The sequence below is a fragment of the Gymnoscopelus braueri genome (genome assembly GCF_963280865.1).
Source record: "Gymnoscopelus braueri genome assembly, chromosome: 10".
Taxonomy (NCBI): Eukaryota; Metazoa; Chordata; class Actinopteri; order Myctophiformes; family Myctophidae; genus Gymnoscopelus; species Gymnoscopelus braueri.
Window position 1 is genome coordinate 15,118,654 of NC_137611.1, and position 57,297 is coordinate 15,175,950.

Genomic DNA, 57,297 nt, shown 5'->3' on the forward strand with positions numbered 1-57,297 from the left:
ATGACCAAAAAACTAACCCCAAAAAAGGGGATCACTGAATCTTGTAACCGATACTTCCAATTGGTGACATGCAATGTTGATAATCAAAAGAACTGAAGCATTATTCTCCAGTCCAGATGTACTTAATTTAAGTGACTCTGAATATTTGTGTGTCAGCCTAAATGTAAACTGTTAAGGATGTATTTGGAAACCAGGCAGTCTACAATATTTATGTTAACTGGGGCTATTCTACACAGTCAAACCCAAAGTGTTAATTTACCCTTACAGGTCCGTCTTTCCACTTTTAGAGTTAAATGAACACTCCAGATTTTACTTCGTGAGGAGACTCTTGTTTACACCATCACTAGGTTCCTGCCTGGTGCATCAGTGTCACACAGGCTGCAGACCTCGCCTCGTACTGTTCTCCATTTATTCCTCTATAGTGTGCCTTTATTAGGAGACTGGAAGCCACACACAGTTCAGCTCCACTTTCCTGTGTTTAGTTTAGACTGCACAAACACGCTAATGTGTGTACATGTGCGCACACATAGACACACACACTTGCAAAAATACAAATACATACAAGCACACGCACCCACCAACACACACAAACACACACACGCACGCACGCACGCACACGACAAACAGTCGGGGAGAAACAAACTAATATAAATCCATTGAAAACACCCAAACACACAGATGGACGCACTGACAGCTGAAAGCCCCATGTGAGCCTCCTTCCCTAAACGTTTACTCTGGCATCTCCCTCCTCCTCCTCCTGGGTTCCAGGTCTGCGTTCCTTCTCCTCTGCCTTGCATCAACTCTCTCCCTGCCTGACGTCCATAAGCACACAGAAAACACACACCGCTCTGCTCTTATATGGGTATCGATGAGCACAGAATCGCATAGAGGCACTTAGTTAGGAAGCTCTGCAAATCATCAGCCGAGAGAGAGGGAGGGAGGGGGAGAGAGAGAGAGAGAGAGAGAGAGAGAGAGAGAGAGAGAGAGAGAGAGAGAGAGAGAGAGAGAGAGAGAGAGAGAGAGAGAGAGAGAGAGAGAGAGAGAGAGAGAGAGAACTGTGGGAGGGGGGAGGAGGGCAGAGGTTCATACCAGAGGCGGTGTGCTGAAGAGCTACTGTCATGTCCTGCCCCAAATCCTCTACATAATCCTGGAACATGTCGTGTTTGGGTGTGATGCGTTCCAGTGTGAAGGCAGCGGAAGTGTTGTACTTGTATATAGGCCAGTGGTTCTCAAATTTGGGGGGGGGGGTCCAGGGACCCTTAGGGTTCCTTGAGGGGGTTCCAAATGGACCCTTACTGATCTGTTATTTTGAGAGTGTACAAATGGAACCAAATGGACATGCAAAGGTCCATTTGGTTCCATTTGTACAATCTCAGAGTTATTGGGGTCCTAGAAATTCCATTTGTATACACTCTCAGAGTTATTGGGGTCTCTCAGAGTTATAAAAAGCTCTGAGAGTGTACAAATGCAACCAAATGGCCCTGAGTTATTGGGGGTCCTTGAAATTTAAGTTTGAGAACCACAGAAAAAAACGTCTGATGGGTGGCGGGTGCAGAGTCAGTGGCCAGTAGAAGAACTTCATGATGCATGCGGTGTGAAACGTGAAACTCAGTTCTTCCTTGGCCCTGCAGGATGAACCATTGCATCAGGTTTTGTGAAAACCTGTTCATACTGTAACTCCTCAAATTATATCCTTCTAACAGACAGACAGACAGACAGACAGACAGACAGACAGACAGACAGACAGACAGACAGACAGACAGACAGACAGACAGACAGACAGACAGACAGACAGACAGACAGACAGGGATACAGCTGAGGGGTTTCAATGTAATATGGAGTTCATCCTGTGTTGTTGTCTCTTGCCAATGACAAACTGTATTTACTCTCATGAACACGCATTATACGGACAGAAAACCGACCTAAAACAAGAACTCAATTGCAATGACCGCATAATCCATCCATTTATCCTGAGGGGAGGTTGGCTTCCATATCCAGTCCAGTAGCAGCACTCTGTGCAGAAGCCCGCTGAGAGCCATGTCTGTCCCGACAAGCCGCCCGCTGACTGGAACAGTGGGCAGCGGAGGACAATCAGAGATGTGCCGAGTGCAGAGCACAAAGCTCCGGGGTTAATTGGCGGGATGAGATCATACTCAACAGCTGTTTGCGTGTGGCGAGAAAGTCAGTGCAGAGGCAGAAGGGGTCAGGGAGGGAACAGAATGGCGTGTCGCTTGTAGACCAGTGGTTCTCAAACTTTTTCATGTCAAGGACCCCCAAAATTATATGTATTTGGCTGCAGACCCCCCCATCTAAAAAATATTTTGTGCCAGGGATTTTTCAAAAATAGCAGATCTACAAGCTCATAGCGCGCGCGGCATGCCGCGCTATGAGCTTGTAGATCTGCTATTTTTGAATAGCCAACGTATAAAATAATAGCTAAAGTGGTTAAAATGATTGTGACGCTATATTAACTAATTTAGCTGGGGACCCCCTGGTACCCCGCCAAGGACCCCTGGGGGTCCCCGGACCCCACTTTGAGAACCAATGTCGTAGACAGCGATGATGCAACGCATCGCATTCGAAAGGCTCGCTGGATGAGGGTTCATTCGGGCGTCTGGAGCGGTGGACTGGGCAAAAGGTGAAAAGGTTGGCATGTGCTCAAGCGCCCATCCACCCACCCTGGCTGGAAGGAGCTGCTTTAAATGGAACGAGTAAAATGAGAGGATAACTGAAGACGAGTCTAATTAACAAGCCTACACACCCGACTGTTAATTTAGCTCTGGGAATGTAGAAATATAAGTAGGGATGCACCGATGTGTCATTTCTGGCCAATTCCGATAACCGACGTCAACATTGCTGTTATGGTCGGTAACCGATATTTACCGATGTTGATTATCTGTCTAAAAACAAAATGTTGTCCTTTCTGAAAAAGGCATATAAATGCTGAATTTGACATTTTAAAGCAATACCTCCTTATTCGAAAACTAGTGATGCACCATATAGAACTTTTAGTCCATATCCCAATATAAACAACTTGAATGTAGTATTTTTATTAAAAAATGCTCCTACTTGGGGTGCTGATGACATAGTGGTTAAGGCACACTCTATGCAGCCTGACAGCGAGTCGCGGGTTTGATTCCCAAACCCGACAGCCTTTGCTGCGTGTCACTCCCTGTCTCGCTCTTCTCTCTCCCTGTTTCCTGTAACTCTTCACTGTACTATAAAAGGCAACAAAAACGTTTTCAGCTTCACATCCAAACATAAATATTAATATAAAATAAAATATTGTCTATAACCGATTATTATTATTTTGGTCGGTTCGATACCGATATTGGATTTTAAGGCCTGGGATGATTTGATTGACAAGCTACACAACCAATAGCATTCATTCCCCGCCCCCGCTCTTGATTGACAAGCTATACCCAACCAATATTGGTCTGGTTGCATTGAGCAGGATATGGCGCGATATGACCGACGCAATATAGAAAGATGGCGGATTTGAAATTCCTGAACAATCGTTTTCATTTACGGTCTGTAGAAACCAATGGTGTGGCTTTGTCCATTCTTTTTTACAGTCTATGGGTGCATCCCTAAATATAAGGGTTAATTTGCATCTTGGGCCATTAGTGGATGGTCTACTCCGGCGTGCCTCAAACATGACTGAGAGGGCACTTTGAAAGGTTTAAACACTTTCAACCTGGAGTCCCTATTTTGGGCACAAGGCTTCTAAAATTGCACAAAAAATAATCACTCTACAAGCTCACAACGCATCACACAGCGACATCATGCAGCCTAGGGCTGAACGATTTTGGGAAAAAATCTAATTGCGATTTTTCTGACTGATATTGCGATTGCGATTTGATTGCGATTTTTAAAAAAAAGAAAAAAAATCTTTAACATTTTTTTATGTCAAGCTTCAGTTTAGTATTCACTGTGTACGTTTAAAAAGTAATTGGAAGTAATGGAACATTACCAAATGGCATACCATTTATTTACTGATTCTAATAAATAAGGATGAGAACTAAAAGATATGAATTGCTTCATTGCTTCCAACATGTATCTTCCAAGTACTTTTTTTCCCATGTATATATTTAAACATTTAGCTGGAATAGAAATAGCTTATTTTTGTAAACAACCCAACATTGAACTTGTTAAGTCATTAACTTATGGCTCAAGAAGAGAAGCTTTTTCTGAAATGAAGTTCAATAAATAAAAATAAAATTAAACAAATAATTACCTTTTTGTGTAAACAATTCACAGCAGTGAAATAAGTAGGTATTTCACTTATGGCTAAAGAAGCATATTTACTGATATCCAGTATTTAGCTTATGTAGATTAACATTCAACTAAAATGTAACACTTTTTTGTCTCACAAGGCAAAGTCCTCTCCTACTGTACATTGTATTACTACTACTCCTTGGAAGTGAAAAACTCAGAATACATAACGCAGTGGTGGAAAGTAACGAAGTACATTTACTTAAGTACTGTATTTGTACTTTACTTGAGTATTTCTAATTTCCAATACTTTAACTTCTACTCCACTACATCTCAGAGGCAAATATTGTACTTTTACTCCACTACAATTATTTGAAAACTTTAGTGACTAGTTACTTTTCAGATATAAATTATAATATTGTAAAACCTACATTAACCACTTTGGCCCTATTTTATACCTAGGTTATTTGAAAATAGCAGATCTACAAGCTCACAACGCGCCGTGATGCGACGCGTTGTGAGCTTTTAGATCTGCTATTTTCAAACATTAGTACTTTTACTTTTGGTACTTTAAGTACATTTTGATACCAATACTTTTGTACTTTTCTTCAAGTACATTTAGAATTTTTACTTGTAACAGAGTACTTCTACATTGCAGTATTGATACTTTTACTTAAGTACAACATTTGAGTACTTTTTCCACCAGTACATAACATAAGTGACAAAGATACAGTTCATAGTCGCTTCTTTTGGGCTTGTTTTCATAGACAGGGTTGCTTATTTCTCTCACAAAACCTGGCAACACTGACCAGGAAGTGCTTTCCATCGTATTGTTTACATTGATCACAGCATCCAACAGTAATAGTTTAATAATGATGGGAAAAATATAAGTTACACTTACAGAAACAAACATAGATGGGAGCAACACTACTACTACACTACTTGAGTCGCACCGAAAATAATGTTTTACCGCTACGCGCGGCATCAGGGATTTGCGCAACACGGCCGTTCGACAAACTTTAAATACTCGTAGCCGACGGAGACCTAACTCTATGAGAGGGACAGAGCGAGAGAGAGAGAGAGAGAGGGGAGGGGGGGCTCGCTGCCCTCTCGCTCCCTCTCGCTCCCTGTAGAGAGAGGCAGGCAGCCACTCTGGAGAGAAGGAGACAAGTCCCGCGGGTGCTCTGGGATTAATATGAATATTAAAATGATTTATTATGATAAGATAAAAAATCACGGCCTTTGCGATTAGCTAATCGCGTGGTTTCAAATCGCGATTTCGGTTTGAAAACGATTAATCGTTCAGCCTTAATGCAGCCATACTCTTTAATGGGCTGTTCAAATGCACATAACTACAGCATACCCTACAACACAATGTTGAATGAAAGCAAAGTGAAACTCTATGTACATGTGCAGTATTGTGCATTAGCGTGCCAGTTATCCATGCGTTTGCACAGATTCCATACAATAAAATGTTATATTTACTGTGTTGTACTTGGCAAATTCAACGTTTGCGCTTGTGATGGCGTGTCTGGTTATATTTTAGACGGGGGAGAGTCCCGTAGCACAGGGTCAAGCGTAGGGCCAGTAAACTTGTCTGTTTATGTTGACGGAGATAACAGGTGCAGGGCACTAAACAGCCGCAGCAAGAGGCCACCCCCCACTCCCCCCCCCCCACACACACACACACACACACACACACGTCCGTCCACACACACACACACACACACACACACACACACACACACACACACACACACACACACACACACACACACACACACACACACACACACACACACACACACACACACGCGCGCGCGCGCGCACACACACACACACACACACACACACACACACACACACACACACACACACGCACACACATGTCACGTACACAACGCTATAAAAACAAAACTTCTGAGAAATAACACCTGGCTGCTGACAGAACCAGCCCCCTTGGCCAAAAACATACCAGATATCTCTCATGCGGACATACCATGCCCACAGCCCATATAATTCCGGCAATGAGGAAAACCAATCCCCATGTTGTCACATGAGACAGACCAGCATGTCAAACGGAGGGAGGGAGGTGTGACTAGTTTGGCTCACCAGTCTCGCCGCCTGGCCAGACAGCCACTTCCATCATGTTGCAAAAGCAACATCGGACGAAAGACCAGCAAAGGATTAGCGAGTTTACCCTATTCCACCAGGCTAAGAGGTTTTGTCTTGTGTTCGGCTGGTATAATCAGTATGTAACATTTGTAGCACTGAGATCAAGTCAAATTCTTGTACATTTCTTGCACTTGCGTCATTAAAAAATGTTTTGGGCTATGATTACCACCATCTAAATACATAGACTGCATGAGCGTACTAGCCTTTCAGGCTGTCACCAGTAAAACTAATCCAGAAGGGACCCACTAAACGATGATTTGTTACCTGCCAAGCAGACAGCTACCAAAATAATACTATCCTTAATGACATGTGGAGTTCCATCCAGGCGATGCAGAGATATTTAAATCAGCCTTCAGTAAAGGATGCACAAATCTTTCACCTTTCCATAAATGACACGGGAAAAGTGCCTCATTTATACACTACAAAATGTTTTTCCTATAGAAAACAAAGTATAAATCAGTCCTAAGAGCATATAACTGACTATACACATATATGAGGAATAAATAAAATTGTCTCACACATTATCAGCACTGTGACAGTTATTCTTAGGTTCTTATGAAGGACTTGGCAATATCATGCACCCTGTTGCTCATGACAAAACATCTCCAGATTACAAAGAAAGATCTACTATGTTCAGAGAAACTAATCATGACAACAGAAGGAAAAACAAGATCGACACTTACTTTGTCTAATTCCAATTCAAGCACGGGTCGGGTCGGACACTCAACAGGTGAGGCAGCAACGGGATTCATAAGTGAAGTCCATTTATCCAGACAGCAAGGAATAGTTCCCGTTTTTTTGTTTAGTTTAGTTTAGTTTTTTCTTTAGCTGTGTCTGTGTGTTTTTTTTCTCTCCAGGAAGACAGCCTGGGCTGAGGAGGCTGGAGATGCAGGTGTGAGAAGGTCAACCTAGTAACCACGGCTTCCAGAACCATCCGCTGACCGCTGCCACCACAACCTGATCCAACTTCAGCCGCTGATGAATATAGCCTGCCTGTGGTGCTTTCCCACCAAAGGTCTGCTGTCTGTGTGCAGCACCGGGGGCCAAATAAATCAGTCCAGACACACAGGAACGCACAGGAAAGAAAGGAGGGGAGAGAAAGAATGGCAAGGAGTGAAGGGAGAGAGACCAGGAATGGGTGAGGAAAGGGAGGAAGGCACTGGGGAGGGGGAGAGAGAGAGAGAGAGGAGGAGGGGGAGGGCAGAGTGAGGTGGAGAACAAAACACCCCAACAGGAGGAGGAGGAGGAGGAGTGGTATAACACTTCAGGTGTTTCTTGGAAACTATTTGTGGGATCGGGTCTAAAGGAGTCCTCTCTCCTCTGTGTGGCTCTGCCCCCGCAGGAGGACATTCCAAAATGTCCATCCTATAGCCAACAACGCTGGGGGGGGGGGGGCTGGCATGACAGCACAGTCTGACAGCAGAGAGAGAGAGAGAAGAGAGAGAGAGAGAGAGAGAGAGAGAGAGAGAGAGAGAGAGAGAGAGACTCCATGGGGTTGAGGTGGGAGCACAGGCCAAAACCGGCGTGGTAACCTCATCCAGTAGCAACCATGTATGGGCTGAAGCGAGGAGCCTTGATACTAGAGAGGGGGCATCTGCCATAAATAGCCAGGAGGGGGAGAGAGAGAGACGGCCCAGGCCTGGGCCGGGCTCCCAGCTGCAGTGAAGGAAGGGTGGATCCATCCAATCAGCTGTTTAAAACAACAATCATCCTCCACCAGCACCACCACCACCGGGAGCAGCGTGCTGCCACTGTCTGTCCTGCAGAATCAAAGAACTGTGTGAGACAGACGTGCTTCCCAAACAGTGGGTCGAGACCCATTTTTGGGTCGCAAAGACATTGTTATTACATTTTCAAGAATCCCCCCCTCCCATTTTTTTTTTTACATTTTCATGAATTAAAAACTAATTCAAACATTTTTCAAAAATAATTTCATAAAAATCTAAGAAATTACATAAATTAGAAGAAATAACTTTTAAGAAGTAGTGAAAATAACCGGTCTACGAGCTCATAACGTGTCGCATTGTGAGATTGTAGAGCTGCTATTTTCACTAGTTTGGGTGACCGGGCAGAAAAAAAAAATCTCTTTTGGGTCTCGAGCTAAAAGGTTTGGGAGCCACTGTGCTAGCTAATGCTTCATTCCAAACACATTCACATGTGAGTGTTACTGTGGTGTGGGTGGGTGGGGCTCCAAGGTGGGGTGGTGTGGGTACTGTAGTGTACTGCATGCATGGGAATACATAACATTTTACATTTGAAATATCTTAAACCCTATGGGCATGTCATTAATATAGGCCAAAATAATTATAAAATAATAATATTAAAAATAATAATATTATTATTATTATTAATAATATTACTAATACGATTATTTAATTTTACACATGCACGCGCACGCACGCACACACGCGCACACGCGCACACACACACACACACACACACACACACACACACACACACACACACACACACACACACACACAGCCTTGTAGTTACAGGAGATGTAGCAGTTATTTTACGTTGATTTTCCACACTCTTTATGCATAAAGGAAACCTTAGGAAAGAAAAGGAAACATTATTGATATTGATAAACTCAATAACTTCCATGACTGACTAAATTACCCCAAGCTATAACATCAGTAGGCTATCTGCCATTGGGCTGGATGGATCTCTTGCAATTATATTTGAAATTGTGCTACATATCCAATGCTTTTTTTTAAAAAGAGGCCTAATCTGGTGAAAGGCTTAAAGTTTCTGAAATATTTCACTATTTGGCTATAGGCCTTCTGTAGCCTACCCAAAAGAAGAGAGTGAGGCATTAGGTGACAGAGCGATGGGAGACTGAAGCCTACTGTGTTTGTAAAAGTCATCAAGACAGAGGACATGATGATCTATTTGGAATAGCCTTCCCTGTGAGATTAAAGGTAGGGTAAATATTAGCCCTAGAATGTCTGTGATCTTACATACATTTCATGTATTCCAAATACACAGTCATAGATCACCCTGGACGACGCGCTGTGTAGTGACGATCTGCGCGGCCGTAAAAGTGCTCTAAACTCCATCTGTAGTACTGTACTCACCCAATAATTAATTCCTAAAACTTGGAGTCAGATATTGTCCTCTAGTTTCATATCCATTTAAAAGTTCTGCCAGAAAACGTGTGTTTAGTCAAATATCTCCACTTTTCCACGAGCTGCACACGGACGACTTTCTGTACGGGCGAGGGGCACGACTTGAGTGAAGGACCGAATTTAGCCAAACATCCTCTTGTCATCACAAACGTCATAACAAATTGACACAGGGAAGCACAAACGAATGGGGCACACAATTGACAGGTGCTTGTGATTGGTGCGGGGTAATGAATCACTCCATCTGCCAATTGTGTGTCCCAAACATTTGTGCGTCCTAAAGGAAGTTTACATATATTCAGTCCTGCACTCATTCCAGGCCCCTCCCCGGGCCGTACAGAAAGTCGTCCGTGTGCAGCTCGTGGAAAAGTGGAGATATTTGACTAAACACACGTTTTCTGGCAGAACTTTCAAATGGATATGAAACTAGAGGACAATATCTGACTCCAAGTCTTAGGAATTAATTATTGGGTGAGTACAGAAAGAGTTTAGAGCACTTTTACGGCCGCGCAGATCGTGACTACACAGCGCGTCGTCCAGGGTGATCTATGACACAGACATTCTAGGGCTAGGTTAAGATATGTTTTGGTCAAAACAAAACGTTTTTTGTTAAAAGGTATAGGCTATATTCTGTATCCTGTAGGAGTTCTCTCTCCTGATTGGATAGAATTGGTATCCGGACCTGAAAATGCATTTTCTCTTAATTAAAGAGCTGGAGAGACATGGAGACCAGCTGTTACCTAACTATAGTTATTTTACATTTATTTTAACATGGGAATATCACTCACCCTACAGGATAGGAGCACTGACTTTTGCCTGTGAGCAGTGTATTACAGTTTGTCGTCATCTAGTGGCTTTATTCTGCTATTGCAGGTAATGCAGTCAGCCAAATCCTAAATCAAAATAATAGCTCATTTACACTTTTTTCAAAACACTTTTTAACTATAACCTACGTAGTTCACACAGTGAGAAAATACCCTCACACATTTTAAAACAGAACATTCCCAATCGTTTAGTTACCTACCCGTTTGAGTGAGGTACTAATACATGAATCTTTCTTGTTGTGTGTTGAACTTGTGTCGTCGTTTGTTCTCCTCTGCCACCTTATGTGTCACACATGTCACTATGCGTGATGTGTGGCACATTCCACGATATATACTGTACATACAAGTTATGAATGAGAATGAAGTATGGGTGCATTTGGATAGCCTACAACTGTCACTGAGCCTCATTATTCCCCATATTGACAGGTGTGGAGCACATGGTTATAATGTATCGGTGTGGAGCGACAACAGTTCACTTACCGACTGTAGAGCAGCTGTGGTGACAACCGACTGTCTGACATGACAGCACAGACAGTGATGAACTGACTGTACAGTATAGCATACTACAGTACACCAGGCTATGTTGTAAATGTCCTTGACTCAGAGGAAAGTTCTTGAGGTCCCCAACTATGCTATTTCTCGACCTAATTATGTTTAAGTTATACCACACCAGGGTGTTTTGGCAAATGTGTCTTTACGGAGTAGGCGGGGCTATAGACCCCTTACACTCACCGCCAAAGGGGAGAATTCTCCCCTTTGCAGTCAATGGTGTTTATCGCCAAAGGGGAGAATTCTCCCCTTTTTGTCTTTTTAATTTATTTTGTTTTTAAATTTCTAAAATGTTTCTCTAATTTTTTAGGAGATAACGCGATCCGAAAAAAAAAATCCATTCACTTCAATGTTAAAAAACAAACACAAATAATTCACATTTTTTCTATAAAAAAAACATAAAAAACGCTGGCAGTGGGTGAGTACATTATGAATAAATTCTGGCACTTGTGCAGACGACGTCATACTGGCTCCAAATGAAACCCATTCTGTCAGGTCTCGCTAGGACGCGCCTCACTAGCCAACAAGGCCAGGGGGCGTTGGGGCGCACCGAAACAACAGGTTGAGAATTGATTGCATGAAACAATCACCTGTGCATTCAGTCTCGATGTTGTTAAACAAATAATTGGTCTATATAGCCTAAATTGCTAACTAACATTCATTATACCGCCATGATTGAATACTTTATTTAGATGTTTGCAGAAAAAAGCACATGAAAGTACAGTTCAAATACATGGTCAACTAAATAGGATTTTTTTTTTTAAACAACTCAGCCAATTGGCAAAAGTTTGTAAAGACTGTGGCTGTCAAAAGTTATATAGCATTAAATCCTCTTAACATTAAGGTTATTAAATTGGTGTGCCACAAGTTGCCCACAACACATGTCTTCAGAAACAATGTCTATTATTATTGGCTTATTTTTCTGGACTTTAAACTTTTCCTGAAAGCCACTTGTGTTGTCTTGAATCTTGATTATAACACCCAATGCTAGAAAGTACCCTGTATTATAAACATTTCACTCACCTAGCATCAATCTGCAATTTCTATAACTGGTTGGCTGTATGGCTAACATAACATCATAATTCTACATATTGTGCTAATATTAGGACTTGGCCTAACAACATTTCTCACGTCGTGTGATTTTATTTTGCCTTAATCCATGAATATCTGTTTAGTATAGGCTACTAGGCTATTACTACTTTCAACCAACCACACAACTAATGAGATGAGACATCAGTAGAATTTATTTTGGGACACCCTGAGACAAAACAAATACAATGAATCATTTTTTTTTACTTAAAGTACCAAAAGTAAAAGTACTAAAATATTTGAAAATAGCAGATCTACAAGCTCACAACGGGTCGCGAGCTTGTAGATCGGCTATTTTCAAATAGCCTAGGTATAAAACAGGGCTAAAGTGGTTAATGTATGTTTTGTAATATCATAATTTATATCTGAAAAGTAATAGTAACTAAAGTTTTCAAATAATTGTAGTGGAGTAAAAGTACAATATTTGCCTCTGAGATGTAGTGGAGTAGAAGTAAAAGTATTGGAAATTGGAAATACTCAAGTAAAGACAAAGGTACAAATACCTCAAAATTGTACTTAAGTACAGTACTTAAGTAAATGTACTTAGTTACTTTACACCACTGGAAATGGGAAATGTATTGTCTCATCAGCAACAATGATATAGTGGTGGTGCATGCTGAATAAAGAGAACTTGGAAAAACCCTTCATGACAAACCACAAATCATTTGACAAGACTTCTCCAGCCAAGAAAAATAGGGAAGTAACTGAAATCTCAGCCATATTATGTGTATACCGTACATGAAACTGGATAAAGTGCTGTCATCAGTAAGTATGCATTTGTCTCATCAGGAACAACAGCACATTGATGGTGAAGAAACGGAACATGGAAAGACACTTTCGGACAAACCTCAAATAATTTGACTAGAAACTGAAACTTCAACCATGTATATGAAGCTGGATCAATTGTGCTGTCATAAGCATTTTAAAAGTCCACATTTTTTGCATTATTGTTTGATGTGCATAGCACTTTTTCATAATTTATCCTGCCTTTATTATTCATATTAAACTATTGACTAATTCTGTTTCCATAATTTTAATAAAAATGTCTAGGGGCCGCCCTGACCTTTGGGCCTCCGGGCCTGGGCCTGGTAATGTCAGCTCTGGCCCCTGGCTGTAGAACTTCTACTGTTTAGCTAAATATCAAAAACATATATAAAATATACATCAAATCTATATATGAGGGTGTATACAGTCAGATATACATAAAGTGTCTGACAGTGTCCCGCGCGTCTGTCAAAATGTAAGGAGGTGCCTGGTATAGTGCCACCATGAGGCTGATTAAAAACATTTGTGGTGGGAGCGTCTTCCTCGGTCTACTGGTAGTGTGCACGAAAAGTTTGATGATGAACGACCAGCGGATTAGATGCACAGATTGCACACACGCAGACACACACACACACACACACACACACACACACACACACACACACACACACACACACACACACACACACACACACACACACACACACACACACACACACACACACACACACACACACACACACACACACACACACAAACAGGGGTGAAAACATAATCTCTCCTGGCCGTCCGCCCTGGTGGAAATGATAATAGCATAGCATCACTGATAGGAGAAAAACAGTGTGTTAAATGTAGAAGGGGAAAAGTCAAGCAGATTTAACTAAGGAATTTGGGCTACGATCTCCTGCTGAGTGATTGACTAATGTTATCTGCTCCTTAAAAAAAAGCAAAAACGAATTGAGGTGCCATTGTACAAGAAGACACTTATCCCATATTTCCCTCAGTCAAGATGCTGGATGGCCCACGGTGGAAAACTGTGGTTGTTGTACTGGACAACTCCCTGGTGTGAATGTGTGTAACTGTATGTGTCACATGGGACTGTGTGTGTGTACACTCAGCAAACGTTCTGTGGAATAATTTAAAAATGAGGCCACTGGGTATTGTCAAGGCATAAAGGATGACTAAACTGCTGATCATTTAACTTTTTTTCTCAGTCGGGTATTTGTTACTGCACACGTGTATGCACGTCCATGTACAGTAACAAATACCCAACTGTAAGAAAAAAAGTTCAAGGCTATTTTGACAGTGAAAATAACATGCTAAAATCTTTGCTTCTGGGGGTCCCTGGTCAAAATATTTTTGAGATGGGGGTCGGCGGGCAAATACATATGATTTTGGGGGGTCTTAGGCCTTTGAAAAGGTTTGAGAACCACTGATATAGCAACATAGGTTTTTCAGAAAACTGTTAGGATTTAGAAGTCATTTGTAGAATCGGCCTCAGGTCTTAATGGGTTATAGGAACAGAGGGTGGATGTCCTCCAGGACTCGAGGAGCGGCCTGAGAGATTCTTTTTACTGGGTTCCGCTTGCGTTGCCGTCGTGCCAAAGCTTTGATCCAACAAGCGGAGCTCAGTGTGACGGCCTGGCAGGGTGATTGTGTTGTAATTGCCTGTACACAAGCATGGATTTGTACAACATTGACACCATGAGCACACACACACACACACACACACACACACACACACACACACACACACACACACACACACACACACACACACACACACACACACACACACACACACACACACACACTCCTTATCAATCTCCACAATGGTTGTAGATTTAGGTCATATAAAATAGCTATGAATTCCAAAATCATAATACAGAACATTAATGCATTTTGGAAATAAAGGATTCTTTGTTTATCGTGCAATATCTAAACAAAATGTAATGGATTCATATTGTCCACGTTTTCAATTTGACAACCATGGAGCACATGGCTTCCTCAGAAATATTTGATTTTTGTAAGCTTATATGTTGTCAAATATTTCAGTTTGGAATAAAGATTGATGAAATAGCCCCAGTGGCCAGATTGATCACAAACACAACCTTCATGCAAAGAGTTTATTTATGAATCAGACTGCAGTATCATACAACAGTAGCACAATCATATGACTATGGATTATGCTCAGATTTATAGATACAAAGATAAAGGTATGCCCTAAAAGGAAACAATGGATGAGAGTTCTTTTAATTTACTCTAAAAATAGCTTGTAAATACTTGGCATAGTTTGAAAAAAATCAAATTATGAAACAATAATGTTTTGCCCACTGGTTTTTACTACCGGAGTACCAAATGCAAATATATTTTATGAAAAGAACATTTTCCCCTACTCTCACTCTTGCATTTCATGCAAGGAAGAAAACAAAATGGCAGCGAGTACAAAACGTACTTAAATCTCATATGAAAATAGAAAATATTACAAGTGTGCATAATCGCTTCATGTTGCACATCACCTGCAGTATAAAAAGTCAAATAACACCATGTTCTAGTGTACCTGACATGCCAATTAGTGTTGGTGGGGGCGGGCAGGGGGGGGCGTAGGTACCGAAATAGCCATTTTGCTGTAGTCAGGGGCAGTTTACATACAAGACCGCGAGGCAAGGCCTATATGGGTCTTGGAAATGAATTGATAATGAAATGGTTCAGTAGTTATATATGGGCATGTCAGCTCGTCCTCCCTGTATAATGCCAGCTATATGGGCTTCATGTGAAAGGCTAAATGTTACTCCTGTATCCAGTAAATTAACCACTTGGGTCATAATAAACAATAAATAATTAACAAAAATATACGTTTTCTTTTTCCTCAAGCAGCCGATCTATACTGAATAAGCTCGTAACTGTGCGCCTCGTGTCGCGACACGCCGTGAGCTTGTGAATCGGCTATTTTCAGTTATCAAAGATTTTTAGCTTATAATGACATGCCCAAAAATAGGGACTCCAGTGTTGTAGAGTGGTTAAGTTTGTTGGTTTGTTGTTTGTTGGTGTGTTTGAAGTTCACAGTTTGAAATTCATATTTCTACAGAATAAAAAGAGCATGGACGGTGGACTCAACATACGGACATTGCTACTGTACCTCTCCGGCTGGAGGAAAATGGCAGAACAGTAAAGTTGCTTGTAAAAAACCTAATGTATGAAACAGTGCTTAGTATGTTTGTTATTTGGCATTGCCTTAAGTACAACGTAATGCACACAAAAATAAGGCGACATGATCACTCCAGATTTACAGTAAATAAGTCACAAATACTAAGACAAAGTTCCAAGTCAATAAAATGCTACAACTGCAGAATGCTACATGACAGTTAAGTGAAACGTGGTTGATGATTGAACAACAAGGGATTCCTACAGATTCACTGTCGTTGCAATATACTAATGCACTGCTGCTGCTGCAGAAAAACCACACAACCTTTTTTTTTAATGAATTTAGATTTTCAATTTCCTTCGGTTTCAGTTTTCTTGAACTTGAAACCTGTCAAAATCCACACGCATACACACACACAATTAGACTTCATTAGAAAATATACATTCACTTCCTGACAAACATCTTCTGAAGAGGTGTTTTTTTGTTTGACAACAGTAATGCATTGTATACCTCAAGTCAGTGTCCGACAGCAGAAAAGAAAAACAGAAGAGAAAGAAAGAAAGAAAGAAAGAAAGAAAGAACGAAAGAAAGAAAGACAGACAGATATACAGACAGACAGACAGACAGACAGACTGTCAGAAAATTGTGGCTGCGTGGATAAAACAAACATATTTTCCCACTTTTATCTCTAAACATGTTATTATGAAACAGCGACAAAACAACAGATCATGATTTGGCCTGGAAGACATACAAAGACAAACAAGAAATACAGCTGGGATGAATTTGACGTATGAGATATCACAAAGGTGCGTCCAACAACAACTCTCGTTGTTTAGCATATGAAAAAAAGCACTACCGTATCAAATAGGAAATCATGGCACATACGAATTTTCCCATCCTGTCGACAGACTCACGCAACGATGTGCCCTAGCGTTTCGCTAAAACCAAATTGTGTGTTCAAGGCACACCACAGGGCCATCCCTTACCTCACTGTCACTCAGTTTTAGTTTTAAAGCACTAGAAAAAGTATGCAATACTCTCAATATGATACTATACAGACATGATACTTTCAGCTTGATAGAAGTGTGGAGAAATAAAATTCCATGGTTTAAATACAAAATATCTCTTAAAATATTTAAAATATATTTTATTTTGTACATTATGCAAACTGATTAACAATTCAATGATAACAAAAATAAATACTCCTTGAAATGTTCTCCCTTTTTTTTTTGATACAGATGTATGAACATAGATCATCTATATAATGAAAGTAATAAGCACCCACCCCGCACCCATTATACCCTGACACGATTCCATATCCCTGTAATATGATTTGAAAGACAGGCTCACATTAAAGGATGCTGGCAGTTTTTGTTGGTTCCACCGACGTAATCCGCCATCCTCAAAAATGTGGTTGCATAAAAACATATATATTTTGCCATTATTAAGTATTATTGTTTAGTTATCTGTTTTATTTTATTAAAGAACTTAAGCCATCATTTTCATCGTATGATGAATAGCCATCATACGAGCTTGTCGATTTACAATGTTTTCTTTTTTGATATATTTTTTTTAATCTGTGAAGATTGGCCTGTTTTTTTTACTTAACCACAATTTCATGATGGTGGAAGAAATCAATGGAACCAAATGTGATACAACACCGGCTTTATCCTTTTAAGACTCCTGACAATGCTTCCTTACAACTAGCTCAACTAGACCACTGCTGTTTGTACAACAATATTGCTCCATCTTTTTTTGTTGTTCTATGTCTGTGTAACCATTTATTTTTTATTTTTTATTCTTTTTTTTAATCTTTTAAATATTTTTTTTGTCTCCAACCTCTGCTTAACCTGTGACGTTATTGCTTCCTGAAATTACCTGGAGATTGGAGCTATAATACACCGGGTTGATTGGTGAACTTTACCAGGAACTCGACCTGATCTTGCAGAGACACGCACACGTCTGAATGCAGAAGGCAACTCTCCCCTCTCCACGTATAGAGCCAATGTGTCATACAGAGTATGCCATTGATCTATCATGTCATACGGTATAGAGCCACTCTTCACTGAAGAGCTCCATGGGTTTATGGTTTTACAGTGTGTTGGAGAAAGCGATGAGACAGGGCACGATGCGTTAAAATAACCATAAACAAAAATAAAAGACTCATTGGATCTGGTCTGGAAATGAAAACAGTTCTTGAGCCAAAGACAGTGATGTCCAGTTCAAAACGGCTGTTACCTCGCCCATGACAATCAAAAACTCAGCAAAATTTTGGTGTAATCGGACTCTGAATGCCACAAAACAGCTTTATGACAAAAAATAATACTCCCCTATGTCTACGTAGTGTAAAACATAAGCACTTACATTCATATCCTTTAACAGCTTGCCCGTAAACAAACAGGATCGCTCGGCGATGTGGTTCAAATGACTCGACCGTCACTACGGGGACATTTCTTTTTTTAAGTTCTAGTATGCAGGACAGATTTGCATAATGTCTGCCAATGAGGAAAGCATATAGGGGACAGGGGGTAGACAAGAGAGGACAAGCCGCTACAAGAAGACTAGCTAGTAGAAACCCTATAAGAGAATGGGATACAGGGGCGGATGGGGGGTACAAATGGGGTCTCGGAAAAGTCTGCCGTGGGTGGGGTGGGGTGAGGGGATGGGGGGGGCTGGGTAGGGGAAGGACAGTGGGTAGTGGAAGTTGCCCCTTGGTTGAGGGGACACCTCCCTTTGGCAGTGGAACAGCACTCTTAGTAATCAACGCAGCGCCGAGGGTGTGGGGTGTGTGTACACAATGCTCTTGTCGGACAAGAAGGCCATTTCAGTGTTGGGATGAGATGAAGGCATTCTAGTAGGCAGCCAGGTCACAGTGTTGGAGCTATAAAAAAAAAACTCCGATGGAGATGATGGGACGCAGTTTTTCTACACTGTCTCCCCCCGGCTTGGGTCACTTGGTTCTGGGGGACACAAAAAGAGGAGAAGACATTTTTGTTCTGAGAGAATGAACTTTGAAGAGTTTTGCATCACCATCACGTTTTTTTGCATTGAAATATCAATGAGGTGCAATAGGCTAAACATTATGAAGATTAGACAACATAGAATCGAATCGAATAGACAGTAATGTCTTTATGAAGCATATTCACTGCTGAAGAGCTACAGATCGGCTCTTAATTGAAACTATAACATTTTAAATTTGTATTCTTAAGCAAATATTTTCCAATTCTATTGTATTCCATATTATTGTAACCGAAAGAGTAGTTCTTGTTGATATCGTCATGGTCGGGCTTAAACCTGTATGTCCATATATATATATATATATATATATATATATATATATATATATATATATATATATATATATATATATATATATATATATATATATATATATATATAATTATATAATTGTCTCCGCCAGAGGTGGAGAGTATGTTTTCGTTCTTGTCCTTCCGTGTGTCCCCCCGTCTCAGCCAAGCTAACATTGGTCAAGCTTCGCGTGACACGGGACAATATTGTTGTCACCAATGCTCTGATTGGCTAGCGAGACGCATGATGACATAGAAACCTATAAATAGGTGTGTCACTTCAAAAAATCATTTATATTTTTTGAAGTGAGCTTTGAAGTGAGCTTCCATCAGCCAAGCTAACAATAGGTGTGTCACTTCAAAAAAACTTTTATATTTTTTGAAGTGAGCTTCCATCAGCCAAACTAACATTGGTCAAGTGACACGTGACAATATGTAATATAACTAGAAGGTACTGTTCCTGAAGAAACAGTGTGGGATCGCTAAGAATGTTGCTGGTATTGAGTATTGATAGTGTTAGTAGTGTTGAAGGTTTGAAAGGTTCTAAAGGTTTGAAAGGTTCTAAAGGTTTGAAAGGTTCTAAAGGGTTGAAAGGTTCTAAAGGTTTGAAAAGTTTGAAAGGTTTTAAAGGTTTTAAAGGTTCTAAAGGTTCTAAAGGTTCTAAAGGTTTGAAAGGTTTTAAAGGTTCTAAAGGTTTGAAAGGTTTGAAAGGTTTAAGAGGTTCTAAAGGTTTGAAAGGTTCTAAAGGTTTGAAAGGTTTAAGAGGTTCTAAAGGTTTAAGAGGTTCTAAAGGTTCGAACGGTTCTAAAGGGTATTTACTTTAAATTATTTTTAGTCACTTTATTTACTTAAAAGTATTTTTTTCTAATTTTTACAACTTTTAAGTATTTTCACAATTTTTTTCAACTTTTAAGTATTTTTACTCATTTTGAGTACTTTTAAGTATTTTTACTCAATATAAGTACTCTTAAGTATTTTTACTCAAGGTATTTACTTTAAAGTATTTTTAGTCACTTTATTTACTTTAAAGTAGCTTTTACTAATTTTTACAACTTTTAAGTATTTGTACTTTTTTTTATCAACTTTTAAGTATTTTTACTATTTAAAAAGTGAAATATCTCTAAAAGTACAAATTATTTCAAAAATTCAAATGGTAGCCAATATGTCCTAAGTAGGCTGAACGTTATAGAGTTGGAACGGAGTTTCTATCTAAAAGTATGAATTTCTCCATTGAAATGAATGGGAGTTTTTTAGAAGTAAAAAGTGAAATATCTCTAAAAGTACAAATGATTTCAAAAATTCAAATGGTAGCCGATATGTCCTAAGTAGGCCGAACGTTGTAGAGTTGGAATGGAGTTTGTAGCTAAAAGTATGAAGGACTAGTTAGCCATCAAAAAACGGTGGGAATATAGTATATAATAACTAGAAGGTACTGTTCCTGAAGAAACAGTGTGGGATCGCTAAGAATGTTGATGGTATTGAGTATTGATAGTGTTAGTAGAGTTAAAGGTTTGAAAGGTTTAAAGGTTTTAAAGGTTTTAAAGGTTTTAAAGGTTCTAAAGTTTTGAAAGGTTCTAAAGGTTTGAAAGGTTTAAGAGGTTTGAAAGGTTTGAAAGGTTTAAGAGGTTCTAAAGGTTTGAAAGGTTCTAAAGCTTTGAATGGTTCTAAAGGTTTGAAAGGTTTGAAAGGTTTGAAAGGTTTGAAAGGTTTAAGAGGTTCTAAAGGTTTGAAAGGTTTAAGAGGTTCTAAAGGTTTGAAAGGTTCTAAAGGTTTGAAAGGTTTGAAAGGTTTGAAAGGTTTGAAAGGTTTGAAAGGTTTAAGAGGTTCTAAAGGTTTAAGAGGTTCTAAAGGTTTGAAAGGTTCTAAAGGGTATTTACTTTAAATTATTTTTAGTCACTTTATTTACTTTAAAGTATTTTTTACTAATTTTTACAACTTTTAAGTATTTTTACTATTTTTTTCAACTTTTAAGTATTTTTACTCATGTTGAGTACTTTTAAGTATTTTTACTCAGTATAAGTACTCTTAAGTATTTTTAATCAAGGTACTTACTTTAAAGTATTTTTTGTCACTTTATTTACTTTAAAGTAGCTTTTACTAATTTTTACAACTTTTAAGTATTTTTACTCTTTTTATCAACTTTTAAGTATTTTTACTATTTTTTTCAACTTGTAAGTATTTTTACTCATTTTGAGTACTTTTAAGTATTTTTACTCAATATAAGTACTCTTAAGTATTTTTACTCAAGGTATTTACTTTAAAGTATTTTTAGTCACTTTATTTACTTTAAAGTAGCTTTTACTAATTTTTACAACTTTTAAGTATTTTTACTCTTTTTATCAACTTTTAAGTATTTTTACTATTTAAAAAGTGAAATATCTCTAAAAGTACAAATTATTTCAAAAAAATCTAATGGTAGCCAATATGTCCTAAGTAGGCTGAACGTTATAGAGTTGGAACGGAGTTTCTATCTAAAAGTATGAATTTCTCCATTGAAATGAATGGGAGTTTTTTAGAAGTAAAAAGTGAAATATCTCTAAAAGTACAAATTATTTCAAAAATTCAAATGGTAGCCGACATGTCCTGAGTAGGCCGAACGTTGAAGAGTTGGAACGGAGTTTGTAGCTAAAAGTATGAAGGACTAGTTAGGGGTCAAAAAACGGTGTTGACAATAACAGTAGTGTGATCGCTTTAGCGATCCCACAACTAGAAGGTACTGTTCCTGAAGAAACAGTGTGGGATCGCTAAGAATGTTGATGGTATTGAGTATTGATAGTGTTAGTAGAGTTAAAGGTTTTAAAGGTTTTAAAGGTTTTAAAGGTTTTAAAGGTTTTAAAGGTTCTAAAGTTTTGAAAGGTTCTAAAGGTTTGAAAGGTTTAAGAGGTTTGAAAGGTTTGAAAGGTTTAAGAGGTTCTAAAGGTTTGAAAGGTTCTAAAGGTTCTAAAGCTTTGAATGGTTCTAAAGGTTTGAAAGGTTTGAAAGGTTTAAGAGGTTCTAAAGGTTTGAAAGGTTTAAGAGGTTCTAAAGGTTTGAAAGGTTTGAAAGGTTCTAAAGGTTTGAAAGGTTTGAAAGGTTTGAAAGGTTTGAAAGGTTTGAAAGGTTTAAGAGGTTCTAAAGGTTTAAGAGGTTCTAAAGGTTTGAAAGGTTCTAAAGGGTATTTACTTTAAATTATTTTTAGTCACTTTATTTACTTTAAAGTATTTTTTACTAATTTTTACAACTTTTAAGTATTTTTACTATTTTTTTCAACTTTTAAGTATTTTTACTCATGTTGAGTACTTTTAAGTATTTTTACTCAGTATAAGTACTCTTAAGTATTTTTAATCAAGGTACTTACTTTAAAGTATTTTTAGTCACTTTATTTACTTTAAAGTAGCTTTTACTAATTTTTACAACTTTTAAGTATTTTTACTCTTTTTATCAACTTTTAAGTATTTTTACTATTTTTTTCAACTTTTAAGTATTTTTACTCATTTTGAGTACTTTTAAGTATTTTTACTCAATATAAGTACTCTTAAGTATTTTTACTCAAGGTATTTACTTTAAAGTATTTTTAGTCACTTTATTTACTTTAAAGTAGCTTTTACTAATTTTTACAACTTTTAAGTATTTTTACTCTTTTTATCAACTTTTAAGTATTTTTACCATTTAAAAAGTGAAATATCTCTAAAAGTACAAATGATTTCAAAAATTCTAATGGTAGCCAATATGTCCTAAGTAGGCTGAACGTTATAGAGTTGGAACGGAGTTTCTAGCTAAAAGTATGAATTTCTCCATTGAAATGAATGGGAGTTTTTTAGAAGTAAAAAGTGAAATATCTCTAAAAGTACAAATGATTTCAAAAATTCAAATGGTAGCCGATATGTCCTGAGTAGGCCGAACGTTGAAGAGTTGGAAATGAGTTTGTAGCTAAAAGTATGAAGGACTAGTTAGCCATCAAAAAACGGGCGGAATATAGTATATAAATAGTGGCAATAACATTAGTGTGATCGCTTTAGCGATCCCACAATAATAAATAGTGGCAATAACATTAGTGTGATCGCTTTAGCGATCCCACAAATAGGTAAGACAGGATTAATCAGGAGACCTGTGCTCCGAGGAGCACATTTTCTAGTTATATATATATATATATAATATGGAGATACAAGTTTTCTGCCCGACAACAAGGATATGCTCCATGAGGTTTCATGTAGCTGGTTGGAGGAGGAGGTCTTGTAGCCTGTAGTACAACAGCACCATCTTGTAGCAATATCTTTAAACAGCAGCACCAGGCTCACTACATTCAATTTATTTTTTATGACAGGATCTCAAGATAAAGCAAACATTTCTGACACCGTTGGAAGTGCCTTTACCCAATATTCACCCGGTATTGTTGGCAGAATTAGGTTAAACGTCTGTGTTATCCCTGAGTTATAGATCTTTAATACAGGAGTAAAAAATCTTATTCCATTTGAAATAATTCAAGAGCAATACTTTGGAAATCAACCCAGAGTAGTAATTGTCATACTGTATGAAATCACATATTCTAGATTTCAACAAGGTCATTTGATTATATTTGAATTATTTGTCAGTTTTAATTATTTGTCAGTTTTAATGTTACACATTACACATTAACCCATTAAAACCGGGAAACTGTGCCACGCTGCGAGCTTGTACATCTGCTATTTTTAAAAAAATTTGAAAAATCTTGAAAGTGTTTGACAAATGTTGACTCATTTTTAACTACGAAATTGTTTGAGAGCTACTGTTTTAGAAGGCATTTGTAGAATCGGAGGTCTTTAATGGGTTAAAACTGACAAACTGACACATTTTCCTACCACCGAATCCTTTGACAAAATGAGCAGAGGAAGAGTTCAATTCTAACGATAAGGAAACTTTTTCAGTAATTTTTCATATAATCTTTCACTGGTATATTTTTCACAATAACTATTCTACATAAACGTGTTAATTATATTGACAACTTCTCTAAACACTATTAAATTAAAAAAATGTATTCGTGAATACCAAAATGTTTATTCATATACCAAAATTTACCGAAAATTGTATTATTTATGTATTTTAACGTTAATATATACTGTTTCTGACAATGTGTTGTTAAATTCCAAAGAATTATATCTTGAATATCATAATTTGATTGTTTTGTGGAGAGAGCACCGTCACCTTCTCACATTCTAGAATTTCATTTTGAAATGAAGTCATTTTCATACTGCAACTACATTTACCAGCATTTATTCTAAATCGTGTGTCTTACCTGAGAAAGTTGACGCCTCCTCATTCTGCAACACCGTCCCTTCAGAGCCCTGCCGAGAAGGAGTGACCTCTTGATCTTGATCATCCTCCTTCTGGGGAGAAGGGAGGAGCTTCTCTGTCTGTCCACCTTTGGCCTCCCCGTCCTCCTCCTCCCCTTCCCCCTGCGGCTCCTCCTCCCCCTGCGGCTCCTCCTCCCCCTGTGCCTCCTCCTCCCCCTGTGCCTCCGCCCCCCCCTGTGCCTCCTCCTCCACCTGTGCCTCAACCTCCCCCTGTGCCTCAACCTCCCCCTGTGCCTCCGCCTCCCCCTGTGCCTCCGCCTGCGCCTCCCCCTCCACAGAGTCCATGCTCCTGAGGCCGATACTCCTCATGCGAGACACAGCGTCCACCTCTTTCATACGGGCCAGGCGTTCCATTGGCACCCGACTTGGCGAGGCAGCCAGTTTGTCCTGCAGGGCCTCTATGCGTTGGGAAGGACCCCTCATCCTCCTCTCACCCTCCAGGCTGCGGCTGAGGCTGCGGTCAGGGATCGGGGGGACAGAAAGAGGCAGTCTGTCTGGTGGGAACTCCGGTAACCCTGGGTGTTCTCGGCCCAGATGAGTCCGTAGAACATGCCTATGCTCTGGGACAGCAAATGGCTTCTTCTCTGGCTCCTGCCTGTTATCGGCCATTGCGGACTGCGAGCTCTGTTCCTTGCATTCGTCGTTCACTTCAGCTGTCCCCTTTTCAGGTCTATCACCTGTAATGGTTTCCCTTTCTGCTATTTCCCTGTCTTCTATTTCAGTTATAAAGACTTTAGTTTCTGGCTCACTAACACTCTGCTCCTCCGTGACTTGGGAATCTGCATCCTTCACTAATATCCTGGCTACCGTCATGTCTGTAGATGCATTATCTGGCGTACCCTCGGCAGACTTGATCTCAGATGCATTGCTTAGGTCTCCTGCCTGAGCAACATCTGTTTTCTCAGCGCCACCAGAGTTCTCGTCTGTTAGCGAATGCTGCTCCCTCGTTCTGGGACACAGTTCAGCTGGGCTTTCCAGTGCAGCGTGTTGTGGCGGACTGCCATTTTGATTGGCTGAGCTGTCCGAGCTGTTCTCCTCGTCGAGAGGAGGCAAAGGGGCCTGTCTCATCTGATTCTCCATCTCTCTCTTGCAAATGGGACACTCCTCAGATTCCGCATTGTTGTCTAGAGGAATCTCTCCAGGTTTGGAACCATCTGTGGATATTTTGTGGAGTGAGTCTCTGGACCGACGCAAAGTCTGGCATATGTCCTCATAATCCGGAGGACTGGTAAGCGTTGAGGCATCCTGCATGGGTTGCCTATCTGCCCAAGGGAGCTCAGCTGCTGCAGTGTTCGTTGCTGGGATGAAGTCACAAATTGGCATCTCAATAGGCTCATCGGGCAGGTCCAGTTTCACTGTCCTGCCGTCCATGCTGCTCTGTGTGCGCGAAAGTTGCGCAATGACCCTGTATTCTCTGAAGCCTGTCTCCCGAGGTGGGACAGGAAGCTCCTCCCGAAGCTGCTTGCTGAAAGTGACTGATTTTGTTGCGGGTCTCGAGAAGGCGCTCTTGACCTCTCTGTACTCTGGGTCAACTGACCAGCTCACCGCGCTACGCCTAAGGCTGCTGGGCCTTTTTATGGGCTCTGATGTCAGCCGGATCTTGATGCGCTCGGGGATTTGGACCGAGCCGTCGGGGACCTTATTGCTAGGAGTGCCTAGCTCCAAGATGTCTTTGTAGGCCTCGTTGAGGTCCTCAATGCACTTGTCAACGCTGGGTTGCTTGCTGCTCTGCTGCTGCTGCTGCTGCTGCTGCTGCATTTGTTGCTGCTGCATTTGTTGCTCCTGGAGCTCCTTGTTGATGATCTCCAACTCTTTGACAGCGTCCCACGGTCGCTGGCTCGCCGGCCTCAGCAGGAATTCCCCGAACTCCTCTTCTTCATCACTTGGTGCTGGTTGGTCCTCCTCCGTGGTTCCTGAGGGTGGTGCTGCTTCTGCTGCTGCTGTTTCTGCTGGCATCGAGGCTGTGCTCTTAATCAGCTGGCTGGAAAAAGTGGCGGTCAGGGAGAAGGCGCTGTTGCTGGATAGTTTCAGGCTCTTCACCCCTTTTATAGGGAAAGTGAAGACCGTGCTTACCACACTGCCGGTACCACTGTCGGTGGGCACGTCAGTGCCTTGGGGGACAGTTTCTTCTTTTTGTTGTTGTTGTTGTTGTTGTTGTTGTGCTTCCTTGTTTTCAGGCCCCGTTGGGGCTGGTTTTCGGGCCTCTGGGCTAGTTTGAGTCTCCTGGTCTCGATACTGGTTTGCAGGCCAGGAATCTCCCGACAATTTCATCTCCTTGTAATGATTTATCTTAGGGGGTCTGGGTAATCTTTTCACCAGTTTACTGCTCGCCCTGCTGCTCGTTTTGCTGCTTGCGAAGCTACCAGTGAGGGCTTGCAGCTCGGCCTCGGCTGAAGATGTGCTTTGGAGACTTTGGTTTGTTAAGTGGCCAGTTTTGTTCTCACTCGGACTGTCCACCGGATCTGGAGGCTTTTCATTGTTGTTATTCTGGTCACGCAATATCCCACTGAACTGTGGGGTAACAGGGACGGAAACCAGACAGAATATTGTCTCACTGAGTTTCTTTTTTAGATTCTTAGTTTTGTCCGATTTCTCTGGTGGTTCCGGTGGCGGTTCCGGCTTCTTTCCTTCTGTCACAGTTTCAGAACCCTGGTCGGCAGGCTTGCATGGGGGAGGTGGTGGTTTACCTAGAATACTTGAAGGAAAAAAATTAGCTCGGCTTGACATTGATGACATTGAGTATTGACTTAAGACTGCTTCAGGACCTCGGCTTGACATTGATGACATTGAGGGTTGACTCATGACTGCTTCAGAAGCTCGGCTTGACATGGAGCACATTGAGTATTGACTTGTGTAGGCGTCAGTAGCTCGGCTTGACATTGATGACATTGAGAATTGACCTGCGACTGATTCGCAAGCTCGGCTTGACATTGATGACATTGAGAATTGACTCGCAAGAGCCTCAGGAACTCGGCTTGACATTGATGACATTGAGAATTGACCTGCAACTGATTCGCAAGCTCGGCTTGGCATTGATGACATTGAGATTTGACTCGCGAGGGGGTCAGGAATTCGGCTTGACATTGATGACATTGAGATTTGACTCGCGAGGGGATCAGGAGCTCGGCTTGGCATTGATGACATTGAGATTTGACTCGCGAGGGGGTCAGGAATTCGGCTTGGCATTGATGACATTGAGATTTGACTCGCGAGGGGGTCAGGAGCTCGGCTTGGCATTGATGACATTGAGATTTGACTCGCGAGGGGGTCAGGAGCTCGGCATGGCATTGATGACATAGAGATTTGACTCGCGAGGGGGTCAGGAGCTCGGCATGGCATTGATGACATTGAGATTTGACTCGCGAGGGGGTCAGGAGCTCGGCATGGCATTGATGACATTGAGATTTGACTCGCGAGGGGGTCAGGAGCTCGGCATGGCATTGATGACATTGAGATTTGACTCGCGAGGGGGTCAGGAGCTCGGCATGGCATTGATGACATTGAGATTTGACTCGCGAGGGGGTCAGGAGCTCGGCATGGCATTGATGACATTGACATTTGACTCGCGAGGGGTTCAGGAGCTCGGCATGACATTGATGACATTGACATTTGACTCGCGAGGGGTTCAGGAGCTCGGCTTGACATTGATGACATTGACATTTGACTCGCGAGGGGTTCAGGAGCTCGGCTTGACATTGATGACATTGAGATTTGACTCGCGAGGGGTTCAGGAGCTCGGCTTGACATAGATGACATTGAGATTTGACTCGCGAGGGGTTCAGGAGCTCGGCTTGACATAGATGACATTGAGATTTGACTCGCGAGGGGTTCAGGAGCTCGGCTTGACATAGATGACATTGAGATTTGACTCGCGAAGGGTTCAGGAGCTCGGCTTGACATAGATGACATTGAGATTTGACTCGCGAAGGGTTCAGGAGCTCGGCATGGCATTGATGACATTGAGATTTGACTCGCGAGGGGTTCAGGAGCTCGGCTTGACATCGATGACATTGAGATTTGACTCGCGAGGGGTTCAGGAGCTCGGCTTGACATCGATGACATTGAGATTTGACTCGCGAGGGGTTCAGGAGCTCGGCTTGACATCGATGACATTGAGATTTGACTCGCGAGGGGTTCAGGAGCTCGGCTTGACATCGATGACATTGACATTTGACTCGCGAGGGGTTCAGGAGCTCGGCTTGGGATTGATGACATTGAGGTTTGACTTAAGACTGCTTCAGCTACACTGTCAGTTCCTTTATGTATTCCCCTGTTGCACCATCTACTATTACTGCTGTCATTGTCATTGAAAAATCTGCGGCTATTGGTATTGAGAGCTAGCCCCTGTGGGGTGGGAAAGGCACTATCATGTGTAGATTGTCCTAAAACCTTAGCGCAGGGAATCTCTTGGTTGATGTTCCGGATCTTGTCCGAGTCAGTGAGAGAATTTCCGCCAGGCCCTCCTGAGATATGTCTCACTCTTGGGTCTTCGATGGGTAAGTAACGGGAATGACCTGGATGTTCTTCGTATCCAGAATGAACCTGTCTCCGATAGGGCATACCTCGATCCCCATAGTGTTCCAACCACGAACCCCCTGCCTGCCTAGAAAACCACCTCCCGTGGTCTGAGCTGGTCAGGTGCAGAGTGTCGCCCCTCCACCTCAAGTTTGCCATCTCATTGCGGTTGATTGGGATTGGTCTCGGGGGCAGGGCTCTTCTGTAAGATGGGGGCGGAATGTAGCCAGGCGGCTCCATACCAAAGATGGCAGAGTGTTGTGCAAAATAGTCTTGTCTCTGCTGCAGCTCGCCACCCCTTGGGTAATAGATAGGCCTGTCTTTTTGTTTGGCACCCTGGTCTATAGCAAGCATTTCTGCGCTACCCCTAGTCTGCTGGTGAATCTCGTATGATGGAGGCTTCAAAGGCCTGCTGAACCTGGGCTTTGGTAAAAGTGCAACATGGCTGCTTGGCCAGGCGTTCCTGCCCCACCTGTCTCTGCCAACAGCACCGCTGTAGATATACCTACTATAAGGCCCAGAGAAAACAGTGCTGCTAACCCTCTGTCTGTCCGGTAAGCTTGGTAAGCTTGGCCTGGACAGCACTAGATCTCTGATTTCAGTTCCATCAGGCGACAGCACCCTGGGGAGAGACTGGGACTTGGCTTTAGTTCTGGGGTGAAACGTGCCGTCTGTAATCCTCAGGCGGTGGTGGTGATCCTGAGTCCACCTGTCACCTTCCCCATCAGAAAGATGCCTCCCCAACCCTACGGCGGGCCTCCATTCCTCTGTGCCCAAGCTCTGGCACTTCCTCTCTCCAGTCACCCTCAAGTGACCGGGGGCCGCGTCTGGGTCCCTCAGCCAGGAGATCTCCTCCCATAGCTGAAGCGCTTGCCTCTCTTCGGCCGCTATCAGAGCCTGCGGCCTCCACGCGCCAGCAGAGGCCCGCAGCTCCCTGCCATCGGCGTAGTCCAGCAGGACACTGAAGTCCTGCCCCCGTCTCCTCCAGTACGACACATCCCTCTCGTCGTGACTCAGTGGCTCAGAATAAGTCAAACTGGGAACGTCGTAGAACCTAAAACGAAAAAAGTCCAATATTAGCATGAGGGACGTACACAAGCAACCCGTTCTCACTACCAAGGCGTCACATTTTGCCGCTCTGTCAGTAGCCCTGAAACATCAAGTTTTGAATGACGGGACGCCCTGAAAGTCAAGTTCTGACATGACGGGACGCCCTGAAAGTCAAGTTTTGACATGACGGGATGCCATGGCGACGTCACGTGTTGACAAAACTATGCCTAAACCTAACCCTAATCCTAACCCTAACCTCACAAAAAATATGCGGAGAGAGAGAAAAGAATAGTCAAATAGTTCAACTATCTACATAGTTGAGAGCTTGTAGATTGGCTATTTGAACTATTTGAAAATGTTTTTAAAAATAGTAAAAAATGGCAAAGAAGTTTAGGGATAATGGGTAAGGCACTGGCGAAAATAGGGCCCTTAACCCATAACTGCTCCCGAAGAGCAGGTTGGTACCTAGCATAGTTGCCTTTGCAGTTGGTGTGTGAATGTGTGTGAATTGGATCACAATGGAAGCAAGCCTTTGTCTTTTTTTTTATTAATAATCCATTTGGCTTTTACTGCTGATGTACGTGTCAGATTTTTCAGATTCGTTTCAGATTGGATTGGCTTTCAAAGTTCTCAAAGTCATATTCCATTCCAGTTATACACGTTCTGAGTAGTCAATCTGCACACCTTTCTAGTTATATATGCAGCAGATTCCTCACAAACTTTTTGATATATGGTGCATTTATTTATTAGAGCTTATGAAATGTGACTGAAAACTTAAATGTATTCTTTTTGAAGACTGCAGAAGATATCAATATATATATATCAATTGCCTTGGCAAATACTTGGTATGATTTGTTCTAAATCAGTGGTTCTCAACCTTTTCTGGATCAGGGCCCACTTGAAAATCTCCAAAGCGTTTGCGGCCCACCCATCTGACCACTTAACACGCCAATCCCAAAGGCCGCGTGCATTTTCAGAGCAGCGTTTATTTTAATGATCAATCAATCGATTGTGTCACGGCTTGGATAAACGGAACTAACGTACTATACTTTAAGTTACTATTCATTGGTATCACAAAGAAAACTAATTTGTTTGCTATAATTTTTTATACTCATGTTATATTATCATTAAAATATTCTATTATCATTAAAATGTCACTATCATTAAAATGTTCTAAGTCACCCAGCCGCCAGAACAGAAGATTGTGTTTTTTTTGACACATGCACAGTGGAACGGGCTGCAGAACATTTCAACCACCACACAAAGGTCTTTCAAAGACAATTGAATACTGTTTTTCTGATATACAATTCCCCATTCAATACTGCATTGATCATGCATGACAATTATCAATATCCTAGATTTAATCTGATCTCTCAGCACATTTTTTCATGAATAATGTTTTCCGGTGCAAAGCATTATTCACAAATGTTTGTTTGTCCAGGCTCTGTTTTGCTGGGAATGCTATATCACATGTATTCTCAGCAGAAAAACAAACAAACAGAGGAGGAAATCCATCATTCTTTTACAAGATCTAAAAGGCTTGATGGTTTTAATCCATTAAGACCGGGAACGCATCTGTGTCATTTTGAGATTTATTTGGCTATTCAACAAAAGCAGATATACAAGCACGGCACGGAGCTTGTAGATCTGCTATTTTTTGAAAAATCGTGGAAAATTTGTGCAGATCTTTGAATATGTATTTTTTAAAGCCAAAATGTTTAACTCCGATCTGTGCTTCTGGGGGGGGGTCCCTGGAACAACATATTTTGAGATGGGGGTCTGTGGCCAAATACATATAATTTTGGGGGTCCTTGACATGGAAAAGTTGGAGCACCACTGATTTAGCAACATACAGTACTGCTAAGATTTAGAAAACATTTTTAGATTATATATTTGGCCGGGGACCCCATCTCAAAATGTTTTGTTCCAGGGACCCCCCAGAAGCAAAGATTTGAGTTACAAATGTTCGCTTTGAAAAATATATATTCAAAGTAAGTATATATTCAAAATAGCAGATCTACAAGCTCATAGCGCGGCACTCGGTGCCGCACTATGAGCTTGTATATCTGCTATTTCTGAATAGCCAAAGAAATCTAAAATGACACAGATGCGTTCCCGGAATGAATTGATTAATATGAGAGGAAGGACACACAGTGTCATTGATGCAAAGCACCACCTGCTGTTATATACAGTAGCACCCCCTGTGTTTATGTCCGCAATGTATAGTAGCTCAATGGTAACACTGAAAAGCTGCAAGCCATAAGTTTTGTTTCCTCACCAGGGTTCAAACTCAGGTATTTTTCACCTGAGCTTCAGGCAGTACTACCAATTAACCAGTAGGCGTCCTACCCGACACCATGGTGTACGTTTGTCAATGGAAGAGCAAGGAGAGTAGACCACCTTCAACCACTGCAGATGTGCTAGTTGTATTGTATTCATATGCTCTAATCATTCAGACTGGTTAAAATACATGTTATTCATTACAATAAGTTCTCAATTTGATAGAATTCAAAAGGCTAAATTTAGTGTTAGTGTTTCTTTTTTTTAAATCTCAGAATTATTGTTATTTTTCTTCTTCACATTTATGAGAAAGATAAGCTGAATTCTGAGATTAGTTTGACGCCAGGTTCATAAGGCTTCATAATGCTTCATAATGATATTTAAAATGCTTGTGGGCATTCAATAGAGAACCTCACATTCTAGTGAATGAACAGTCACTAGATGCAGACATGAGATATTTAGGACATTTAAAATCAGTATACGTGTTAAACGGTTTCAATTAACCTTTTTATTATCAAAGCAAAATGTCTGCTGAACTTTCTATGACCTCTCAGATCAAAGACTAATCTAAAAAAAAGACTGAAAAAGCGACAACATTTGTATTCCTTAAGAAAGTATTTTTTTCTTCGAGGCAAATAAAAGCATCAACCTGTATGAATGAGGAATCAATTATTATAGAAAACTGTAGCAGCTTGATGCGAAATATTCACAGATGCATTTCGGATGCAAAACATTTCCCAATTTTTTCCGAAATGTTTTTTCTTCTAATAAGGGTTAAAGCTGCACTATGTTCTTCTAACCCAGATTTGAACCAGGTTTCCTTTGATTTTTTTTTACCATTGAACTAATAGAGCCTGCCTGCTTGCTCAGGGGATAAATTGAATCTTGACCATCAGGTCAAACTTTGTGTCAGATCCTGTGTATATTTGAGACATGACTTTTGACACGATCTAAATGTCTCAATAGAAGAGCAGGGACACAAAACACAACCACACCAATTGTATAAGTTATATTGTATTAACATATTCTACCATACATATTGGTAAAACATGACATTTTATTCATTCAAATAAAAAGTTACAAAGTGCCGTTTTAACCCATTAAGACCGGGAACGCATCTGTGTCATTTTTTGATTTGAGCTAAAAAGCATTATTTCACACATTGGCTATTAAAAAATAGCAGATATACAAGCTCATAGCACGGCGGGTCCGCGGCCAAATACATATCATGTTGGGGGTCCTTGACAATTATGAAAAAGTTTGAGAACCACTGATATAGCAAATATTTAGAAAACTGTTGGGATTTGGAAGACATTTGTAGAATCGGCTTCAGGTCTTAATGAGTCAAGTAGTTAAATGTGAGATATTGATAATTGTCAAATAGAAAACGCTGCGTGTTGGCCCACAACATGCAAGGCAGTGTTTCATCTTCTGGAGTCTTTCCTCCACGATCCGACGGAGGAAGGAAGGAGCCTCACACATCAGGGACGGAAGTGCTTAAGTCAGCGGCTCCCGGCTCCCTTGAAGACACGCGGAAAATGTGCCGTTTCTGCAATATGATCTGCATATTAAATTGTGCTGACCTTATTATGAAAGTTGGTCATGTGGACACTCAGCCACTGTTGCTTCTTAACCACTTAAGCCTGATTTATATGTCGTTGTCGTCTTCATACGGCGGTGGGCACGTGGCCAAAATAGCTGATCTAACAGGCTTTGTCTACAAGGTGTGGTTGGTTGTAGATCTGCTATTTTCAAAGGGGAAAAAAACATTTAATGTCTGAAAACGTCTGTCGGCCGTTTGGTCGATCGGTCGTTTGCATGTGACTATACTTGTTTAATCTTAATTGTTGTATTCTGGATCTTGGTTGTATCTATCTCTATCTCTATAGTAACTCTTACCTGAATATGTCCTTTGTTTTATGAATTTATGCCTACTGCAGTGCTGCTATGACACCTGAACGGTATCAATAAAGCAGTGGTTCTCAAATTGGGGTAATTTTTTTGGGGGGGTCAATCATTTTAACCCCTTTATCTATATTTTATACTTTGGCTATTCAAAAATAGCAGATATACAAGCTCATAGCGCGGCACAGAGTGCGCTATGAGCTTGTAGCTGTATCTGCTATTTTTGCTGCTATATCTGCTATTTTAGAAAAATCGTGAAAATGTGTGCAAATCTTTGAATATATATTAAGCCAACATTTGTAACTCAAATCTTTGCTTCTGGGGGGTCCCTGGAACAAAATATTTTGAGATGGGGGTCCGCGGCCAAATACATATAATTTTGGGGGTCCTTGACATGAAAAAGTTTGAGAACCACTGCAATAAAGATATATCTGTCTGTCTGTCTGTCTGTCTGTCTGTCTGTCTGTCTGTCTGTCTGTCTGTCTGTAAACAGTGACAATATTAATGAATACATGTCTATTATCAATGTAGTCTATCAGTCTACCAACAATATCCTTATCTTCAGTCCCACGCCTGTCCCTAGTTAGCTACATGTGATTAAGTGGATGTCGCAGTGCTGAAACTATTTTCCCTGATGGCCATCCGCACATTCTCCGAAAACATCTTCAACCCTTTTAAGACAGGGGAGGATCTGGCTAAGTCCCTAATGCTATTTTAAATTCACATTTTGTCCATCGTTGTTCGTAGTGTTGTTGTTTTAACAGAGCACTCCAGCAGAACGAGCACACAGACGAAACGCTTCCATGAACCTGATTATTCGCAGGTCATCAGTCACATCCAGGCATGTCTCCTTAAGCCACCGTGACAACGCTCTGTGATGGACATCGTTACAATGGAGCCAGGCACTATAGTTTTCCTTTACATTTGACACGTTAGACATTTAGAGCCGTCGCTCCCATCCAGGGGGAATTGCAAACAAGGGCAAACTGCAGAAGCAAACAATAGCAAAAGCAATAGTGCAAGGTTTAGAGCCATATAGTGTTTGAAGAACGCTATAATGTGTTCCTACAATCTGATCGTATAAGAGAGAAAGTGCCAGGACAAGAAATGGATGACAAGAACAAAAGAATAAGGGCAAAAAAAATACATTTTGAGACAAAAGCCATGTGAGAGCGAGTGGAGGAGACAGATGTGGGAGAGGGAATCTATTTCACCGAGCTGAGGGAGATGGAAGATGCAGTGGTTTTTCAAACTGTGGTTGGACTTTTGAAATAAAAACACTTTAGATCTTAAAAAAGAGCCATGATCATTTATTCCTATACACATCTGAGGGAGGAAAAGCTGTCTCCCTGGCCCAAAAAAACCCCAAATGAATAAATAAAGAAATCTATAAATCTATCATAACAGAATGACCTAATCCAATCTGATAAACATTCAAATGATCGCAAAATAAAAAAACGGACTCATTCACAATTAACCTCTCGAGCGCTTCCCTCCTGTCTACCCTAAACTGTGAGGTTGATTCAGCCCGTGAGCCGCTGCATGCGCTCGTTCATTTTAAAGCAAACAAGCCCAAGTCAATGGAACGCTCCTATAGCAGCATACGCTCCAGCGCTGCTGTACAGTATGGCTCGCGGGGAGCTGCTGCGCTGTGCACTACTTGCCCAGCAACATGCTTACATCACAGAGCACGTGCTGGGCGTGATTCAGTGTGCCAGTGTTTACAGTGGAGTGATTGCGCGCCTGTCTTGAGGCATGTTCCAGTCCACCCTCAGCCCTCTCTCTCGCTGCCTGTCTGCTATGCTGCTGCTGTTTAGCCCATGTCTGCCTGCCTGCTGGAAGGCTGGTGGAGAAGATACTGGCGCATGGGTGGGCTCCGCGGAGGGATGCCGAGCATGTACTCTTTACCACGGACGAAAACAAGTCAAATATGTGCAGGGGGGGGGGGGGGCTGGGGTGGAGGAGGGGGGGGGGCACCTTTCATAATTGCTCATGTTGTCCCAGCGTAACACAAGGGGAGCAGTGCTTTGCTTGCTGCAGACAGAGTACTCTGCAGCTCCAAAAGGAGGGGAATGGGAAGTAGAGGAGGGATGGGGAGAGGGAGGGAGAAAGAGAAGGAAAAAAAAAACCCTGCGCAGTGCAGACTCGGCTTTGCATGCAATACCAAAGGGGCCCGGCAAGGAGAGGAGGGGAGGAGGAGGAGGGGATGGGATAGGAAGAGAGGAGAGGAACGGGGTGGGGTGCATGAGGGAGGGTGGGGTTTAGAGGGGAGGGTTGTTGGGAGGGAATCTCGAAAAGAGAAGAAGCAAAAGAAGTAGAAGAGAAGGAGAAAAAAAAAACACTCACCCGCTATCCGTGGCGAGAGAATCACCCAGGGGCTGTGTGTCACCTAGGTGACCGGCTTCTCCGAGTCCTTTCCTCCGTAGTAGGAAAGGCCTCTCCCTGCTCTCGTCGGCGTGGAGGGCGTGGGGGTAGCCCTTGGGCAGGAACGCGTGCCTAGTGCTGCCGTAGACCCCGGCGAGGGACGCGGGAGGCCCCCGGTCGGCCTCGTACCCATTCAGCGTCCCGCCGCGGCCGGCCCTGTTGTCCGCGACCAGCTCGCGCTGGCAGTCGGCGGGATGCTTGTCGTAAGGCGTGGCAGAGGGTGGGCCGGTGCTGCTCTTGGGCAATTTGTATCCATGCGAAATGAGGAGGTCCTCGACGCTGTACATGGCGCATACAGTGTCTCTCTCTCTCTCTCTCTCTCTCGCTCTCTTTTTGTCGCTCTCTTTCTCTCTCGTCTCTCCTCTCGCACGCTTCCGAGGGCACAGGGGCAAAGTTGTGTGTGTCTGCCTTATGCGCTGTGCTGCTGGTGGAAGCTGGTGCACGGCTGCTCAGCAGAGGCCATCACTGAAAGAGACATGATAAATGCTCGTCAGCAGGGCCCGTTAAGTGCAACTAAAATAGAAATACAACCTATAAATGCAAAGGGGGGACATTTCATCGACGAACAGCATTATGCTTCTCATCACACGCACGCACATTCCAGAACTTCAACGATTGCTGCACACATTAAATTGTTTTTTATTTTATTTGTAGAGGCTATTACGGTATCTTTACAAGAGTTTGCATGATGCAACTTGAAAACTCCACTATTTAGGAAACAAACACGGGATGACATACATCGTAATTTATGACATTTTGACTAAATGAGTTTCAGGCAGCCATTATATTTTTATTAAAACATACACGTTTATTTTGCATATTTCTATAGCGTCATAGACATATCTACTCTAGAGGGCGTGGTCTGCCAAAATCAGCTTTTCAAGTGAACCCTACTCAACCTAAAAACTCCTGTATAACTAGAACAATTAGATGTCGTCGACATGAACAACTCTGTTCCAAATCTAGAAGCCAGAAACACAGAAACACTTGTGAGGTACAATTTTGTGGTCAAATGAGCCTTGTTCTGTTGCTGCTCGAGAAATTGAAAAAGACCCCTTCAATATCCAACAGCAAATCCCCATGTGCTCATCCAGTTGTCTTTACCATCTTTTCTTAAATTGATTTCCACAAAACTAAGGCCTATATAATGTCTTTCCCATATACTATACTGCACTTGCGGTCTAAATAAATAAATACAATACAAAAGAGGGCAGCCTCAACACATATAATCAGTCATATACCTCTATTGTTCTACCTTCAAGTGCATTCATGTATGCATATTCACAAGCATCTGTCTAGTTGCACAGAATCAATATCCTCAATAGTTGAACTTCACTCAATAAATAAGAACAAACATTATGATAACAGACAGATCAAAACTGTAGTCCTGTAGATCAAAGACTTTAACAGATGTGTGATTGATATCCCAATCAAACTAAAAATAGGCATACATGCTATAGGCTATTTAGGCAACTAAGCTGAAAGTAGAAACTTAAAAAAGGGCACTACACAAAAAAAGGTGATTTATTCTGTATTACATCTCACACATATCCAAAAACAATTGTATTTGATATTACAGCTATTAATAGGATACTAGTTATTTGGCCTGTTATCAGGCCAAATAAAGGAAAAGGCAATGATTACAGATGTACTTCCCATGATTGGGGGTAAAAAATAAATAAAATAACTGATTCTAAGCTAAGATAAAATATCTACCTCCAAAACTATCTGAAATAAAAAACATAATAAAAACAAAAACAAAAAAACATAACAACAGTTGAACAATTTTCCTTCTACAATCACAGAGAGTTAGTATTGGTCTATGGAGGCCCTGCAAAGTGTTATTAATTTCATTGCAACATTCATTGTAAGTGTGACACAGCCAAAAATCTATTCCCTCTACGATTCCCTCACCACAACAGGACGTGCCATAAAGAGCTACAGTGCTCAATGACTGTCTCTGAATTATGGCTCATAATTTTAAAACGTGTTGCCTCCTCTGTTTGCCATGCCCACCCGTGGTTTCATTAATCAAAAGTAGTTTGGCAAAGGATTTATTTCCTAAGTATTAAAAAGTAGTGCAACAAGTATTTAAGATCACGCAACTTTATGAACTGAAAAAATCTAATTTCTATGGAATATAAGGAACTTTAATTGCAAAAGTGCATTGTGTGCGTGTCAGTGTGTGTTTAAAAAAACATGCACTGTGCTACAGTGGCATGTCATTGATTATAATGAAACATATGGACAGCTATTACAGAAGTATAGGTGTGACTATATTAAAAACAGGGACCTGAACCCTAAAAGGAATTTACTGCACAATGAAGACATTGGCCTAATAGAACAAGGTTACACAAACAATGATCATAGACACCTAGTTTTAGCAGCTTTAGATATCCTTTACAAAATGTTGATTGCTAAGTTAGATTTTTGTTGAGTCTTGAGATCTGCAAAACAGTTTGAGATTCTAGAAATTAGTAAGATACGAACAGCAGTGAATTATGGGTCTATTTTTGTATGTAAACAATATACGTAATGTTGGTTTGGTACAGGGTACAATACTATTTTGAACAGTTCATAATCAATTGGCCTGATTATCAGTCGATCTGTATAAGACAATCTTTTTATACAAGTGAAGCACTGAGGTGGCAGGTTGCATGAGACAAATCAAATGGGCATTTAAGAAATATGATGTGACATATAGTTTGACATTTTTTAACATGATACATACGCACGCACGCGCGCGCAAGCACGCACGCACGCACGCACACACGCACACACACACACACACACACACACACACACACACACACACACACACACTGCAGTGTAAAAGTATCTACATTCTCAACTGATGCTAATTCAACACACAAAACTGCAGCTACTGTACAATACACAGACATGAGAGCAATGCAGTGAAAGCCTGACTAAATCCGTCAATTAATTCTCTAATCAAAATATCAACAAAACGACACCGCAAAACAACACCGCAAAGCAACGAATATGATAGATTAAAAAAAAAGGCTTACAAATGAATGACACGTCTCCTGAAAATTCAGTCATGTCCTCTTGACCTTAAGTTGACCTTAACGTTTACCACCGTGTAACTTTGCAGACTCGGCAGTCAGGAGGTGCCTCTGCTTTGGGAGGTGTGTGAGCACACAGTAAACTCCCTGAGTGTTACTTTAACTCTGCAGAGTTCACTTACATTTGAGCCTTTTACTCTCTTTCTTTGTTCTGCATCAGCGGGATGATTGCAGTCAGGGTGTGTATACGTTTGTATACTTTAAAAAAGCTATATATATTGAATGGTGTCTTTCTTCTTGTTCTGCATCAGACAAGAAGATTGTATAGGGCGTATACGTTTGTATACGTTATTAATAATTGGTGGTGTCTTTATTGTGATGTTACTCTTACTATATATACATTCTTATGCCCTGTATCTATAACAAACTGCTGCGCTGTCTCTAGTACCTGAATTTCCCTCGGGGGATCAATAAAGCTATCTATCTGTCTATATATACATTTATATATTTGGTTTAACTCCAAAGAGTATACAGACCATTCGTACACTCTTCATAGTTCAAAATGAACACAGAGGTTTTCACAGTGTGGCTTCAGTTTCGTACTGTATATGCTTCAGTGTAATCCTACACATCAGCGTATATATTGAAGATAATTAATGCCAGCCAGATGGATGAAGCGCAGCAGAAAAATCTCCACATTTTACAGTCAGCCACCCCGGGCTTTAAGTATCTGTTCAAGGACACAACACATGGTACTGGCCAATCACCAAATGCCAATGGATTTAAGGGAATATAACAGCCTTTTGAGGACAAAATGGGAGCGTGGAATAACTAACATCCCACCAAAAAGTCAGTCTGTTCTGAAACCCATGGGCTAGCTTTCTGATCTGAAAGTCCTCCAAAACTGTCCATGTGGTGCCGGTGCTTTGAAGTGCAGCAAAACGAGAGGCAGAAATCAACGGGAGAGGAATTCTTGAATGATAGGGGGTGAAGTGTGGGAGTGGTCATGACAAAAAAGAAAAGAAAAAGCTTGTAGCTTGAACCCTATAGCGCAGTGGTTCTCAAACTTTTTCATGTCAAGGACCTTCAAAATGATATGTATTTGGCCGTGGACCCCCATCTCAAAATATTTTGTTCCAGGGACCCCCAGAAGCAAAGATTTGAGTTATAAATGTTCGCTTAAAAATATATATATATATTCAAACATTTGCACACATTTTCAAGATTTTTCTAAAATAGCAGATTTACAAGCTCATAGCGCTATGAGCTTGTAGATCTGCTATTTTTGAATAGGCAAAGTATAAAATATGGATAAAGTGGTTAAAATGATTGTGACGCTTTATTAACACATTTTGTTGGGGGACCCCCCCCCCCCTTGGACCCCCCTTTGAGAACCAATGCTATAGCGTCCTATTTCTGGAAAGAATACCCGATCTACAAGCTCACATTGCTTGTATGTCGGCTATTTTCAGCTGTATTGATATTTGGTGTAGAGGGAAAAAAGGATGGGGCCTAGTAGCCTACAGACCGCTATAGGGGGGGGGGGGGGCGGTCAAATAAGTAGCCTATATAGGGTTTTTAAGTGGTTAACTACAGTGGTTGGGGTAAACTACAGCAGATAGGCTGCTTCCACTTTTGACAAGGTCATCACTCAAAAAGAATAGCGAGAGGAACCTACAGGCACATGGCTTTTATTGCATAGCAACAGCAGAACTGTCATCATTAATTACACTTCTTCTTGTTGTTGGGTTTTTTTTTTTTTGTCACGCACATTATTGATTCAGTATGCAACCGAGTGTGTCTATGTTTTTTAGAGCTATCTATATCATCTATATAATATCACAGAAGGCCATTGTGGTTGGCATTGTTCATAAACTTACTAATTGCTCCCAGAAAGCAATGGTTAAATAAGTTTCTCTGTGTGTGTGGTCCCTTGTCGATAGGACCCCCAGAAGCAAAGATTTGTGTTAAAAATTTTCAAGATTTTTGAAAAATAGCAGATCTGTCTGAGTGCCGCACTATGAGCTTGTATATCTGCTATTTTTGAATAGCCAAAGTAGAAAACTTGGTTAAAAAAAGTGGCTAAAATGACTGTGATGCTACATTAACTAAGAAGGTGTTGTTAAAGGAGAATTCCGGACAAATTAAGTGTTATCTTTCATGTCTCGTTACTCACCTAGCGACGTAAAAAGTGGCGTTCTTTTTTTCCATATATTCCTCTGTCGTCATTTTTTAAACACCCTCCGTTGTTATAATGGGAGCGCGGGGGTTAGTGAAGTTTGTCTATTATAACCGACGCAATGTTATTTTTCTCTCTACTACGATTCATTGTAGAGTCTCATGATAGTCAAACATGCGCTGAAAATTCCTGCGAGCCTGCCGTTAATGGCGAACGATTTAACACTGGTTGCTTGTTTCCAGAATCTGGCAACACGAGTTGCCAGGTTCTGGAAAGAAACAAGCATCCAGTGTTAAATCGTTCGCCATTAACGGCAGGCTCGCAGGAATTTTCAGCGCATGTTTGACTATCATGAGACTCTACAATGAATCGTAGTAGAGAAAAAAATAACATTGCGTCGGTTATAATAGACAAACTTCACTAACCCCCGCGCTCCCATTATAACAACGGAGGGTGTTTAAAAAATGACGACAGAGGAATATATGGAAAAAAAAGAACGCCACTTTTTACGTCGCTAGGTGAGTAACGAGACATGAAAGATAACACTTAATTTGTCCGGAATTCTCCTTTAACAGAACCTGGTGGTAACCTCCACCAGGTTACCTCTAATATTACGTTGAATTGACTTTCAACTTGGTTCTACTGACCCCTCCACCCCACCCCATCCCACCCCACCCCTCTCCCCCTCACCTTCCACTATCTGTGCTGAGTGGGTGTTGATTGATTGATTGATTGAATACTTTATTAACAGTTTGCAAAGACAAGCACAGTGGAAGTACAGTTCAATACAAGGTCTGTTAAGAGGATTTGAAAACCCAAGAAAGCTCAGGCATTGTTCATTTAACTTAACCTTTAACCATTTCTTTTTTTACACTCCCCAGCGTTAAATTAACGCCCAAGAAAACAGTGTATTCGCTTATGAGAAACCGCCAGGCAGGCACCAACACAATTGAAACCCCCTGGACTGGGCTGCTATGGGGTAGAAGATCTGGGTCGGGGCAAGTCACCATGAAGAGATGCTCATCAACTATAATCCCTCAACATCTGAGGTGCCCTTGAGCAAACGCACTTAACCACCCATTGTTTGACTCAGTGGGGCTGCCAACAATAGGAGGCTCAGATTGTTACTGGGCAGCTCTCCTATAGGTGTATATGATGTGTGAGTACAGTAAGTGTGTGAGTGTGTGAAGAAAGAAGCAGGGCGTTGCTGTAAAAAAAAAGAGAGAGAGAGAGAGAGAGAGAGAGAGAGAGAGAGAGAGAGAGAGAGAGAGCATCTGTGCCTCAGTCAACTTTCCCTGGATAAATAAAGGTTAAGATGGGGAGGGGGGGAGGCCCCCAATACGCAGGCCTGATGGGAGCCTGCATGCACAGGTAGTGTGTGGTGGCCACTGTGTGTAAATGGTCTGATTTACACTTGGTTGCTCGCCGGTGTCGCGCAACCTGAAAACACCAAGATCTACAAGATCACAAACCGCTATGGACACCTTGCACTGACGATGTTGTAGGTCTGTTATTACTCAGCGCAACTGAGTACAAATCCGGCTTATAACCCCAGCATCGGTAGCCTATTGTGGGGAAAGCTTTCGCTGAAAATAGCAGATCGACAAGCTCACAACACAACATATTGCGTTGCGTTGTGAGCTTGTAGATCTGCTATTTTTGGGTAAAGTTCTCCTCAGAATAGGTATGCTATATAGGGTTGAAGTGGTTGATGTAAAAAATTAAATAAAAAAATTATGATTTTCAGCTAAAGCATTCCCCACAATAACAGAAAACAGAAAATAGCCCTAGTATTGAGCCCTGAGGGACTCCGGTATAACCCATATGGGGTTTGAATGGTTAGCACATCAGCAGCCCTAGCAAGGCAGAACCACCCTAAACTGCTACAGGGAGAGAGAGAGAGAGAGAGAGAGAGAGAGAGAGAGAGAGAGGGAGTATACCTACTAGAGCCTGTGTCTTACCTAGTGACAAGGAGAAACACAGCATCTGAGAGCTGGCCAATCATTAAAGTCAAACAATACCCGGCTCATCTGAACACGTTAAACTCACGTATATATTAGTCTACTACACACACATCAAGTTCAAAGTATCTATAATTAACAGCACTTTGTCTGATTCTCAGAGGGGGGAGGTAAAAAACAACACCAAAAAAAAAACATCTGCCTCGTGATACTTTAGCCGAGGACGGCAACACATTCTATGAATGAATAATGATCTGAAATAGATCTATTATATCATAGCATAAGGTTATCAATAATACATCATAGAATAGCTGCCTGTGAGCATGGATACAGTAGGCTATGTGGTATGATATGATATGACCTACTATAGCCTCGCTATAACACTGCAGTGTTATATTATTGCACAAGCCTATACAAACAATCGACTGCTAAAAGAAATGTTTTTTTTTGTGCTCCCAATACAATCTATAGGCTACACAGCTTCTCCCAGGTCCGCAAGTATATAGGCTACATCCCTATTATATGAGGGGAGGGGGGGAAACACCGTTATACCTGCACGCACTGCAAAGACAAGTTGGAAAATACAGCCAAAGCGAGCGTTCGTCAAAACATGACCGTTGGCTGAGCCAACGATTGTCATTTTTTTTGGGACGAACGCTCGCTTTGGCCCAAAATCCTCATCATAACAACCCCACAGAAGAAGCAAATAAATGTTCACATCTTCCCTGAAAAAAAAACCACGCACCATTCATCCTCCTCCTCATCATCCTCATGATGAAAGAAACGACCGGTCCATCCAGGGCTGCTAACCTAACATGTTCACACATCATCTCGCATGGAAAACAGCGCCTCTGTGGAAGGGCGAACGTTTTCTAAGGTGTGTGCACGGCGCGCCAACTTGACGCGCGGTTTTAACGATAAGGCTCTTATAATAGCAGAACGAACCGCGTCTGATCGCTGACTGACTGTGTTTACCAGAGAAGACCCTCTTATTGCCCCTGATGCCGCTGATGCGCTACCAACCACCGTGCCGCGATGCATGGGGAGGCTAAAAATAAATAAATAAATAAATAAAAACATAGACAACCCCTCCCTAGAAATAACCGCTGTCCGCCTGAAATCTAAGGCAAGTATTAGCCTATAAAGGATGCCCACGATAACGTTGGTACAAAATGGTTGTAAAAAAAAAGGAAGGGCGTATAGTGACAGAGACACATACCTGGGTGGAAGATGCTTGGCGCGGCCGTTGCAGTTCCCCTGCGCCCAGCTTCAGATGCTGAGAGCACTGCACACACACATACACACTCACACTCACACTCACACACACACACTGGCTGGCTGCTGGGGCGAGCATGCCTATTGGAAGGAGGAGAGACGCGCTGGTTGCTGGCTGAGAGCACTGGATTCTCCTCCTCACTGTGGGGCTGCTGAGGAGAGGAGGAGGTGGTGGTGGTGGTGGGGTGGGCTCCAGTCATATGCTGCTAGTACTAGGGCTCAGGAGGGACTGGGGGGAGAGAGAGAGAGAGAGAGAGAGAGAGAGAGAGAGAGAGAGAGAGAGAGAGAGAGAGAGAGAGAGAAAGGGATTTCAAAATGGTTTCTTCCAAAGTGTTTCTCAAGTTTGCTTCTTTTTTTCATGGCAACAGTCCCTTTTATCCCTTCATGCTGTCATTGTGGCCTTGTTGTGACTTAAATGATAATGGTAGACAAAGACATGCATAACGCTGCATAGCCACTGTATGATAATTATATAGACTATATATAAAAGCCAAACAAGAACAGTCTGTGTTCAAGGAAAGCCAGGCTGTTTAGTTGTGCTTAATTTTCTTGTCCATATGGACCTGTACACCTGTACACACACACACACACACACACACACACACACACACACACACACACACACACACACACACACACACACACACACACACACACACACACACACACACACACACACACACACACACGTTTGAAATGTGTGGTCAGGGAGCAGTGCCGTGCCCTTGGTGGTGGTGATGGTGATGACTTGTCAGTGTTTGTCGTCCGTCCCCCCTCTGCCCGTCCCCCCCGTCCCCCCACTCACACACACTCCTGTCCAATGCCAAGACAGCTTGGCTAATTAAATGCACTTGGCTTTGGCACTTCCATGCCAACCGTGAGGGATCCCGCCCTCTGGAGTACCAGCGCCACACACAGCAGACCACATACACACACATGCACCTAAACATGACAGGGGGTCAAGTGGTCTGATATCGTTGTCGTCGGGCAGAAACCTCCTATCTCCATATTCTAACTTTTGGTGTTTTTTCGTAGATTAATGCCCTACTTGGATCATACTACAGCGTCACACAAAAGTGTCAAAAGTAGCAGATATACAAGCTCAAAATGCAGCACGTCTTGAGCTTGTAGATCTGCTATTTTTGCTACTTTTGAAAAGTAACAGTTTTGCATGACATATGAGGTTTCCACCCAAAAGAGACAATATGCAGTAGACCACGGACCCCCCATTTGATACAATAACATTTTTTATATCTCTGGGATCCTAATCTACACTGTAAATTTAATTCACCTGTTTCCTAGGCTGTGTGTTTTCCACTTCCACTGGATCAAATCGACAGGAAGTGGAAAACACACAGCTTAGGAAACGGGTGAATATAATGGTACCAAATGGACCCGTTCCATTTGTGCGCTCACTGAGTTACAGACCTGTAAGGGTCCATTTGGACCCCTGTCCCCTGGTACCCCGGACCCCAATGTTGAGAACCCTTGCCCTAATGCTCTACCGTCCTGTTTGTCCTCAGGTTGTTGTTGTTTGTTTGTTTGTTTGTTTGTTTGTTTGTTTGTTTGTTTGTTTGATTGAATACTTTTTTAACAGTTTGCAAAAGGTGCAGAGGTACTGTCATACAATAATGCTAAAAGGATAACACAAAAAAAGCCCTGAGGGCTTGTTTCCATTGTGGTCCTGGGTATTCAATTCATCAAGACATATAAAGACATACAATAGCCTGCTATAGAGCAAATCAGCAAGGAGCTATAAAAGTATATTTACAGAAAAACAGTGGTTGGTCATTTCTTTTGGCAAGCTAGAAGACTTGTCTAGGTCCAGTTGTAAATAGGCTCTATGCACAGCAGACATATTGGCAAAGAAATTGGGCCTCTTCTTACTTCCCTCACAGGTGTTACCAATGATACTAATTAAGGCTCTGTTCCATTCTGGTCAAACAGAGTCAGGTTGATGATATTGTGCACGCTGGCTCACTGGAAACACTCTGCATGACCCTCATGGTTCCTTGAGGGGGCTTCAAATGCCCCCTTACGGGTGTGTAACTCTGAAAGTGTACAAATGGAACCAAATGGACCCGTAAGGGTCCATTTGGTTCCATTTGTACACTCTCAGAGTTATGGGGGGTCCTTGAAATTAAAAAGTTTGAGAACCACTGTGCTACAGGAAATGGAACAGAGCCTTCATTAGTATCAATGGTAACACCTTTGAAGGAAGTAAGGAGCCTATTGCAGCTCTTTTAAGGCGGGTTTGAAGGTGGGTAGAGAGTCACACTTTTTGATGGCTGATGGTAGGGCATTCCACATTTTGGTGGCATTATTGTTGTTGTTGTTTTTTGTAATAGTTTTTTTCCCACTAGCAAAGTTGAATAGATTGATTTCAAACTGAACCACTTTCAACCTGGATAAGTGTGAAAATGTTGAGCTGTGTCATTATGAATGAACATTTTCAGAATTAAAAATAAAATGCGAAAAAGCATTTCTACATGGTATTTCTACACTAAGTATATATAAAATTGTGCTTAAGTGGTTAAAACGTTGCAACGCGATATCGTGTCGTAAGTTTGTAGATAATAGGCTATTTTATGTGAAGAGATTTTTATAGAGGGGGGGGGGAAAGGCGTGGGCCAAGTAAAGAGCCCTGGGGGATCCCGGTCAACTAAGTGTATAGGGGTTTAAGTGATTAAGTGTGTGAGGCCTCTATAAGCATCTTTAAGACTTAATGTTCTGACTCGTCCTGCGTTGGTCGTCTGATGATCCCATCATATTACCAGCCCAGGAATGCTGGGTCAGCTCTTTCTGCTGTTGCTGGCTGCTTTACAGGCGCTGCTATCTCTATGGCCACACTCCATACAGTATGGCATGTAGTCAGTGTGTGTGTATGTGCTTTCATACAAAGCACTCTACATAACAAAATGCAAAGTTTGCATCCACGTTTTAGTATGAATGTTAACCCGTTCAATCCGGTAACGCATCTGTGTCATTTTTAGATTTCTTTGGGCTATATTAAAAAAATTGCAGATATACAAGCTCATAGCTACAAGCTATTTTTTTTTGAAAAATCATGAAAATGTGTGGTAATTTTTTAAGATATGCATTTTTTTTAAAGTGATTTTTTTTTAACTCAAGTCTTTACTTTTGGGGATTCTACAAATGCCTTCTAAATCCTAACCTATCTTATGTTGCTATATCAGTGGTTCTCAAACTTTTTTCATGTCAAGGACCCTCAAAATTACATGTATCTGTCCGCGGACCCCCATCTCAAAATATTTTGTCCCAGGGACCCCCAGAAGCAAAGATTTGAGTAAAAATGTATTTATATATTAAAATAGCAGATCTACAAGCTCATAGCACAGCACTCAGTGCCGCGCTATGAGCTTGTATATCTGCTATTTTTGAATAGCCAAAGACATTTTTAAATGACACAAATGCGTTCCCGGTCTTAATGGGTTAATGCAATGCTACTATGTATGCAGGACAGCAATGGACAGAGCTACTACTGTACATCAATATCTATCTGTCTATCTATCTATGGTGCATTTATATAGCGTCTTTATCCAAATGTGCTTTACAATGTGCAAAACTATGCAAGGCACCAACTTGCTCATCGGGAGCAATTAGGGGTTCAGTGTCTTGCTCAAGGACACTTCGGTACCAACTCTGGGGGAGCCCGGGATCGAACTGGGAACCTTCCGTTTCCCAAGCAGCCCCTCTGCCTTCTGAGCCACTGCCGCCCCGCCCCGCCCATCTGTCTGTCTGTCTGTCTGTCTGTCTGTCTGTCTGTCTGTCTGTCTGTCTGTCTGTCTGTCTGTAGTTGCAGGGACTGATGCTGCTTCTTGCACTGGCACACTAAATTGCTTTAAAACTACGTGTCTCTACGTCAGCAATCTGGGTTAGTCATCATTTCACTGAGAGGAGATGAAATGGTTTTGTGTTTGGGAAATATGTCTTCAAGGACGGGGGGGAGGTTGTCTGTGTGCTTGGACAATACAGGCTTTGCAGACTTTTATGCTCGCTGAGTGACGTGTTTCCCTGGTTCTTAAGGTGTAACATATCATTGTACTGAAGGGAAATGGCTTTACGTAACCATAATACTGCTGTGTGGCCCTCTACACGCCGCTCACCATGGGGGGGTCTCACGGCCAACTAAAACCACACCAGGCCTACACTTCTTCCCAAGGTATGAAGACATTTAAGTGGAAGTAGAGGCTTGGATTCTAAATTACCCACTGTGGAATAATACTGTAGCCTACTAGTGGTGTCATGGAAATATCCTGAAGTGAAAGGGAATAGCTCATACAGGCCTAGTCGCAGTGGTGGACAAACGCTAGCCGGAACGTTCACCCCAAAACACACTCGCCCCCATTTTTTTCGCGGACCACTCGCCCTCAGCGGTTCTTGTATTCTTCTATTCATTTTTTTTTACTGAGGTTAAGGTTAGGAATAAGTTTAGGGTTAGGCATAGTTTTACTGAGGTTATGTTTAGGAATAAGGTTATGTTTAGGCATAGATTTACTGAGGTTACGATTAGGAGTAAGGTTAGGTTTAGGCATAGTTTTACTGAGGTTACGTTTAGGAGTAAGGTTCGGTTAGGCATAGTTTAACTGAGGTTACGTTTAGGAGTAAGGTTCGGTTTAGGCATAGTTTTAGTGAGGTTACGTTTAGGAATAAGGTTAGGTTTAGGGATAGTTTTGCTGAGGTTAAGTTTAGGAATAAGGTTTAGTCATAGTTTTACTGAGGTTACGTTTAGGAATAAGGTTAGGTTTAGGCATAGTTTTACTGAGGTTACTACGTTAAGGAATAAGGTTAGGTTTAGGCATAGTTTTACTGAGGTTATACGTTTAGTAATAAGATTAGGTTTAGGCATAGTTTTACTGAGGTTATGTCTAGGAATAAGGTTAGGTTTAGGCATAGTTTTACTGAGGTTACATTTAGAAATACCTGGTGGCGGCCGTTCCGAGGTCGCCGAATTTGACCCGGGCCGGGCGAACGTGTTTTGGGGCGAGCGTTCTTGTATTCACACAAAGTACTCAACTCCAGCACTTGAGTCAAAGTATAGATATACACTCCCGGTCAAATATTACTAGTATACTGAGATGTTAGGAAAGATGGTAATGGTAAAAAAATGTTTTGCAGCAATGTGGAGTTGGGAGAATGCAGTGTTGTTTTGTTTTGGATTTCTTTCCTTTCCCCTTTTCTTTTCTGTTTCCCTTGTTTCCTCTGACAGCCTCAGGGGGAAAAAAACTCTGGCTGGGCGTTGAGCCCGGGGCTTTGAAACACCTCAGGCGCTTGCTTGCCTCGCCTGTCCGCATGGGTACACTACACACAGTCCGTTGCTGGGAGGATGTTTGTCCTTCACAATCCTTTTTTTCTGCTCAAACACCTGGACGGGTGGGAGGGATCCGCTCCCTGTGGTGCACTTAATGGCTGACCACACCACCTTCCACAAGGCTTTCAGGTACTGGGGGTAGCTAGTCCCGTAACGTAGTGGTACTCAAACGTTTTCGTTTCAAGGACCTTCGGTTTGGTATCCATTAGGGCCACGTATCTACCCCCAGGTCTCCAGGCCCCCAGTACCAAGCAATACACACCATGGAGAACCGGGCCTTCTGCTCGGCAGCAGCTCGCCTGCGGAACGGCCTTCCTATCGATTTAAGCACAGACCCTGAACTATTTTAAAACAGGCCTAAAAACTTGTTTTATTTTTGTGTTAAAGGGATTGTAGGCGATTCAGAGATAAACAAAGAAAAAAATCCAGCAGTTCGTTTCCCCGACCACCAGGGGGTGTCGCACGGAGGACTTCCATAGAGTTAAGGAGACTTCTAAACCGTCCATGCCGAATATAGGTTACTTTATTCGGATACAATTCGCGGAACTGCCCGCCCCTGCCGGTTCTCTGAATTCTTATTTTTAAATAGGCTCTTTCATGACAAATTGACCACATATATGAAGTTAAACAACTAAATTCTATCCAAACGCTGTCTGAAAAGTAAATTCTGTGCATCAAAAACGAAGTTTGAGAGCATTTTAAAACCGAAAGTAAAAAGTCCACACGGACACGGACGCGCACGGATGCGCACATGCGTGCGTTAATTTACGCACCGGATACCCGGATGTGTAACCTAAATAGTAGGGAAAATACGGATTTCAGAAAGAGGAGTGTTTTTCAATGCAGGAAAACACCCCAGCATCATTATATAGTGGCTGATAGAGGGGAAAAAATGCAAAATATATATATAGAGGTATTTTTCAAATATAGGCTTAATGTTGCCTACTATACCTTTAAATTGTTGTGTAACTACTGTCAGCAATTATTTTATTTTTTTAACCTTCTATGATTGATGTATATGTTTTGACTATGTAGCGCTCTGAGATTCCCTGTGAATGAAAAGTGCATTACAAATACATACCCTAGGTGGGGTTGGCGAAAGGGCCTTTCTGTATGGAGTTTGCATGTTCTCCCCGTATCCCCTAGGGTAGATACCCTCACAAAAAACATGCAGTAATCCTGGTCTCTATACTGCCTCCCCCTGGTCAGCCGGGGCGTCTGATGGAGGGGAAAGGAACTGGTTGGAATAACGTGTTCCTTCCACACGCTACGTCGAACCGGGGAACCTCCCCCCTAGCTGTCAGGTGATAAGAAGCGGCTTGCCAGCTCCTCATGCATTGAAGGAGGCATGAGCTCAGTTCTGGGCTCTCCCCAGGCTGGCAGAGGGAGAGTAGCGCCGAGGATTACATAGGCAATTGGCACTGGGTGAAAAAATGGGTTACAAAATCGTGGGCTAAAAATGTAAAGACAAATACATTTTATTAATGTATTATTATTATTATTATTATTATTATAACTCTGAGAGTGTACGAATGGAACCAAATGGACCCTTAAGGGTCCATTTGCTTCCATTTGTCTCAGAGTTACAGGACATACAGTACTGTGTGTGTGTGTGTGTGTGTGTGTGTGTGTGTGTGTGTGTGTGTGTGTGTGTGTGTGTGTGTGTGTGTGTGTGTGTTTGTGTGTGTGTGTGTGTGTGTGTGTGTACCGGCAGTACATACAGTACTGCCGGTAAGGGAGCATTTGCCACGCATTTAGCTGGGGCCCCCCTGGAACCCCCTCAAGGACCACTGGGGGTCCTCAGACCCCACTTTGAGCACCACTGCCGACTGCTGTAACGTATACATAGCAGTTGTATCTGGATAAGCCGGGGAAAAAAAGCTTTTTTGGGGGGCAGGGGGTGAAACTGACAGACTGACGTTTTCTTCCAATTAAGATAAATGTTCATTTTGGCTCGGTGGGGTTTATGCAAAAACTCATTCTAATTAGAAGCATAATTATCACTGGTAAATTGGCATAAATAGGGTTCAATTCTGTGGCAAACTGAATGACTAGAAGCTATGCAAAACGCCACATGGCCTTTAGCCTCCTCCTGAAATAGAACGGGCCTGACACTGATTGTGACATCCTCATTTAATGTGTCACAAAAGCTAAACGTTTTATTAAGTTCCCATCGCCAGAATGGGTTTTATTCATCACTTTCAGCCTGCTGTCCATGTGTTGTCAATATTATGTATTGTATGTATTTTATATATTGTATGTCTTGATGAATTGAGTACAATGGACCACAATAGAAACAAGCACCTGGGACTGTTGTGTTATCCTTTTAGCTTAAAGTAGTTCACCCCCAAATTGACTTTTTTTTCTATCGATTGGTCATCCCATGGAGACACATTCCTAAGCCAATCATTTGATGACCAGTGGACCGGTAGGCAGGGGTTCAGGTAGGAGACACAAAGAAGACTGGAACTGCTGCCGGTCATATTATTGGCTTAGGAATGCTACAAAAACAAAAAAATATCCATGAATTCAAGTCTCTATGGGGTGACTATTTAATAGAAAAAAAGAATGTTTTTGGGTGAACTATTCCGTTAACTTTTGACTGTACTGATAACAACGGTGTTAATAAAGTATTCAATCGATCAAAAAACTACAAAGTATAGCTAAAACAGGGCTTACTTGGTTAACTTTACTAGCCTAATTATCAGCCTGAAGCTGCGTCCACTCAGAGTCCCACAGGGGGTCCTTGAGGGGTTCCAGGGGGTCGTCAGCTATGTCCTTGAGGGGTTCCAGGTTGTCGTCAGCTATAAGTAAGTTGTAGCATCACACTTTTACCACTTTAAATGTTATCCTTTGACTATTCGGAAATAGAAGATCTACAAGCGCACAATGTGTTGTGACAAAGCTTGTGAGCTTGTAGATCTGTTATTCCCCCCTCAAAAGAAAATGGAATAAATCTAGAAAATCATTTATATTCTCTCTTGTTATAGGAGGTCCCTGGCACAAGATCTGTTCAGATGGATGTCAGCGGCCATGCCCTTGACATGAAAATGTTTGAGAACCACTGATTTACACTGAAGATGATGTCCTTTTTGTTATGAAATATTAGTGTTATCAATATAAGGGGCAAACAATGTGCTAGCATGGCAATACCGCTTATAATACTTATTTCAGTGTAAAGGCCATTTCCTTTCTTTCTCATCTTCATCTGAAGGTCAGTGCTGTACATTATCTCCACCTTGCTTACTGTCCATAAGCCTTGTGTTATATTATATACCTTATCCAGTCTAGAGCAGGGCTTCTCAAAGTGGGGTCCGGTGACCCCCAGGGGTCCTTGCAGGGGTTCCAGAGGGTCCCCAGCTTTTCAAAAACAGCAGATCTACAAGCTCACAACGCGTCGCAGAGCGTGCACCTCTACAATTTATGAAGCATTTTGAACACAAATCTTCTCTTTAGGGGGTCCCTGGCGCAAAATATTTTGAAATTGGGTTGGTCCGCGGCCAAATACTATACATATTCATTTGGGGGTCCTTGACACGAAAATATTTGAGAACCACTGGTCCAGAGGTCCAGTAACCACGTATAACCCCCCCAACCCCCCTCCACACACACACACACACACACACACACACACACACACACACACACACACACACACACACACACACACACACACACACACACACACACACACACACACACACACACACACACACACACACACACACACACGCGCGTACATGCTCTGCCCTCTCCCTGTCCCCAACCCTGGTTGCCTAGGAGACAGTGGGGACGGGGACCTCTCCTCATTATAAACCAATAGGGTTGTGTGACTTGCCGGAGGAGGCTTGTGATGCTCACTGCCACCTAGTGGGCAAACAGTGGAACTGGCACAGAGAGGGGATTTTGTATCCCCGAGTCTGCCTAGTAACCTGATAATGCTGACTTCTTCTTAGTCATGATAACCCGCCCTGTTTCCTCTCCTAAACGTAGAGTGACGATTTGGACAGCTAGGGAAATAGTCAAGTACATTGTGTCCTTTGTTGTATTACTGAATACATATCATCGAACAAAATAAAAGCTGGGGGCCGAGGGCCGCTGTCTCACAGCAGACCTCATGAGGGACCTTGTAGCAACTAGGACCCTTGCTTTTTGAGGAATCAAATATACCCCTGCATGCTTCAAATGGAGCCCTCTCTCTCTCTCTCTCTCTCTCTCTCTCTCTCTCTCTCTCTCTCTCTCTCTCTCTCTCTCTCTCTCTCTCTCTCTCTCTCTCTCTCCCTCCCATGTGTCCCTTGTGCCATCATCTCCATGTCAGCTAAAACAAGGACAGCTAGGCAGACACAGTGGGGGTGTTACTGGGGAGGGGCACTCCCTTATAGACTGCAGTATGTGTGCATTACATGTGGTGATGAGACTGAAGTATATATATGATAACAAAAAATAGCTAATTAATCCTTTACTGGGGGAAAGACCATCCAAAAGATACAAACAGATGTTGTTATTTATTTAGCTTTTTATTTGCATTTCATTTCTGCTGTTCTAGAATAACAATACAGTGCAGTGAGACAGAGGGATTGAGGCAGATGCATGTCAGAAGTATGTTCGCTGGCTGGCTGAGCCATACCTATATATAGGGTATATATACCCTATAGGGGTGACAGACAGTGATGTGTGTGGGATATGCGTAGCAGTCGATCACAGACAAAACATCTTTTGGCAAACAAGAGGTGATTGTAATCAAAATGGCTGGTGGTGATGAACTTTAAATGAGCTGATCAATGAGCTGTGGCATTGCACCACATTTTATCTGGCAAGAACACCCCATGAGCATATTATTATGAATAATAACATGTGAATACTTGGATCACTGTCATAGCTGATGCATTTATCTGAGGTACAATGGAGTATATAACACATGTAGACCAATGGCTCTTAAACGTTTGAATTTCAATGACTCCCATAACTCTGAGAGTGAACAAATGGAACCAAGTGGACCCATTTGTTCAGTGACAGACACGTAAAAAGGGTCCATCTGGAACCCCCTCAAAGGAACCCCTGAGGGACCTCACTTTGAGAACCACTGATGTAGACAGAAGTAACCGGAAGCAATTGCAATTTGGAACCGTTTTCTGTAATTCATGCTGTTTTGAAAACATGTCTTTGCAGTAGTATTTGAACATTATACCCTGTCTCTGAGTCATGTGATTATAGGCTATAGGGGAAAACTGTCCCCAGTTTTTTAAAACATTGTCACAATTGTTCAAGACTTTTCAAACTTTTTCAGCAATTGCAGACATGTTGTGTGCTTGTAGATCGGCTATTCAAAAAAACGTGCCGATAGAAATATAATATATAAAACAACATAATAATTTAGCAATATAAGTATAAAATAGGTGGTTAAAAGAATTTGACAGACCGGGCATGGGTCTGTCAAAGCTTAAAGCACATCTCAGCCCTATGAAGCTATTATGCAGGCTGAACGCAGCATTCTCCAGAGGGCAAATCTAACTCTGATAACATCCCACCTCACAAAGGAGAGAAGCTGGTATATCTCATGGTCATGTGAGCACATTAATTTATCCAGGCAGGCTGCTGTCACAGCATAATGAGACTTTGATATCCTGTTTTTCAGGGTTGGTTTGCTCCAGACAGTCATGTACATCATTTCCTTGTACATGTCTCTATTTCTAAACCCACTGAGATTGTTTTGAAGTTCAATTCAGGACGGTGCAGGTCACTTTGGGTCTTTGTGATTTGTAATCCTTTGTACAGTCTGTTCCAGTGATTCTCTATCCTTTTTCCTTTTGAAGGACCCACCCCAGTTTGATATGCAGTAGGCTGTGGACCCCGCACTGTGAAATCCTCTTTGTGTCTGTAACTCTGAGAGCGTACAAATGGACCCTATATTTGTACACTCTCAGAGTTACAGACCTGTAAAGGGTCCATTTTGACCAGACGTTTATAAACAGTGGTCTACTCCAGTGATTCTCAACCTTTTCAGACTGTGACCATCCCCCCCCAAAAAAATAGCCATATATTTGAACTGAGGACCCCCCACCCTGACAAGCACTTGGAATTGTAGGAGTTGATGCGTCGAGAGCTTGTAGATCGGCTATTTTCAAAACATTTGCCTCTTTCTTATATAATTTGACAATTTTGCCAATGTTTGACCAGTTTTTATAGTATAGTTTGTTGATTACTTTTGATGCAGCAATGGTCTTTTTTATCTTCTTTCTTTCTTTCTTTTTTTAGGTATTAAAAAGGTCTCGAAAGTCCTTAACTTGTCACTTCACTGTCATCTGGGGATCCCCCCCCAAAAATAAAAAATCATGTGGGGACCCCCCTGGGGGTCCCAGACCACAGGTTGAGAACCACTGGTCTACTCTAGTCCAACACTGAGGTTGTTTGAAAGTTCAATTCAGGTTCAGGTCACTTTGGGTCTTTGTGATTTGGTTGCCATAGAGACCAGTCTGTGATTGATGCTATTTTCTGTGTTGCCTGCAGAGCAGACACGTATGCATGCGTGCCTAGTAGTCTGCACACGTCCAGTGCCTTGATTTTGTACTTTGTACATTGTTGTTGTTTGCTGTCGCGCACAGAACATAGCAGATTGTATAGATCTGCTATTTTCTAGATCATAAGTGTTACTGAATTCTAAATGTCCTGTGCCAATAATTTGATGACCGGCAGCGGTTCCGCTTCCGGTAGGAGACACAAAGAGTCTCCTTTTGTGTCTCCAACCGGAACCGCTGGTCATCAAATAATTGGCTTAGGAATGCGACAAAAAATTAAAATAAATAATTCAAGTCTCCATGGGGTGACTAAACCATAGAAAAAAGT

The 57,297-nt window shown here is 41.8% G+C and overlaps 1 protein-coding gene across 1 annotated transcript; it reads right to left on the reverse strand.

Annotated features, from left to right (window-relative positions):
* Positions 1 to 14,257: 14,257 nt before the first annotated feature.
* On the reverse strand, positions 14,258 to 36,968 carry jcadb (junctional cadherin 5 associated b; the record flags this gene model as incomplete). Its single annotated transcript, XM_080439718.1, has 4 exons — positions 14,258 to 14,413; positions 24,652 to 27,226; positions 28,721 to 30,076; positions 36,604 to 36,968. 4 exons carry the CDS (start codon positions 36,966 to 36,968, stop codon positions 14,258 to 14,260), a joined length of 4,452 nt encoding a protein of 1,483 aa, XP_080295844.1.
* Positions 36,969 to 57,297: the final 20,329 nt, after the last annotated feature.